General features: G+C 42.8%; 1 protein-coding gene across 1 annotated transcript; it reads right to left on the reverse strand.

The window, feature by feature from the left end:
* Positions 1-5,013: 5,013 nt before the first annotated feature.
* On the reverse strand, positions 5,014-49,271 carry fam110d (family with sequence similarity 110 member D). The gene is made up of 2 exons (XM_060847393.1): positions 49,149-49,271; positions 5,014-7,738 (listed from the first exon to the last, which is right to left on the reverse strand). The coding sequence occupies exon 2, from the start codon at positions 7,448-7,450 to the stop codon at positions 6,332-6,334; it is 1,119 nt and encodes a 372-aa protein (XP_060703376.1). The 5' UTR covers positions 7,451-7,738; positions 49,149-49,271; the 3' UTR covers positions 5,014-6,331.
* Positions 49,272-72,089: the final 22,818 nt, after the last annotated feature.

The raw sequence follows: 72,089 nt of genomic DNA on the forward strand, positions 1-72,089 counted from the left end.
CTAACCTGTGGGCAATAAGGGACAGGCAATACATGCTGACCTAGCCAGTGACCACATCCTACAAATTAATTTTAAAATCCAACCTATTGTGGATTTTATTTCCTCGAAAGTAGATTAAGAGGTAATCTTACTGAGGGTTTAAGATAATGAAAGGTGCTGATGAGGTAGAGGGAGAGAAATTATTTCCTTTGGTTGGAGGTGGGGTGAGGATGAGGCTAGCGTTGAGAACAAAGGCATAACTTTGAAATTAGAACCAGGTGACTCAAGGATGATGACAGTGAAGACTTTGTTTAGACGAACGGTTGTGGAACTTTGGGGTTGTTTCCCAAAAAAAAAAGAGACCGGGCTCTGTCAAAAGTGTTTAAATTGACAAATGAGATTGATAGACTCTTGTTAGGCAATAGGATTAGGAGTACCTGAATCAAGGAGGCGAATGGAGTTAAGGTACAGATCAGCCATGATCTAACTGAAGGTCAGAACATCCTCAATGGATTGCAAATACTCATACATAACAACTTTCAGACAATGCCCTGGGATACAAGTTGAGGGAGCAAGACTGTAAACTAGAGCAAACAGAGGCATTAGAGAATATATTGTCACAGAGCTAACTTGCGAGGGATAATTATGGGAACAAGGAAGTCATGATTAAAAAGGGAACACTGTGGGAAAGAAGAATGAGGACTTGCATCGAGAACAATGGAATAAACAATGGAATTAACAATAAACGATAAATGATAAACCATTCTTGATCAAAAGAATGAAGTTTGGAAAGAAGAGCTGGAGAACTATGAGAATGAGAAATGTAATTGAGAAATGTAAATCACTAAATGAAGTGATGCAGTCTTATAGAAACTTTGAAACTCTGAAACTTCCGCAAGCTCACTTTTTGACCTGTCTCAGGAATTAATGAAGAATTCAGAGGACTTCCTAATCTATCAGGCTCTATGTAGTTGTCGAGAGGAGTTGTAAGATAAACTATCTTCCAACTGCTGTTAACAAGAGTGGAAAACAGCATGTCACAGACTGGTACAACTCCTGGAACTAAACAACATCTGGTTGTATAAAAGAGTTGAGCATAAGCAAAAGTATCCCAGCGTCCATACTGAGGTCAGGTCCTAATCACAAGTCAGGTTTAACTCTTGATATCTTACACTAAAATCATCTCAGCGTTCACATTTTTTCCCCAGCCAGACCCCCTTGAACTCAATCAAAACACAGATGCCAGGTGCAGTTCACATTTAAATGTCCATCACATTCTTCCAGCTTGTTATGCTGTTTAACAAGTTTTGAGTGAATTTTACTGTTTTTAAAAGTGACACAAAGAATGTGGTCAAGGGAGGTATACTGAACAGTGCAGGTGACTTCAGGCGATATGTAGACATAGAGAGAGAGAAAGAGACTGGGAGAGTTTTGACAGCACGATAGTACAAAGAAGGTGACAAGTGAATTGTCAGCTCAAAAGTATCCCTTTGAATTTTATCTCCACTAATTTCAATAAAAATAAAACTAGTGAGATATAAAATGGGTGGATGCATAATTATCATTTTACATTATTGTACAAATGTCAACATTTACCACACAAAATGCAAAACAAAAAAGAGAATGAGAAATAGAGGCTGAGACAGATACAGAAAAATAAACAATTCAGGCTGAGTGTTTAGCTATGCCAGAAAGGAGTTAAAGTGACAGTAAACAGCTCTGTGAATATTGGCGTCAGAACGCCTGGGAAACTTTAACACCTGGGTCTCGTCTGGCTGGTTCCTGAAGGAACCCGGGGAAATGGGAGTCAGATGATCTTCCTAACCTCCCATTAGACAGTGGAGTGGAGCTTGGACACACAACTTACTGTTTGGTAGCCAACTGAGTCAAAGTTACCACAAAGTAATTTGAAATCTATTAAAACTTGGTGATGTTTGTGCAAGAGAGAGATGGATCTCCACACCCAATCACAGCTTTCATGTATCCAGCAAACAGTGCAGGAAAATAATCAAATTACAGTGAAATGTAAAAAATCCCCAAGCAATATTGATCTCTCAATTAGTATTATGAAAACCCAACTTGTAGCCATTAGCAAATTGTTTTTTTGGGAGTTATCTGCTGCATTCCTGACAGGACAGCATGACGATATTGACTGTAAAATGTTTGGGATGTACTGAAGCTGCGAAGGATGCCATATAAATGTAAATCTCTCTTTTCCTTTGATTTTGTAAGTATACTTCAGTCAATCATGGCTCAGTTTTGGGAAGTTCATTCCAATAGGCAGACATGTTGTTTAACTGTGTATTTAAATTTTATCTGCAGATGCCTACCATTCTAAGACATTGCCTATACATTTGAAAGAACAGAAATAAAACAGACTGCAGATGTTTAAAACAAAACTACATTGGTTCAGATAGCAATAAGACACAGCAAATAGTACAAAAGCTAATAGAACATTATGGTTTACTGCGAGGGAAGTTAAATGCAAGATTAGGGAAGTTATGCTTCAGTTATACAAGATATAGGTGAAACCTCACCTTGTGTACTGTGTACAGTTCTGGTCACCATACTTACACAAGAATGCTAATACAGTGGAAGCAATTCAGAGGTTGTTTACTGGATCCATACATGGGATTGAGCAGATTGCCTTTAAAGGAATGAGTAGACAATGTTGTCTGGAAAGTAGAAGAGCTGAGAGTGTGGTGCTGGAAAAGCCGGTCAGGCAGCATCCGAGAAGCAGGAGAATCGATGTTTCTGGCATAAGCCCTTCATCATTGGTAAATCCAGAACCAGGGAACATTAATAGGTGTCATGAATGGAAATAAAGAACAGGGAGATTTTTCACAGAGCAGTGAGAATATGGACCTCACTGTTTAAAAGGGTGGGTGGAGCAGAGATCAGCATACACTTCATAGAGGGGACTGATGTACACTCAAGGGAGGACAAACAGGGTGGGAAGTGTAATGAGAGTGGGATAAATTGATACAGAGTATTGGGCATTCATCTATATGGATTGTTCAAATTGACTCTGTGTATAGGGGCTTATGGAAGTCTAGAAGCATGGCTGTAAGGGTGGTAGAGGTTAAACATACTCATGGGGGAAAGAGAGGACTGCAAATGCTGGAGATCAGAATCAAAACTTGTGGTGCTGGAAAAGCACAGCTGGTCAGGCAGTATCCGAGCAGCAGGAGAGTTGAAGTTTCAAGCACATAATATTTAAGAAGTATTTAAGTGTGCACTTGCAATTCCAAGGCATGCAGGGCTATGGCTTAGCTGGAAAATGGGATTAGAACAATTAGGTGGTCATTTTTGACCAGCATGGATATGATAGGCCAAAGGGCCATTTTCTGCTTTATAGTCTATGGAATAAAACCTGGGCAGAAACTGGATAGCACAGCAGTCTCGGAGAGTATGGAACAGTGGGTGGGGAGCACGATGGGGGGAGGTGGAGATGAGGTGGTTCAGGGTGGAAACTTTCAGCAAAGTTCCCTATTGGAAGATAATGTGTATGATGATGTGTGAGAGTTAGGTTAGGGCGCATTGTAATAACCTGCTTATACTCACAGTCACAGCTGTGGAGGAGAGATCTAGCCTCCATGGGGAGTGCAAGCCCTTGTGGGAAACCCAACGTGGAATATCTGCAGGACCATGGTGGAAGAAGGACTGTAATACTGAACTTTTAACTTATTTCTTCACTTTTCTATTTTGTACCTAAGATTTTGTATCTACTTACCTTTGTACCAAGATGGGACTTGTTACACTTTTCACTGTACTCCTGTATCCCTGTACTTGAGTCTACATGACAATATAATCTAATTCTAATACTAGCTAATTGAGCACAGCACTGGAGGGTGACTAGGCCCAGAGAATATTTGAGGCATTTTGAGGAGAAGTGGAAAAATGGAATTAATGGGAACTTTTGTGCCTGAAACCAGTTATTTTGGTGGAGTGACTGCATCAGACTCGAAAAGTGTAGTGCTGGAAAAAGCACAGCAGGTCAGGCAGCATCTGAGGAACAGAAGAGTCGACATTCAGGCACAAACCCCTCATCAGGAATGTGGGGTGGGGGGGGGAAGGTGGCTAAGAGATAAATAGGGGAGGTGGGGTGGGCTTGGGAGGAAGGTAGGCGGGATGACGATAGGTCGATGCAGGTGGGAGCTGAAAATGTGTTGCTGGAAAAGCGCAGCAGGTCAGGCAGCATCGAAGGAACAGGAAATTCGACGTTTTGGGCATAAGCCCTTCATCATTCCTTATGCCCGAAACGTCGATTCTCCAGCTCCTTGGATGCTGCCTGACCTGCTGCGCTTGTCCAGCAACACATTTTCAGCTCCGATCTCCAGCATCTGCAGACCTCACTTTCTCCTCGATGCAGGTGGGAAGTGATTATAATAGATCGATAGAGCAGATAGGTGAGAAGGAAGATGGACAGGTAGGACAGGTCAAGAGGGTGTTGTCAAGTTGGCGGGTTGGATCTGGGATGAGATGGGGTAGGGGAGATGAGGAAACTGGTGAAGTTGACGTTGATGCTGTGTGGTTGTAGGGTCCTGAGGTGGAGGATGAAGCATTTTTACTCCAGGTGTCGGGTGGCTTGGATTTGGCAGTGGAGGAGGCTCAGGATTTGCATGTCCTTGGGGGACTGGGTGGGGAGTTGAAATGGTTGGCCATCGGGCAGTGGGGTTGTTTGGTGCATTTCCAGCATCTGCTGTCCTCACTTTCTCTCAGGTGCACAAGAATCTCAATCTTCATGGGAACAGCGAATAGTGTTGCATAATAAACATTGTGTTGATTGGTTGGCAAGTCACAATACTTTAATCATTCAGATTCCACTTGCCAACCCATGAGCATCCTGTTTGCCATGCAGGGTAAGGAATTGTTTCCTTTGAGATTTGATATTCTTGCCGACCTGTCCTGATGAGTGCAAAATGGAAAGTTCCAGCATCGTGTTTCCTATATTATCTTTCCAAAAAGAAATCAAAGTTAAATACCTGTTTCATTTTCTTTATTTTCCTTAATAAAATTTAGCTTTCACAAAAAACAGTTTTGAAATCCTTCAAAAAAAACCCAGTTTTTTTTCATTTATTTGAACAATTGTTTATATTAAATGTAATTGTCAAGGTTGTATTCGGGAAGATCACATTATGTCATTTCCTGTAAACCTGATGCATGTTTTTCAGAATATGTATGTATGTGTATATATTTATATATATAAATATAAAAGAAAATGTTGGTTCAAACGTGGAGGCTTTTGCTTAAAGTTGCTGAATGGTTCCAGCGCCTGGGCACAATGCTATCCCAGGAGTTGAAAAACAACTTTCATCACTCATCCTACAAACGATCATTTCGTGCAGTCACAATTCAGCTGTTAATGTGCACAGACATCCCCTTAATTTGATAATCTTATTTTGAAATTGTCACATTGGTACAGTCAAGGATATTCTTATAGAATTGTGTCTGTGCTGGAGCAGCATATCGAAAAAGAAGTTTTACTTTACCTCTAAATGTTAATTTTTATATTGGGTGACTGATTCTGCCCAGAGAGTAACACTCTGATCTCACAACCAAAGTTGTGGGTTCAAGTCCCACTTCAGAAACTCGAGAATAAAATCAAGTGTGATACTTCCAGAGAAGTACTGAAGGAGTGCTTAATGTCATAAATGTCAACGTTTGGATGAGCCATTAAATCAAGGCTCTGTCCAAAGCCATTGTCTCTCCAACTGAATGAAGATCCCTTGGCACCATTTTGAAGGGCAGGTATCTTTTTTTCCACTGTCTGACCAACATTTATCTTTCAAACACTAAAAACAGGTTGTCATAATCACATTGACGTATATGAGTGCTTGCTGCTTCAAATTGTCTCGTCACAACTCTCATTTAGAAGAGCAAATAGTTACAAATACTCAATTAGCTGTCAGGCACTTCAGGTTATCCCATGGAGATCTTTCTTTCTTACCTGTGAGACGTTAGATCTGGGTATGTGTGATGTCAAAATTAGTGTGTGAAGACAGACCAGCATCATGTCGATGACCTCTGAGTATAAATACTCCACAAAAGGAAAGCACACTCCCAGCTCCCCCCGATCTACCACACCTCCCCCAACCCCCAGTCCACTTCAAGGCAATAAAATGTTGCATTCATCATCCCTTTTTCATTTATTTACTTCAACTGAAACTTTCAGACCAAAGCTGAACATCAGTTTTTGGAGTTAAATTAAGAAAATAAAACTTTTTAAATATGTTCCATATGGTTGAGCTAAAGACAGAATCTAGTTCAGTTCTCCAAGACATTAATGATTAAAACAAAATGTACTTCAGTGAAAATATTCTCTTTGCATTTTGGTGGAAGTTCTAAACCTCTACACTGTTGACTCCTTTGGTCCTTCTTTGGCCTTTTTGCAACTGTACAACCACTTGATGATCCGTGCATTTCGTTCAATGACGGATATCCCCAAAGAGACCTGCTCATGAACTTCTTCCTCACAAAGGCCTTCGCCATCTCTGCTTCCATGAGAGAATTCACTGCCATCACTCTCAGTCATGCTGACATTCTGAATTCTGGGTGATATTGAGTCTGAAGGAGCAGGAGAGAGGTTGGACAGCCCAAGATACTCTGCCACGTCTGGGTCGAGCCCACAGTAATTAAAAAACCTTTCTTCTTCTGACAAAGCAACAGAGCTACGCAGCAAGTGGTCCAGGTTTGGATGTTGCAAAGTCCCGCTTCTCAAGGCTGTTTGGCTATTCGCTTCAGAAAGGTTACTTGGCAGGTTGAGAGTTCTGGTTAAGCAAAGGTTTGGAGAAACCGAGTCAGGAATTTCCTTGTTAGTAAAGTGTTTGGTACAAAGATTTTCAACCTCTCTTGCTTCACAGTCATTGAGATGACTAATGCGTGACATTACAGGGGAATTGCCTTCAGAGAAAGACCTACTGCCCTCCTTCAGGATGATCTTTGGCAACTCGAGGGAGCTCACCTGTTTGTCCCTGGTGGACCCCTGAAAAAGCCGTCGGATGAAGTTATAGCCTCTGGAGTTCTCGCTGCTGCCTGTCTTGCAGTCACGTTTTTGCCGGTAAATGATTAAGGAGTCTGGCCTCATGACTCTCTTAGAGGTGGTCCTCCTCGTGACCACTGGACTGTGGGATGGTTTGTCCACAAAAACATTTCTGATGTTGTTGATCTGTTCCAAATTGGCATTCTCTTTTCTGGCATCAAAATCATGGCACAGACTTCTTGCCTCATCTGATCTGACCCAATTTTGAGCAGAAGGCTGTGGTGTTACAGAAGGGCTGACAATTGTCTCTTGCTTGGCGTTCATCACTCTCTGGCTCTTGACATACTTAGGCTTGTCTGCTTCAAGTCTCTCAACAGCACTCGGTGCCCGGCCCCTGTTCCCACTTTCCATTTGCCTGCGTAGATACTCAGGGCCTTTGTTTAGCAGCCTGAGAGGGGAGGGGGAGCTAACTGGAGTGACTGGCTTCATTCTCCACACTTCACTTGTGGTTTAGGACAATGAGACAAGTCCAGAGCTCAATCCAGCAGCAACTTTCAAATCAACTCTCCCATATCCAAACAAGTGAAATCAGGTCACCTGAGACTTTAGCGTTGTTTAGTTTTGATAGGGCTTAGGAACACAGACTCCTCAATGATTTCTTCATTGTGGAAAATCAGCAAGAGACGGGAGAAAAGGCTTTCAGAGTGCATCCATTAATGCACTCTACTCTCAACTGGAATGCTTCACTGAACTTTCCTCTCAGCTTCACGCATCCTCCTGAAAAATAAATCAAAGTTTGCCGTGCATCAGTTCAAAGCCTCTGGACTCGATGCTAAAAAGCTATTTTGTCTTTCGGTGCTGACAGATCCAATGCACCAGCAATTCCAGAACTGAGCTGACACAGAAGGTCAGCTGGCTTAGCTTAAGGCAGCCAATACTCACAATGCACCAGGGAGAGACAGTCTCTGATCAAGACACACACTTACAGAACTCAGTGAGATGAATCCTGTGTGGCCAACGGAAATAATATGCATTTATATAGCACCTCTCACAATCTTGGGACATCACAATGTATTTCATTGCCAGTAGCAAACATTTATTTAAAAAATGTTACAGTTCCAATATAGGGAAATACAGCAGCCAATCAGTGTACTGCAAAATGCCATAAAGTGATAATGACCCGTTCATTTCTCTTTAGCTTGGTTGAGGAAGAAATATTGATGAGGACACTTTATTCCAGAACAAAGTTAAAAATCACACAACACCAGGTTATAGTCTGACAGATTTAATTGGAAGCACACTAGCTTTCAGAGCGCCACTCCTTCATCAGGTGGTTGAGGAGCTCCTCAACAATCTGATGAAGGAGCGGGGCTCCAAAAGCTAGTGCTTCCAATTAAACCCGTTGGACTATAACCTGGTGTTGTGTGATTTTTAACTTTGTACACCCCAGTCCAACACCGGCATCTCCAAATCTTTATTCAGGAACAATCACCTAATTCGATGTTATGGGATTTTTAAAAATGTCACCAAATGGGTTTAAAACAGTTTAGCTTTCTAGCTGAAAGACAACATTTCCAACAATACAGCACCTCCCTCAGTAATGCACTGGGGTGGGGGAGGGGTGTCAGTCAAATCTCTGGTATAGGACTGGAACCCAAAACCTTAGTATTCAGACACAAGAGTGCTATCACCTGAAAAACCAGCATTCCTTACCAAACCCTGAGTAATGGAACTAACTAAACACCAAGAACTTCAATATGGGGCAGGGACACAGTTAATCAATTTACTCTACAGTCGATTCTGATATAACATAATAGTTCCGTTCTCATGCGATCTCAGGTTATAAGAAAACCGTGAAATAGTCACACCATTTAAACTAATAGGCCTGGAATCGCGTTATAGCCAATACAGGTGTCTCTCTTGGTGTTACATAGGTGTGAAGTGGCACTGTGTGACATTGATGATGACAATAGGCAAAATGAGGATTGCAGATGCTGGACATGAGAGTGTTGCTGGAAAAGCACAGCAGGTCAGGCAGCATCCGAGGAGCAGGAAAATCAACGTTTCGGAAAAAATTCTTCATCATGATGATGGCAATGTTAATGCACCAATTATCTAACATAGGTGTGAATCTCAAAAATAGTTATCATGATATGCAAGCAACTGGTACTGCTGTTTGGCAGAATTCTAAAATAAGAGCAAGATTAGTGATTTGTATACAGAACAACCTTGATTATCCGAACAAGATGGGCGGGGAGTATTTAGTTTGGATAACTGGTTGTTCTGATAATGGATAACATTTTTACGGGACCTTGACATCTTGTTCTGATAATCCGAAATTCAGATAATTGACGCTTGGATAACCAAGGCTGTTCTGTATATGGTAAGGCTTTCCTGTTCTCTCTCCATAAGATTCCCTTCTGTTCTCTTCAAGAATCATGGTAAATTATTTTTGAATATTATTCCTGAATCCGACTGTATTGCCTTTAATGCAGGGAATTATCCACATCATAATATTCACTCTGTAAAATTAATGTTTCCTGAAGTTGTCTCCGATTCTTTTGCTAATTACTTTAAATCTGTGTTTAATTTTAATTTAGGTTTAATTTAAATTGTGTGCTCGGATCACTGATCCTCCAGCCCTACTGGAAACAGTTTCTCTTTGATTTTCTGTGTTAAAAGCCTTCTATGATTTTGAACAATTCCATCAAATCTCCCTTTAACCATCTCATTCAAAGGAGAGCAATTCCAAGTTCTCTCATCTCGCCACATGACTGAAATGCCTTATCTTTGTACCATTCTAAAAAAAATCGCCTCTGTTCCCTTTCCAAGGTCTTGATGTCCTTTCTAAAGTGTGTTGTCCATAACTGAATACAATTCTCCAATGGGGCTTACCATTGATTTATAAAGACTTGGCAGGACTTCCTGGCTTTGGACTCTATGCTTCTATAAATCCAAGGGGACAATGTGCCTTTTCAGCAATTTAGTTCATCCATCCACCTTCCAGGACTTGAGTGCAGACGATGCCAAGTCTGTGTTCCTGTTCAATTTTAGATTGTGCCATTTAGTATATATTGCCTTTCCTCAGACATCCTCCAAAATACATATCTTCTTTAATTCTAATGGGATGGTGTAACAATAGCTATAAACTCAGTTATGCTCCATTATATCGTCAGTTGTTGCTCTTATGAATGTTGGAATTTTACAATGAAGACTATTACAGCTTTAATTGAGACAGTCACTGCATCTGTGGATGTTCGTAAAACTATATCACCCTGCAATCATTTCCTGCTTTCTCTCCGTCCAAACCGAGGGAAATGCTAGGAATTGATAGCACTATGTGCACTGTTAAAAGACACCACAATTTTAGAACAAAATAAACCTAAGTGTTCCCTCAATTTCCAAATCTCCCCACCCACCACCCCATCTCAGATCCAACTCCCCAACTCAGTTTCACCCTCTTGACATGTCCTATCTGTCCATCTTCCTTCCCACCTATCTGTACCATACTTCTTACTGACCTATCACCATCACATCCTATCTTTGCTATCCCATCTATTTTTCCTTTGCCCCAACTCCCCTCCCTCTATGTATTTCTCAGCCCCTTTCCCCCTCCCCAGAACTGAAGGGTTGTGCCTGAAACATCAACTCTTGCTTCTCAGATGCTGCCTGACCTGCTGTGCCTTTTCCAGCACCACACTTTATCAACTCTAAGAGACTAACACTCAATAAAGTAAATTCATAAACCAAGCTCATCCAAAATCTCCATCAGTTCCATTTATTCTATTACCCTCTTTGCTTGGTGACCTATGTCTGGGAATGCCTTGCTTTGAAAATTCTCATCTTTGTTTTCAAATCTCTTTCAGAATCTCATCTCCTTCTAAACTTTGTAACCTCATCCAGTCCTGCAATCCCACTGCAGTACCACACTCAAGTGTCACTGAGCTCTGTATCAAATTCCCTTCCTGTGTCACATCTATTTAGCTTTCATGTGTTTCCAGGAAGTGCTTTGGTTGTGCCTTTGGCTTGATATTTAAACTTGTACATCTCCTGTTCAGCATCTCCCGTTTCTCTCTCAAAAAATAGAAATCTGTTTAGAATCTTTTTTAAAACAACACACCACAGTGAAGCAGTTTAAAGAGCAAAACTAAACCACAGACTTTTAGCCCACAATCACTTCCAAATCTATCCCAAACCCCAACACCAGTGCTATGTTTGTATTTTTTCCTGCTTTTTATAGTGACTGACATACTACAGTCTCAGCCTAACGTTTTCTTACTCCACCCTTCATGTGGGAAAAGCATAGATGGAAAATGAGAACAAAAATCAAAGTAGAGGATGAATTTAATTAGAATCAAGTAAAGCATTGCTTTACTTGTAATTGCGCAGTATAAACAGAACAGAAGCAGCTGATTCAGCCCAATGAGTCTTTGCATCATAACAGCCTCCTCCTGTAGTGTTTCATGTTGAACTGTGAGGTTTATGGACGAGGTGATCAAAATCAAAAGACATTGATAAAGCAACATAGGATAAATTGTTTCCACTGATAGAAGGGTCAGTAAAGAGAGGATATAGGATTCAGGTAACTGAGAAATTAACCTGTAGCAAGTTCATTGATTTTCATTTTTGAATTACATTGGTTAATGTGGACTTGAGCATAATTTCAAAAAAAAGGCGAGTAAGATCAGCATCAATGGCAAAGCAAAATTTCAGTGCTGTGGGGAAAGAGCACAAATGTGGGACAGTTTACAAAACTCTAATCAGCCAACAAAGTGTGGTAGGCCAAGTTGTGCAGTTTAGGTGGATTGGCCATGCTAAATTGTCCCTAATGTCCAGGGATTGCTGGCTAGGTGGATTCGCGGTGGGAAATGCTGGGTTACAATGCTGGGATAGGGAGTCAGGTCTGGGTGAGATGTTCAACAAAGTGTTAGTGTGAATTCAGTGGGCTGAATGGCCTGCTTCCACATTGTAAAGATTCTATGACTCAATGATTCTATTCTAAGTGGCCTCCTTCTGTGCTGTCTCATTTTACGATTCTGGAACACTTGCTCTTTTGTTCAGCCAAGCAATGCTGAGGAAAAGGCAGGCAAGGACAGCTCAGAACAACATCTTCGAGTTCATAGTGTGAGGGCTGATTCTCTGACAGAGCTTTCCAGTGGAGTGTCAGTCTACACAATGGTCCCAAAGCCCCAGGAAAGGCTTCAACAGATAAGAGGGCTGACAACAAAGTCAGTGCACTGACAGATTTGTCCAAAGATTTTCAGGACTACCTGGCTTAATTTCAGATCAATTTCTCACCTTCAGAATATTTCAGATCAACATCTTACCTTCAGAATATTGAACTTTCAGTATTTTAAGGATGCAGACAAAAATCCAGGAAAATTTGGTGGGAAAGCATCTGTGATATCCCTTTGTCGGAGGTGCCGTTTTTTGGATTGCACATTAAAAACAGTTCCTGTCCATCCTTAGCTGGACATAGAAGGAGCTCACATACAATATTTCAAAAAAGAACAATGGCACCCTGGGTCACCACTTACTCCTTAACCAGCTAAACCAGACCTCCTAATCCTCATCACATTATTTCTCATGGGATCTTGCTGTGTGCAAGTTGTTTGCTTACATGACATTGCAAAGGTATCTCAAAAGTACTCCCTTTGGAACATCCTGAGGTCATGAAAATACTATACGAATGCAAATACCTTCTGCTTTGCTCCTCCTCTGGGTAATCCCCAGATGAAAAACAAGCAAGTTTCTCTTTGAACTGAACACACAACTGAACTCTTTCATGTTTGCAGCAAGAAAATCCTGCCAGTCAGGCATTCATTTGTGCTGGAGGAGTGGGGGAGGGGTGGAGGGGAATGAAAAAGGAGACTGAATCATTTCTCTTCATCAATATGTAATATTTTTTAAAAATATGAAGCACTCAAAAGTGTTTCTTAAAACAGAGTAGTTTGTTTAGAAAGGCATGAACTCTATTAACATCAGCACGCACACTACATAGCCAGCCCATTTCACGTGACTTTCTATAAAGGCAAGAAGGCCGCTGAGTACCACCTTCTCAGGGTAACAAGAGTGAGATAATGAATGCCAGCCTTGTCAGTGATTGCTCACATCCCAAGAACAAATAAAGGTCACAGCTGTACATACCATGATACCACTAATGTGGTGCCACTATTTAAGAAAGGTGGTAAGGAAAATCCAGGGAACTATAGACCAGTGAACCTGGCATTTGTGGTGAGCAAGTTGTTGGAGGCAATCCTGAGGGACAGGATTTATATGTACAGAAGTCCCCCTGTATGCGCGCGGGATACATTCTGAGACCTCCCACGGAAGTCTGAAACTGCGGATAGGTGTGAACCAATTCATTTAAATGCAAAACATACCTTCCCAGCAGCCTCCTTGTCCCTGGATTTAAAACGTTCCCTATAATATGTTCAGGCCATGGTAAACCACGGGTAACTGAAACCATGGTAACTGAACCTGTGGTTACGGGGGTCGCTCTCTATTTGGAAAGGTACATTTGGATTGAGCATAGTCAACATGACTTTGTGCAGGGGAAATCATGTCTCACTAACTTGATTGACTTTTGTGAAGAAGTAATAAAGAGGCTTGATGAGGGTAGAGCAGTGAAATTGATCCATAGAGACTTCAGTAAGACATTCACCAAGGTTCCTCATGGGAGACTAGTTAACAAGGTTAGATTACATGGAATAGACAAAGAACTAGTTATTGGATACAGAACAGGATGGAAGGTAGGAGTCAGAGGGTAGTGGTGGGAGGGTTGCTTTTCAGACTGGTGGCCCGTGATGAGTAGTGTGCCACAAGCACTTGTGCTAGGTCCACTGCTTTTCGTCATTTATTTAAAGATTTGGATGTGAACAAAGGAAGTATAGAGTCATAGTGTCATAGAGAATTACAGCACAGAAACAGATCCTTTGGTCCAACTTGTCCATGCTGACTAGATATCCTAATCTAATCTAGTCCCATTTTCCAGCACTTGGTCCACATCCCTCTAAACTCTTCCTATTCATATATCCATCCAGACACCTTTTAAATGGTGCAATCCTACCAGGTTTTACCACTTTCTCTTGCAGCTCATTCCATACATACACCACCCTCTGTGTGAAAAAGTTGCCTCTTACGTCCCTTTTATATCTTTCCCCTCTCACCCTGAACCTATGCCCTCGAGTTCTGGAGTCCCCATCCCAGGGAAAAGACCTTGTCTATTTATTCTATCCATGCCCCCCATAATTTTATAAACTTCGATAAGGTCATCCCTCAGTCTCCGACACTCCAGAGAAAACAATTAGTAAGTTTGCAGATGGCACCAAAATTGGAGGTGTAATGGAGAGTGAAGAACATTACCTCGGAGAACAACAGGACCTTGATCAAATGGGCCAAGGTGTGGTAAATGGATTTGAATTTAGATAAATGTGAGGTGCTGCATTTTGGAATGGTAATAAGAGCAGGGCTTCTACACTTGATTGTCAGGTCCTGGAGAGTGTCGGTGAACAAAGAGATCTTGGAGAGCAGATTCATAGTTCCTTGAAAGTGGAATCACAGTTAGATAGGATAATGAAGTAGTCCTCACTTTCTCCTAATGAAGGCGGCGTTTGGTATGCTTGCCTTTATTGGTCAGTGCATTGAGTATAGGGGTTGAGAGGTCATGTTGTGGCTTTACAGGACAGTGGTTAGACCACAATTGTAATACTACATGCAATTCTGCTATAGAAAGGATGCTGTGAAACTTGAAAGAGTTCACAAAAGAATTACAAGGATGTTTCTAAGGTTGGAGGGGTTGAGTTATAGAGAGAGGCTGAGTAGATTAGGATTATTTTCTCTGGAGCATTGGATGCTGAGGGATGACTTTATGAAGTTTTATAAAATCATGAGGGATATGGGTAGGGTAAATAGACAAATGCCTTTTCCCCGGGTTGGGAAGAGTCTAGAAGTAGAGGCATAGATTCAAAGTGAGAGGGGAAAGGTTTAAAAGGGACCGAAGAGGCAACTTTTTCACACAGATGGTGGTGAATTTCATGAATGAGCTGCCAGAGGAAGTAGTGGAGGCTGGTATAGTTCCAACATTTAAAAGGCATCTGGATGGATATATGAATAGGAAGGGTTTTCGGATATGGGCCAAATGGGACCAGATTAATTTAGGATATCTGGTCAGCATGGATGAGTTGGACCCAAGAGTCTGTTCAATGCTGTATAACTCTATGACTCTGTACACTCTAAAATCCAAGGATTGTTGAGGAATTGCTGCCCTATTCAAAACAACTTACTTGACACTCAATGTAAGCACTGTTTACACAGCGACTGGATCAGACAGTGGGGAAAGCCTTGTTATATATAGGCTGTGGAAGAGTGAAGATTTCACCAGCAACAAATAGCTCATTAGTCTTTGAAATAGTGACCAATTATTGCTGACAAACACCTTCTGCCTGACAACAAATGTGCAATTAGCTCCCAAGCAGCTGAACAACTTAGGACTGTAGACCTCTGCCCTAAAAATCATTCAAGCCTAAAGATTGCTAATTTATTTCAGAAATAAAGAGCAAAATTGCTGGAAAACTCAGCAGGTCTAACAGCATCTGTGGAAAGAAAGCAGAGTTAATGTTTCGGGTCCAGTGACCCTTCTTCAGAACTGAACGTAACTAGGAAAAGGTTGGTATATATGCTGAAGGTGGGGTGTGGGGGGAGGGAGGAGGAGTAAATGATAGGTGGACGTGGAGCCCATAGAGAGAGGGAATAACAGATGGACAGACAGCTGTTCATTCATCATTCACTGTGCTCACTGATCTGCACTGGCACCATGTCCAGCAACGCTGCAAATTTAAAAAATCTTGATTTTCAAATTCCTCCTTGACTTTTCTCTTCCTGTAACCTCCAACAACACATTGAGATCACTATATGCCTCTAAACCTGCTCTCTTATTTTATTCTCATCACTCCGACATTGGCAACTGAGCCTTTAACTGCCAAGACCCAAGCTTGGGAATGACCTCCTAACCCTTTCTGTTCTCTACTTTACACTCAACTTCTCAGAGAGCCCTCTGAAAACATACTTTTTTTGACCAAACTTCTGGACAGTTGCCCTATCCTGTGTCATGTTATGTCTGGTAACTCAGGTGCACGATGGCTCAATGGTTAGCACTGCTGCCTCACAGCACCAGGGACCCGGGTTCGATTCCAGCCTCAGGCAACTGTCCCGTGTGGAGTTTGCACATTCTTCCTGTGTCTGTGTGGGTTTCCTCCCACAGTCCAAAGATGTGCAGGTTAGGTGAATTGGCCACGCTAAATTGTCCATAGTGTTAGGTGCATTAGTCAGGGATAAATGTAGGGGAATGGGTCTGGGTGGGTAGCTCTTCGGAGGGTCGGTGTGGACTTGTTGGGCCAAAGCGTCTGTTTCCACACTGTAGGGAATCTAATCTAAAACTCCCTTGTGCAGCAATGTGGGATTATTTATCATATAACTATCGTGTTAGAACTGCATGTGAACAAACAATGTACATGATTGAGATTTTCTGGTCCAAATGCTTTCCAACTGATTGTCATTTCTTGAATATTTTAGATGCTGGTTGTATTAGAAATAATAATTACCAATAAATCAAGTCTGACCTTTTAACCTCAGTTTCATTGGCTGAAGGCCATAGACTTGTGTGAAGATTTTCAATCATCTTTTATAATAGATTTTAATCCACATTGCCAAATGGCCAGAGAATAATCAGACGTGGTGACCCTATGGGACCAAAGGCCTCTAGAAGAAGATTCATTGAGACCAGCTGTTTCATGGCTCTTTAAAGCCCTTAATAAAGACAGTTTGAAATCAAACTTCAATTCAGTTCTTAGGGTGCTTCAACTCCTGATTTATGATAGGCCCTCAAACTCCTTGAAATAACTCCACAGAGGACGTTATCCCGTCGCCAAGTCACCTTTTATTTACAGGTGGAGAGTCCTTGACACTCCCTCAGAGCCAGCTCTCAGTGTGAACAGGATGTCTGACACTCCTGTTTATTTCTTTTTCCCCTTTTTTTATTTTATTAAACAAATACAAAACGGTTTACAATGAACATTTCCAGCTGTACAAGAGACAGCAATTTTACAAGGGAGAGGAACAGCAAAGCTAGGCCCCAAACTCTACCATTTGACCATTTTACAGGGAGATGAGGATAAACCTCAAATCCCAGCTCCACATTTAACAAGACAGTGACAACACCATTTGTACATTAAAACAATATGGTTACATACAGAAGTGAAGACAATACAGACCCAGCAAGCCCGCCACTCCTCCCACCTTTCGACCACTCTAAGGCAGCCCGCCCCTACCCACCTTCCAGTTCTCGGTCCACCCCGTGCCCCTTCCAGTTTTCGGTCCGCCCTCACACACCTTTCGACCACCTCTAGGACAGCCCGCCCCAGTAACACTCCTGTTTATACCTCTCAGCCAGGGCTCACTGATTGGACAGGGTTAACAGCCCCAAGTAGGGAACTCATACTCTATGAGGTCCACCTGGCTGACCTCATTACAATCACTAAACTCCGATTCCATGAATTAAAGACTGCAATTTGTGAGCAAAACAGAGCGATTCACATGACCAATCTCAAAGGGGTAGGCTGAAATAGAATAGTAACTTAGGAAATATGGTTTCAGATAGAGTCGTTTAAAGTGGTAGAAAGACCATAAAGAATTAACGCAGACAGGAGCAAAACAAAATGGTAAGTTTTACAGTAAGTTTGGAGCATGAGCTGCATTTACCAGATGCGGCTCTTCAGCTAATGGAACCATCAATAATCTGTTGGATAGTTAATTACCATATTGATGACTCCAAAAGGTTACCAACTTGCCTTGAGGCCTTGCAAGAAGTGTCATTACCTGTTCTTCCACCTCAATCCAATGCTCACATGTTCTTTACTTGGCATATTCATCTTCACAGAGACCTCCCTTCCTACAGCCAATCAGTAAATAAACAGAATTTGTTTAAGCTAACAAGGTGATTTCCAATTGTTGGGCAAACAATCTTTGTTCCACACCTCCAAAATGTTTATCAAAAATAAATCTTCCAAGTAAATGAAAATGCCTCAAATAATTTGATTGTAACAGGATTCCATTATGTCTCTTGTGGGTCTTTCCTCACTCCTCACTCCAGAGGGTATTGTGGTACAGCGGTAGTGTCTCTCTCTCTCAGTTAGAAGCTCTGGGTTCACGTCCCAACCATCATAGTGATGTGTCATTGCATGACTGAACAGTTTGATTAAAATAATAATCCCTCACGCCATTCACCTCACAATGAGTTACTACACTTTCAGCTGATAAGTGTCAAAGCTTTAAAATTCCACCCTTAAACCTACTGCCTTTTTCACTTTAAGACCCTCTTTACAACATGTCACTTTCACTAGCTTTTAATCATCTGACCAAATTATGCAGCTTGGTGTCAAATTTCATTTGGAACACTTTGGATTTTTTTTAATACTATTAACAGAAGCTACATAAATGCAAGTTGCTGCATTCTGAAGTTACAGACCAAATAATCTGCAGTCCATTTTCTCCTCTTCAATTCTGTAGATAAGGTATTGCTCCTCATCTCAGGTCAAGTTCAGAAGGATTGACAGGTTACAGAATTACAATGATTGTCATAAGCCATCTCCAATCTTGTCCGCACATGAAGCAAGAATAGGGCAACATTCCACATTCTCCCACCATTCCTAACACAACGTGATTTGAATTGTTACCATAGATTCAATCTGATATTGTTCTGCCCTCAGGGTTCCTGCCCACCATGGGGTATTGGTATTGGTTGGCTATCTGCACATGAGGAGGCTCTATTGTACTGGGTTACCCCTGCACCAAGTCTGCTGCAACTCTGTCTTCTCAAAGGTGACTATTGTCTGACTCTTGGAAGTTCCAATAAACTTTCATTTATTCACTATTGCCAAGAATACTGATGATAGGTCTCTTCTTTAGTTCACCCACTCCTCTCTATTCAAAGTCTCAATGACATATGACTGTAGGTGTCAGAGCTACCTCATTATCATCAGCTTATTCATGCTCATTGTAAGATACACTGATTGTGATTAAACTAATGATACATGTTGAGATTACCTAACTATACACAAATGTCAGCGATGGCTCTGTTAGTAATGCTCCCCCAGTGAATCTCAAAATTCCAGGTTCAAGGCTCACTCCAGGAGTTGAGCAGAATGATCTAAGGTAACACGTCAGTGCAGTACTGAGAGAATGCTGCATGCTCTTCCAGATGAAATGTTTAGCCGAGATGTCTTCCTTTCTCAGGTGTGCTGAAAAGATCCTGCAGCACAACTGTGAAGAAAATCTGGGAAAGTATCCTGCATTGTATTTATCTGATCTACATTGCAAAATGGATTGTGTGTTGATTTATTGCATTACTGTTTGAGGGCGTTTGCTGTTTGCGAATTGGCTGCATTACATTCCAGGGCTTATTTCAAAATTCTTCATTAGCTGTAAAGCATTCAGAGATACTTGCTGGCCATGAATAGCCAAAAGTAAATTAATGTTTTTCCTTCAGACCAGTGAATGAACCCGAGAGATACTCGGTTTTCATGAGTTAGTCCAGCTCAGAGTGGTGCTATGATCTACAAGGCCACGTGGCCTTGTTACTGTTACTGTGAAGTGAATATCTTGTGATGCAAGCTGTACTTTCCACTACAAATTTATAACCCAGGGCTGCATTTCAAGACAAAAATCATAAATGCATTAGGAGCAGCTCAAAAGAGAGAGAGAGAGGTGTGTCATGTCTGCTAACAGTCCACCCAGTTATCCTGGCCAGACTGACATGTTATTATATCAGAGCTTAATGTCAGGGCGAGAAAGGCTTGGTTAACCCTAACTCACAATCATTGGTTTACCACAGCATAATATATCCAAGAACACAGAAAGACTTACATTTATATAGTGCCATTCATAACCTCAGGACTTTCCCAAGATCTTTACAGGCAATTATGTACTTTTGAAGTGTTGTCAACATTGTAATTTGGGAAACACCACCAATTAATTTGTGCACAGTAAGATGCCACAAATAGCAATGTGTTAACAACTAGAACAATTTTTTTTGTAAAATGTGATGTAGTTTGTAGGATAATTAAGGAAACAATAGGAAAGAGTTCCATCACTTTCTTTAAAATAGGTCCTTACAAATATTTCACTTCAATTGGCAGTTTTTGGGCCTTCTTTAAACTATCATCTAAAAGATGGCACCTCTGACAGTGCAGATCTCCCTCAGTTTTAGCACTGGGAATGGAAGTTAAGGTTTTCTGCTCAAGTCTCTGGATTGAGTTGAAAACACATTGTCATGATCACTGATCAAACTCCCATCTATTTTTACTTGTAATCCCAAAATGTTGTTAAACTGAGAACTGTTATAGTTAAAAATGGCTGAGTTTGTATATTAACTGGCTGACTGGACAACAGACACAAGAAATGCCACACCTATGAATGTGAAGGGAACTTCAAACAACAGCTTTCAAAGTGGGGGTAAAAGATAAATCAAAACAGACTGGACTGTGATCTCATGAGCAAAAAAAAAGGTTGACGACTCCCACTCAACAGCAAGCCACACTTTACAGATTATATCCAAACTGCAGATGCATTTCACATTTTCCCTTTGAAAAATACACATGATGACTGATTAAAAAGCCTGTTTCAACTCTTGAGGAGAAGGCTATTGGGTCTGGTCATGTACAGCTTGGATTCATGTGTTACATGCTGTGAAAGTCACATTTGAAGAACTATCCCCTACTTACCCCTGCATTGCAGGTGACAAAGGCCTCTCACTCTAAGTTTTAAGGAGTCAGTTCACTAGCAGCTACATAACAGGGAAACAGGAACAGCAAAAGGACTATCTCTCTCAGTCCAAATACTGGAATTTGACCATGATGGAAAGGAACCAGAACTACAGAATCTTAACCAATCTGCAAATTAATGTTCATGAAGCTGATTTGTTTAATTACTAACTTCAATGCCATTAGTAATCTCTGCTGCAATGGTCACAATGTTCAACTATCGTCCCCTCGCAAACAATTCAGAGATTGATCTGTATACTTTTTTTTACTTTTATCTAGTTGAATTCAGCAATTAGATTCATCCAACCTGTGTATGTGTGTTGCATAGTATGTCTTCTTGCATGTAGTAATTAATAAATCACTTTTTGTTAATTCAGGAAAACGTGACAAAATCAGCTCCTTTTTAAAGCATAAGTTCACTTATTCTGGGAGAAAGATATTCACAAAGTAAATGATCCTTTCTAAATTAACCTAGTTGCAACAAACTGAGGGCTGGGTGAATAAAGAAGTGGAGCTGATTAAACTCTCCTCATCCAGGAGTTTAAAAATCTGACATATCCCAACTGGAACCATAAAGGATTGAGAATCTCATCTGGTCGCAACAACAGCATCTTACCTAACAAGGTTTGTCTGGAAGTTCTGTGTCAGGAAATCACCAGGAATATGAAGTGAGTGGAGTGTCATGACCATGGATTATGACCCATCCTGTATCACATGTGGTCATATTAATCTTTTAGTTCCAACAGTACATTTTTAAAGAGAGTTGATAAATAAATAACTTGGGATTAAAAATCAGTCAATGCCTGGACAGATAGAACCCAAAATTTCACACCTGATGAAATGCCAAGGAAGCTTTAAAGGAATGGACCTTAAAAGCAAGAAAGGTACTACAAAATAAACTGTAACCTGCTGCTGGGAGTTCTGTCAGACTGTGAACATGTTAGAGAGAAAAGATAACAATCTGGGCAAGAAATATGTTTTGTCTTCTCCTTTCAAGAACATACACGAATCGCAGTTCAAAGCTTGTATGACTTTGGTCTGTACGTGCCATTGTGCTTTTTTGTGTGTGCCATTGTGCTGGTGAGACTAAGTATTAGCCTGGGTTTTAGTACTAGTGCACTGTAAAGGTTAAAGTTGAAGAATAACCCGCTCATCACCTCTGTATTGCAGGTAAAGTACTCTATTAACCTGAGTGCAGGAAACCAGCTGACCAGTAAACCAGTCAAAAGAGACAGGGCAAAATAATTTGAATTAGCTTGTAAAGCTAAGAATCTCTAAATTGAATGCTCAACTACCAATGTTCTACTATCTACTCTTCACCAAAAGACCCCAAAACTGAACTGCACATCTTTTAACTTTTTTTTGAACTTTTTCTCATTTGTAACGTATTTGTTGTATCATTAGTTACTAACTGTGAGAATAAATAATAAGCTCATGTTTTGTTAATTCAAGAAAACCAAGTTAAATTGCCCCCTTTTAAAACAAAGTCAATTGATCTGGGAGAAAAGTGTCCACGACAGAGGGATCCTTATTTTAATTTCACCTGGTTAAATTTGTTAAATTGGCATATTCCCAGGGTAGCAGGAATCTGTCAGGCTTCATTCCCAAATAGTCTGCTGCCGTTTTACCAAGTATCCTACCTCCCAGCAACATATCTAGAGAAAACTGATGAAATCCAGTTTAGTGTCCAATCTGACCTGGATTTCCCTCCCTAAACTTTCACACCTCTCTATCTCTTCCTTCTACTTTCAGCCTGTTAAAGCTTAGCATTTGAACTAAAGTTTTGGTCATCTCGTGTTACTCAGTGTCAAACTGTGCTGCATGGGGTCCAGCCCTTAAAGGATTGGCTGACCTGGGGTTTATGGTTGTTGAAGGATGAATGTTTGATGAAATATTGGAAATGATCTCCTTCAATATATGGTGTAACCAAAGCCTGTGAATCTAAGTTTCTCCCTCAATCAATATCACTAAAACAGATCACTGTGTCACAGTGCTGTGCAACATTGTTGTGAATAAAATTGGCTGCAAAGTTTCCTACAGTTGACACAATGACAACAATTCTAAAATGACCCTTCATTAACTTTGAGACAAGCTGAAATTAGGAAAGACACTTGAGAAACAAATTCTCTCTCTTCCCTTCGGTTCTCTCCTTTATTTTTAGAAAAAACAATTTCTGCTGACTCCCTTTATCTGGATTTTTTTTCTTTCTTTCACAGTTTCCCAAGTGTTTTTCTTTACTTCCACCTTGGTGACCAGTCTGGGAAGCAAAATAGCACCTGGGAATTATTCGAACAGGACACTGTTGGAGAAACTTAGCAGGTCCAGCAGCAGAGAGTCGTAGAGCCATAGAGATGTACAGCATGGAAACAGACCCTTTGGTCCATCCTGTCCAATCTAGTCCCACCTGCCAGCACCCAGCCCATATCCCTCCAAACCCTTCTTATTCATATACCCATCCAAATGCCTTTTAAATGTTGCAATTGTACCAGCCTCCACCACATCCTCTGGCAGCTCATTCCATACACGTACCACCCTCTGCGTGAAAAAGATGCTCCTTAGGTCTCATTTATATCTTTCCCCTCTCACCCTAAATCTATGCCCTCTAGTTCTGGATTCCCTAACCTCAGGGAAAAGACTTTGTCTATTTATCCTATCCATGCCCATCATAATTTTGTAAACCTCTATAAGGTCACCCCTCAGCCTCCGACGCTCCAGGGAAAACAGCTCCAGCCTGTTCAGCCTCTACCTGTAGCTCAAATCCTCCAACCCTGGCAACATCCTTGTAAATCTTTTCTGAACCATTTCAAGTTTTACAACATCTTTCTGATAGGAAGGAGACCAGAATTGCACACAATATTCCAACAGTGGCCTAACCAATATCCTGTACAGTCGCGACATGACCTCCCAACTCCTGTACTCAATACTCTGACCAATAAAGGAAAGCATACCAAACGCCTTCTTCACTATCCTATCTAGCTGTGACTCCACTTTCAAGGAGCTATGAACCTGCACTCCAAGGTCTCTTTGTTCAGCAACACTCCCTAGAACCTTATCATTAGGTGTATAAGCCCTGCTAAGATTTGCTTTCCCAAAATGCAGCATTTCGCATTTATCTGAATTAAACTCCATCTGCCACTTCTCAGCCCATTGGCACATCTGGTCAAGATCCTGTTGTAATCTGAGGTAACCCTCTTTGCTGTCCACTACATCTCCAACTTTGGTGTCATCTGCAAACTTACTAACTGTACCTTTTATGCTCGCATCCAAATCATTTATGTAAATGACAAAAAGTAGAGGGCCCAGCACCGATCCTTGTGGCACTCCACTGGTCACAGGCCTCCAGTATGAAAAACAACCCTCCAAGACCACCCTCTGTCTTCTACCTTTGAGCCAGTTCTGTGTCCAAATGGCTAGTTCTCCCTGTATTCCATGAGATCTAACCTTGCTAACCAGTCTCCCATGGGGAACCTTGTCAAATGCCTTACTGAAGTCCATATAGATCACATCTACTACTCTGCCCTCATCAATCTTTTTTGTTACCTCTTCAAAAAACTCAATCGCATTTGTGAGACATGATTTCCCATGCACAAAGCCATGTTGACTATCCCTAATCAGTCCTTGCCTTTCCAAATACATGTACATCCTGTCCCTCAGGATTCCCTCCAACAACTTGCCCACCACTGAGGTCAGGCTCACTGATCTTTAGTTCCCTGGCTTGTTTTTACTGCCATTCTTAAACAGGGGCACCACGTTTGCCAACCTCCAGTCTTCCGGCACCTCACCAGTGACTGTCGATGATACAAATATCTCAGCAAGAGGCCCAGCAATCACTTCTCCAGCTTCCCACAGAGTTCTCGGGTACACCTGATCAGATCCTGGGGATTTATCCACCTTTAACTGTTTCAAGACATCCAGCACTTCCTCCTCTGTAATCTGGGCATTGTGCAAGATGTCACCATCTATTTCCCTACAGTCTATATCTTCCATATCCTTTTCCACAGTAAATACTGATGCAAAACATTCATTTAGTATCTCCTCCATTTTCTGTGGTTCCACACAAAGGCCGCCTTGCTGATCTTTGAGGGGCCCTATTCTCTCCCTAGTTACCCTTTTGTCCTTAAAGTATTTGTGAAAACCCTTTGGATTCTCCTTAATTCTATTTGCCAAAGCTATCTCATGTCCCCGTTTTGCCCTCCTGATTGCCCTCTTAAGTATACTCCTACTTCTTCTAAGGATTCACTCGATCTATCCTGTCTATACCTGACATATGTTTCCTTCTTTTTCTTAACGAAACCCTCAATTTCTTTAGTCATTCAGCATTCCCTATACCTACCAGTCTTCCCTTTCACCCTGACAGGAATATACTTCCTCTGGATTCTTGTTATCTCATTTCTGAAGGCTTCCCATTTTCCAGCATCTATGGAGAGAAAGCAGAATAACTGCCATGCTTTGTGTAGCTCCAAGTCAACTTTTGTTTTTCAGTCCTCCCATACAAGAGGATTGAGCTAAATGAACAGAAGGTCATTAATTTGCCATCTCTGGTAGGACATTGTCCTGGAAGTGTCATCCTGTCAAATTGGGCTCTGGCCCTACAATCATAGTCCATCTAAATTATGTCCCACCTTCCCCCAGGCAGTCAGAATGTGGACCACCTCATTGCTATTCATGACTGACTAATCCTTAATTTTTAATAAATATTTCTTCCTCTGTGGCCGACATTACTAAAAATAAATCCTATAAATTTGTTTAATGCCTGTTGGATTTTTATCGTAGGTGTAATATCCAGGGTATTACATTTTAAAACTCCTACAGTCTTCAGAACAACCATAGCGTCAGCAAAGCCATTCAGAGATCAGGCAAAAAACGGGCTGGGAAGCTTCCAGGAACTTCTCTGAACAAATCTGGAATTCCAAACTCAACACCTTTCAGAGATTCACAATGACCTTGAAACAGCCTGTTGTGGTGAGGCATTAATGTGCAAAAAGCACAGCCTCTCTAATTATCTCATTAAAGAAACTGATTCAACATTTTATAGACAATGCCGCCCCCAACAATCAAGATCAAACAAAATTATGGGAATATACACCTCTTCCTGCTCCCTCAAGACTCTGTATATAAAGATAGTGAACTTTTAAACTGCATCCCTTTCTCTCCATTCTACAAGGTAAGGATTCACAGAGATAAGCAGATAATGTCAACAACATGCACTGCCAAGGATAGGTGAGCCTAATTTTCCCTAGAGGAGGCTTCTCACTGTGTTTCCATGGCAATGCAAAAGAAAACAACAACTATATTGCATTTGTATGTCACCTTTAATGTAGTAAAGCCCCAAGTTCACAGAACAATCATCAGAGAGAAAAAAAGTTAGAATCAATCCAATAAAGGACACTGACAGGTGACCAATAAAGGTAAGGAGTATCTTACCACAACAAAAGAGGTAAGGAGCACATTAAAGTGTGTGCGTGTGTGTGTGTGTGTGTGTGTGGGGGGGGGGGGGGGTTGGGGGGCGGGGAGGGGGGTGCGAGTGGTAAAGGTTGATACAGAGGAGAGGCTTATAGAAGAAATTCCAGAGTTCAGGTCAGGCCTTAATTAATTTTAGAGAAAATATAACAGCCCGTGTGGCTCCATGGGTAAAGGTACCACGCAACACCGTTCAGACAGAGAGCACAGGAGAGTTCAGAGTTAAGACCAGGCATGTGCAAAATTACACAGGCTCAGCTCAGTTCCAGTAAAGCAGATTTAGTTTCAATAATCACAGGGATAGGAAGGAAGACTAATCAGCGTCTTTCAAAGAGGCAACACACATATCAACCCTAATATATGATATTAATTCTATGATTTGCTGAGATTCTTATTCTTGGCACCTTTCCAGTGGCTGCACTACAAACTGCATTGACTAGGCCCAGGGTCTGGGACAGTGGTGAACATCAGGGCCCAGTAACCAGGACCTGTGATAGGGGGAAGCCCTGTGCTCGAGGTGGATTTGGGGCCACTGTGCTCAGGTCAGCGTAACAGGGCTAGACAAGAGTAGTATGCGGCCTTCTGATTTTTGAACATGTCACTTGACTAGGCCTTCAGATCCAAATTCTCTTCCAAAACACCTTCTCCACCTTCCATTTCTCCATTAGGGCCCTCCTCAAAATCTGCCTGCAAGACCTTTCATTATCAAATGCTTTTCACAATTTCTGGACACCCCATAAACTTTTTTAAAAATGTAGCCAATACAGTATTTTCAAAGTCTTATGAGGAAGGAAAACAAGATCCTAACAACAGCTATGAAATAAATGTGTAAACATTCTGCTTTAGTTATTGGGTTAAGATAGTAAATATTGATCAAATCACACAGTAGAATAACCTGGTGTTGTGTGATTTTTAACTTTGTACACCCCAGTCCAACACCGGCATCTCCAAATCATAGAATTTTTCTGTTCTTTTTGGAAGAGTGAGAATATTAATGTACCCATTTGAGGGGGGTTTGGAGGAAAAGGGCCTTCAGTCCATCTTATCTTGCATTATTTACATGAGGATAGGATTGGTACCTCCTCTGATATCCCTCAATAACTGAGGAGGATTGGTTTGGCTCACACACAGAAACAAATGGAAAATTGGGTTGGTGTTACAATTCAGGGATGCACAGAATCAGAGTAAGAGAAGGACTGGCTGGTGAGTTTGGAATTCCTCAGCCATTATAGCTCTGGATCTCTTGAGCTCCCGCAGGTCTGACCTTTTGTTAACTCTTGATTTTCCGTCTACCTCCATTGCCAGGTGCTCCTTCAGTTGTTGAAGCTTTGATTTATGCATTCTCTCCTCCATCTTCCTACAGTATCTCCGTCCTTTCCTACCTCCTTGACCAATCTTTTAGTCAACTTCCCTATTAACTCCTCATGTAGTTTATTATCAAAACATAGATTATATGAAGCACTTTGGAACATTTTGATATACTGAAGGTGCTGTATATTGAAAGTTGTTATTGATTTATGAGGACACATTGCATCAGCGTTTGAGTTCTTCAGTTTAGAAGACCATGGGAATCTATTTAACCGATTAAATACAGAAACGCTTTTTCTTCAGATAGGAAGAATCAGAACAAGAAAGGAATAATCTTAAAATTAATGCCAGATCAGATTAGGATGGCACAATGACACAGTAGTTAGCATTGCTGCCTCACAGCACCAGGGAACTAGGTTCGATTCCAGCCATGGGTGGAGTTTTCACATTCTCCACATGTCTGTGAGGGTTTCCTCTGGGTGCTTGGGTTGCTTCCCATAGACCAAAGATGTGCAGATTAGATGGATTGGCTGTGCTAACTTGCCCCATTGCATCCAGGGATGCTCTTTGTGGGGTGGGGGGGGGGTTGGTGTGGACTCAGTGGGCCAAATGGCCCTCCTTCCACAATGTAGGGGATTCAATGATTACTCAGGAGTGAAAAAAGGAAGTACTTTTACACATAAAGGATAGTCAAAACCTAACTCTTTCCCCTAAAGATCAGTGGAGTTGGGACTATTGGAAATTAAGACTAAGATTGATGGATTTTGGGCAGTAAGAATAACAAGGGATTTGGAGCAACTGCAGATAGACTGAGATTAGGTTTGGAGCATTTATAATCTAACTGAATGATGGAATAGGCTCACGGTACTAATGAGGGGTATGGATAAGGTGAATAGCAAAGGTGGGGAGTTCAAAACCAGGAGGCATATTATTAAGGTGAATGGAGAAAGATGTAAAAGGGACACGAGGGGCAACGTTTTTTACACAACGGGTAGTTAGTGTGTGGAATGAACTGCCAGAGGAAGTGGTGGGTGCAGGTATAGTGCCAACATTTAAAACACATTTGGATAAGTACATGAATAGGAAAGGTTTGGAGGGATATGGGCCAAACACAGGCAGGTGGAACTAGTTTAGTTTGGAGACATGATTGGTGTGGACTAGGGTCTGTTTCCATCCTGTATGTCTCTATAACTGAATGACCTCCTTATATGTATGACGAGCAGCAGTAATAAACCAACCCTGTTTGCTTTGCTCCATGGGTTTCTAACTAACTATAGCCAAAACATGTCCAGCAATTACTTTTCCTCCCTTTCCAGCATCATCATTTCTGGAGACCTGGTGGATCTATGCTTGGCACTTCATCCTTTCATGCTATGATACAATGGAATCATTCAAAGACCAAAGATTAGCTTCCTCAATGTTGATTACTGCCAACTCAACCTCACTAACAAATCTCTTGACACTTTCACCACCTTGCTGTTGTCATACTGTTTACCTGGATGCCAATATTGGATGATATACAACTTCTTCTGTTTAAACATTGGTTATTCCACAACCACTGTCTTCAGCTGACACCACGAAACCATTCTCTTGCCACATCTTCCAGCTTTTTCTGTTTGCCAACCCACGCTGACTCAGGCTGTTTGAGTTGATCTATAAACCGACTGACTCCCACAGCTATCTGGACTACACCTCCTCCCACCCTGCCCCCTGTAAAAATGCCATCCCATATTCCCAATTCCTTCGTCTCCGCCGCATCTGCTTCCAGGAGGACCAGTTCCAACACCGCACAGCCCAGATGGCCTCCTTCTTCAAGGACCGCAGATTCCCCCCAAACGTGATCGACGATGCCCTCCACCGCATCTCCTCCACTTCCCGCTCCTCCGCCCTTGAGCCCCGCTCCTCCAACCGCCACCAAGACAGAACCCCACTGGTTCTCACCTACCACCCCACCAACCTTCGTATACAACGTATCATCCGCCATCATTTCCGCCACCTCCAAACGGACCCCACCACCAGGGATATATTTCCCTCCCCTCCCCTATCAGCGTTCCACAAAGACCACTCCCTTCGTGACTCCCTCGTCAGGTCCACACCCTCCACCAACCCAACCTCCACTCCCGGCACCTTCCCCTGCAACCGCAGGAAATGTAAAACTTGCACACCTCCTCCCTCACTTCCCTCCAAGGCCCCAAGGGATCCTTCCATATCCGCCACAAGTTCACCTGTACCTCCACACACATCATCTATTGCATCCGCTGCACCTGATGTGGCCTCCTCTACATTGGGGAGACGGGCCGCTTATTTGCGGAACGCTTCAGAGAACACCTCAGGGACGCCCAGACCAACCAACCCAACCACCCCGTGGCTCAACACTTTAACTCTCCCTCCCACTCCACCGAGGACATGCAGGTCCTTGGACTCCTCCACCGGCAAAATATAACAACACGACGGTTGGAGGAAGAGCGCCTCATCTTCCGCCTGGGAACCCTCCAACCGCAAGGGATGAACTCGGATTTCTCCAGTTTCCTCATTTCCCCTCCCCCCACCTTGTCTCAGTCGGTTCCCTCAACTCAGCACCGCCCTCCTAACCTGCAATCTTCTTCCTAACCTCTCCGCCCCCACCCCACTCCAGCCTATCACCCTCACCTTGACCTCCTTCCACCTATCACATCTCCATCGCCCCTCCCCCAAGTCCCTCCTCCCTACCTTTTATCTTAGCCTGCCTGGCACCCTCTCCTCATTCCTGATGAAGGGCTTATGCCCGAAACATTGAATTTCCTGTTCCTTGTATGCTGCCTGACCTGCTGTGCTTTAACCAGCAACACATTTTCAACTGAGTTGATCTACTGCTAAGCTTCCAAATCATTCCCTTTTCCTCATAAACTTCCATTTCCATAACATTGGCTCTCTTTGACACTGCTGCAACTTATCAGCTGCTGATGATTTTAACCAGGAGTTTGTTATCATCAAAATTGAAGGCCAGCCATCTACCTTCACAAAGTTCAATGATATCAGATCCCCCAATGCCCCCATGTTGAAACCCCTCCACTGCCTCTCCCCATCCTAAGTCTATAAGCTTTTCCAAATCTTCGAGATCTCTAAACCCGGCTGTGATCCATACCCCATCAGTTCATCCCCACCACTGGCTTAACCATTTTCTACTGACAGTAAAGTTCTCTTCCTTATGTACAAGAAGCAAGTTGAGTCACAAGGGGAAATCTGGAAGTCTCTCTGTCTGAAATAATTGAATTGAGTTAGTTTCCTTGTCACATATACTCAAATGAGTACAATGAAAAGATTATACGTTGCCACATCCAACACCATCTTAGGTACAAAGGAACCTAGGTACAGTTTCTTTAGTTGCAAGATCTTAATGGTCAGAATTTGTTATTGAGGGATATGGAATAATGCAGAGTAAATAAAAGTAAAGTTGAGACCCCCCAGCTATGATCGAATCAATAGGGAGAACATGCTAAATGTCCTTGTAGTTAGGTACAACTCCTGCCATTAACCTTACACTTACCTCAACCCAAACCAATATACATTTTCTCCTTTAAGATGTTGTTTAATGGCCACTTCTCTATCTGAAATATTGATTGTCCATCCTAGTACTCTAAATGAATCACTGTCAAATTTTGATTCATTGATATAATCTTCAGATGCCTTTCTTAACATGAAAGCGCAACAGAAACACAAGTCGTCGCCATTTCCACCGCAGGTATGTGGGGACAAGGTAGGGAATTGGCGGTATATGAATTGCTCCTTTGGATGGTCAGCACAGATATGATGGATCAAATGGCTTTCTATTGTGTTGCAATGGTTCCAAGATTCTATGCCTGGAAAAGACAGTGCAATAGCAGCAAAATGGCAACAGATCTGCTCCCAGCGCAAGGGTAAAATCTACCCTGTGTCAAGCTCGGTTTCCTTTGCTGGAGACAGTTTTAGCATTTGCAAATTACACTAAAGGAACGTGGCTAATGCATGGGAATTTTACCCTTCAACTGCACCGAGAAGGGCTGCTGTGGCTGCAATCTTAACATCAGGCGGACACATGTTCTCTCTGCAGTCTGTCTTTTTCATGTTTGGCTGCAGGTCCAGATCCTATTCGCTGCTCAGAGCGGAATAATCAGCCAGAATAAAGTCATTAGTTTCAGGTAATAATCAGGGCCGGCACCTCTGAGGCTCTTGGGATCTGCCCTCTGCACATCAAACAGTGGCTGCCTCCACTGGCTGCTACAACACGAGCTGCTCTCAGTAAACACAGAGGAGCAGGGGCACTCAGGGCTAAGAACAAAACAGCAGAGAAATGAGAGGAGGGTGGGATGGAGAAATACAGTGCGCAAAACATGAAGAAAAGCGAGACTGTTAAGTGAGGGACAGGAACAAGGAGTTAGTTAGATTGACCAAGAAAAGGTGCAAGGGAGAGGAGAAAGAGAAAGAAAAACAGAAGAGAGACCACTGAGTATGTGAGTGAAGTGGAGGGAATGAGAAAAGAAAAGAGAAAGAACGTAAGAAGGACAAAGTAGATAAGGAAGAGAGAAATAAAAACTGAGTGACCAAAGGGGCACAAGTGGGACATGTAAACAGTTGGTGAGAAAGAGAAATAGAAGTCAGAAAAGGAGAGAGAGTGAGAGAACGAGGAAGAGCAAGAGAGTGAGTGTGTGTGAGAGAGAAAGATGAGTAAGCAATGAGATGAGGCAGTAAGTGTGCCCACTCTCGCCTTCTCTCTCTCTCCTACAATTTTTCTCTCTTAAAACCTTCCACCTCACTCTCACACAGTCCTTTCTCTCTCCCCCTCCCTTTTCTCAATCGAATTCTCCCTGTTCCTGCCCCTCATCCTTCATGTGTACACTCTGTGTTTCTGTATCCCATCTTCCTTTCATTTCCCTGCTAAAGAAAGCATGAGAACAGATGTTTCCGTGGATGTTGCCTGACTTACTGAGTGTTTCCAGCACACTCCGTAAATGTGCACAATTACTTGCTTGATTAACAAGTGGTTTTGCTCACCCAGCAAATGGCAGATGAATGAACATCATGCAGCACATCAGAAAGCAATAGTCGTTGCTCTCTCCTTGATATGTAAAATAATCAAGGGAGTTCAATTGCTTCCTCTTTCAGCAGAGACCTTAAACAGAAGTTGACTTGTAACTTCAAGCTGGCTGGCTCCTCAGCTGGTTCCCATAAAACTTCAAAAAGCACAGCTCCCTGTTACAGGTCAGAACTGATATAAACTGCCTTTGAATTGTACCCACCACCCAATATAATCTGTAATTGGAACCTCCATAACCACCAGGTTGTCCGTCAAAGACAACAACAACCAATCAATCAATCACCCTTCCCCCTTCTCAAAGCTGCCAATCAATTCCACCACCCTTGCCTGATCATGATCCTTTTGATCTTTGTAAAGGTGATCTCTGGGAACTTCCAAGTGCAAAAGAAGGCGCAAACAGTTCTCTGCTGATCAATGAGCAAGGTGTCGAAATACTGATCGTGGCTTGGGTGAGCGGTCACAGGTTGCAGTGAATCTGAAGTGGCCTTTGTTTTTCTACATTTCCACCCAATGGAATGATCTGGCATATAACACCTAACCATCGCTCTTCACACCCTGGTGTGACCACATTACCTAGCTAATTCTTTTGTGGTTCATTCAGGAGTGAAATGAAAAAACACCTTTCCACATAAAGGACTGTCAAAATCTGTTTCCCCTAAAAAACAGTGGAGCTGGGGCGACTAGCAAATTAAGACTGAGACTGATGGATTGTGGTACATAAAACTATCAAGGGATTTGGAGCAACTGGAGATAAACTGAGATAAGTTTCAGAGCATTTATAATCTAACTGAATGATGGAACAGGCTCAAGTCCCACCCACTCCAGAGGTCTGTAGTAACATCTCTGAAGTGGTTGATTTAAAAATATCCATTTTCACAAGGATTTCAAATCCCAATGGGCCAGTCCCAGATAGCTAGAAACAAATGGCACATGTACACAAATGGAGAGAAAGAGAAAAATAAGTGAGAAAAGGAGAGAGGGTGGGAGAAAGAGGAAGAGAAAGAAGTGGATGAATAAGCCCAGTGAATAAACTGTTGAGACTTGAGCACTTAATCGAGGCTGGCTCATTTCATGCAGAACAGACTGGTGATTTTTGTGTTATTCTTTCGTCAGACGAGGGCATCACCATCATTTGTTGCCTATCCATACTTGCCCTTCAATTAAGTGGTTTGCTACAGCAATTCAGAGATATTGTTTTGGGCCTGGAGTCACATGTAGACCAGACCAGGTAAAGACGGTAGGTTGCTTTCCCTAAAGGATATGAGTGAATCAGGTAGGTCTTTGAATACAGCAGTCATTGATAATTTTGTGAGCACTGTTATTGAGATTAGCTTTCAATTCCAGATTTATTAATTGAATTCAAATTCTACCAGGTAGCATACTTGGATTGGAATTTGAGTCCTCAGAGCACGAGTCTGGCCTTCTGGATTATTAGCCCAACATCACCACCCACTTCCGGACGAGATTTTAAAAACAAGGACTCCATCTGACTTCTCAGATGCATGAGATCCAACTTAGGGTCATAGGGTCAATGAGATGTACAGCACGGAAACAGGCCCTTTGGTCCAACTTGTCCACGCCGACCAGATATCCCAACCTAATCTAGTCCCATTTGCCAACACTTAACCTATATCCCTCTAAATATTTCTTATTAATATACCCACAGAGATGCCTTTAAAATGTTGTAATTGTACCAGCCTCCACTACTTCCTCTGTTCCAGCCTTTGCGTGAAAAAAATTGCCTCTTTAGGTCCCTTTTATATCTTTCCCCTCTCACTCTAAACCTATGCCCTCTGGTTCTGGACTCCCCCACCCCAGGGAAAAGACCTTGTCTATTTATCCTATCCATGCCCCTCATGATTTTATAAACCACTATAATGTCAACCCTCAGCCTCCGACACTCCAGGGAAAATAGTCCCAGCTTATTCAACCTCTCCCTATAGCTCAAATCCTCCAACCCTGACAACATCCTTGTAAATCTTTTCTGAACCCTTTCAAGTTTCACAACAGCTTTCTGATAGGAAGGAGACCAGAACTGCACGCAATATTCCGACAGTGGCCTAACCAATGTCCTGTATAGCCGCAACATGACCTCCCAACTCCTGTATTCAATGCTCTGACCAGAGATATTTCTGTTCAGTCTTGGCCAGTGTTTATCAGTCAAGCATCATCATGGAAACAGATCACTTAGTAATTTTTTTAATTGCTGTGTGAAAATTGGCAGCCACAATTTCTACACTTCACCAATAATTCATTGATTGTGGAGCTGTTTGGGACTTCCTGACATTGTGAAGGATACTATATAAAGATTTTTTGCTCATGCGTGTGGAGCCAGACATGAACCCATGAACCACTGGCTCAGTCAAGAGTGCTGCCTGCTGAGTCATAGCTGACCCAATTTGGGATAAGTTACCAGCAGGCAACTAGGATCTAAGAAGCAGTTTCTCTTGCGGGGCAGTGGTGGTGGTGGTGGTGGTGGTGGTGGGGCGTGGGAGTGCAGCTAGGGGGTGGTGGAAGAAAACATATTGCAGGTTAAATTAAGACATGGGTAGACAACCTGAATCTGCAACTCACTATCTTTGAGCTTCGTAGACCACGGTTTTTATTATTTTCAGTGAGCACTCTTTAAATGAGTCACAACTCTGAATGCTCATGAATGGGAACTAAGAGCTGTTAAAGAGCTGTTGACTCCAATACTTCTATTCCTTTAATGTGTGCCAGAACTCTGTACCAATTTTGAACAATAAGCTATATTATTATTGTGTCTTTAATGTTATAAACATTCCAAGTAAGCACTTCACAGGAGCATTATCAGGTGACATCTGAGCAACATGAAGAGATAATAAGACAAGTGATCAACATTTTGTCAGAGTTGGGTTTCAAGAAGGAAGCTAAAAGGAAGAGAAAGGCTTGAGAGGATTTTTAGGGAGGCAAAGCTAGATTTAGTGACTAGCAATCATGCCAATGGTGGAGCAATGTATATGTGGTTAGAGTTGAAGAAGTGTCAAGATCTCAGTGGGATTTAGGGTTTGAGGGCTTACAGAGATAGGGAGAGGTATGCGCATTAGAATTTTGAAGATTTGAATGAGAATTTTAAAAATGGAGGCATCTTTAGACTAGGGTGTGGCACTTGGTTGTTGGATGTATGGCATTCAGTGTGAGTTATGATAAGAGAAGCAGAGTTTTAAATAAACTTAAGTTTATAAAGGGTTAAAAAACGTACAGCCAGAACAGCATTCAGAGTAGCAACAAAAAACTGCAAGTGCACGATGGACATAACAGGTCAAATGAAAGGTTACATTCAAAACACTAACGTCCTCTGTGAAGAGCCTGCCTGGCTGCTTTAAACAGCCAGCATTTCTCTGCCTCCATCTCTGTGATCGCTGACTCTCCAGTGAGTCCTGCGGCTGATGTAATAGTCCTGTTTTAAGCACTTCACACCATTGTGAACTAGTTAAAGCAAGAAGTTGGCAAACAACAGCTGGAAACAGAGAGGAAGAGGAAAGGAGGCGGATGCTCAATAATTACAGTGAATTATCAAGTGGTCATTAAAATGCAAAACACTGCGGATGCTGGAAATTGGAAACATTGAGCAGGTCAGGCAGCATCAGGGAAGAGAAACAGTTTATGGAATTGGCTAAGGTTGCCATTTCATGGCAACGGTGTCTGTACTTTTACACAGATGCTGAGAGAACTGTGTGTTTTCAGCATTACTTCTGTTTTTAACAGTAAGTGGATGTTGTTGAAATGTGCAGTCACAAGCAAACCACAGTCCTTCCTGCATCAGAAAGTTATGGGTTGAAGTTCTCTCTTGAAAGCCTTAAGAACTTATTCAAAGTCCAAGGCATCACTGAGGATGTAACATTTTTTAAATATAGAGTAACTAAAAAGAAAATCATTAACAGTGACAGAAAGGGTGGCACAGTGGCTCAGTGGTTAGCACCAGGGACCCAGGTTCAATTCCAGCCTCGGGCAATTGTCTGTGTGGAGTTTGCATGTTCTCCCCATGTTTGCTCAGGTCTCCTCCTACAGTCCAAAAATGTGCAGGTTAGGTGAATTGGCCATGTTAAATTCCTCAAAGTGTTCAGGGATGTGTAGGTTAGGAGTAATAATCAGGGGTAAATGTGGAGTAATAGGGTAAGGAAATAGTTTTGGATGTGGGCTGAAGGGCCTGTTTCCACACTGTAGGGATTCTTAAAAAAAAGGTCATCACTGAGAAGACACAGATTTAAGGTGATTTGCAAAATTACTAGAGGCAACATGAGGAAATTCTTTTTGTGTACAGCAAGTAATTGCCTGAAAGGGTAGTGGAAACAGATTGAATTGTAACACTCAAAAGAAAATTGGGTGAATAATGGAAGAAAGAAAATAAAGCAGGGCTCTGGGAAAAGAACACAGGCAATGGAACTAACTAAGTAGTTCTTTCAGACAAGGCAAACATTGTTTGACAAAAGTAAAATTTTATTTGGCAATCTTATTCGACTTTTTGAGGTTATAACCAGCAGGGTAGATAAAGGGGATTCGTAGATGTAGTCTGAATTTCCAAAAGGCCATATAAAAGATAGCAGTCCATGGAACGGTGGTAATATTTTAACATGGATGGAAGATTAGTTAACAGGCAGGAAACCAGATGACCAGAGCAATTTCAAATTAGCCCGTTGTAAGCAGAAAGGATTAGTATTGGGGCCTTAGCTGTTTACAACCTTCATTACTAACAGCCTTAATGAATTGGACAATAAAACCAAGAATATCTGGGTTCGCTAATAATATAAAGCTAGGTAGGAATGCAAGTTGTGAAGGGGTTACCAAGATGCTGCAATAAGATATAAACAGGTTAACAGAGTGGGCAACAAGGTAACAGATGAAGTATATTGTGTGAAAGTCTGAGCTTATTCACTTTGCTAGGAGGAAAACAAAAGCGGCATATAATTTAAAAAGGCAGAAACTTGTAAATGTTGACCTTCAGAGTCACTTTGAGTCATACAGCATGGAAACAGACCCTTAGATCCAACTTGTGTGTATACTGTGAACGATGATGCATATAGATCATAGCAAGCAATTAGTAAGGCATATGTTGGCTTCTATGGTAAAGAAATTGGAGTACAAGAATAAAGAAGTCTTGCCACAACTGTACAGAGTTTTGGTGAGATCACACCAGGGTGTAGTGTCTACAGTTTTGGACTCTTTATTTACTTGAATGGGAAATGGTATAGGAGAAGTTCAATAGACTAGCTCCTGGAACTAGAGGATACGCCTATGATGAAAGGCTGAGTAAATTGAGTACCTAAATCTGGAATTCAAAGAACAAGGAAATATATAAGATTCTGAAGGGGTTCGGCAGGATACTTGCTGAGTGGCTCTTTCCTCTGGCTGGAGGAATCTGGGAAACAGGATAACCATTTCAGATTGAAAGAGGAGGAAAGAAATCTTCACTCAAAAGCTTCTGAATCTTCGGAACTTTCTTCTCGAAAGGGTTGTGGGTGCAGTAGATTGGTATGTTCACAGTGATGAAAAGAGTCAGACTCAAGGAGTCACATACTCCTGCTCTTAGATTTCATGTTCTGTGAAGCAGCAGCAACAGATCAATGGACCAAATGGCCTCATTTAGTCTTATATCAGACAATTCAATGCTGCACTGTCAGAAGTGCCATCTTTCACATGAGAAGTTAAGTAAAGGTCCAGTCTGTCCTTGCAAGTGGATGTATGTTGACCCCAAGTATTTAAAGATTGACCTATTATTTTCTATTAGGTACTGAGTGAGCCACCTATTAATTCTTCCCAGAATATTCTACTTCTGTGTTTATCCTACCTTGTTAAAAACAGACTGCTATAAATATGGAAAGCAGGTTTGAAAGCACTCATGAGGAAATCCCCATATTGAGAATTCCCTGAGCAATCAGCAGCTGAGTTTTCCTTTAAAGAAATGTAATAATTTCAGAGGGTGAATATTGCCTGGTTTTGAAGTGAATCAACTCTCTGTAGAATGCAGCAGTGAAAACATTACCACAGTCTGTTTCCTCCTGCTGTATTTTAAAACTGGCCAAATACAGTTGTTCACACAAAAGCAAGTAGCAGTGTCTCATTTTCACATTTGAATGGGTAAGTTTTTTTGCATCTGTATATTTATGAGGAAAAAATAGACTTGCGTTCATATTGTGGGCTTAGTGTTGTAAAGCGTTGAGGTTTACGTAGGACTAGTTATCAGACAAAATTTGACACAATTTCACAGGATCATGGGATGGCCATTTGTACCATTGTGTTATGCTGGCTCCTTAGCATAACTACCTAGTTTGCCCTGTACCCCAAGTTCTTAGAGTCATAGAGATGTACAGCATGGAAACAGACCCTTCAGTCCAACCCGTCCATTCCAACCAGATATCCCAACCCAATCTCGTCCCACCTGCTAGCACCCGGCCCATATCCCTCCAAACCCTTCCTGTTCATATACCCATCCAAATGCCTTTTAAATGCTGTAATTGTACCAGCCTCTGCCATTTCCTCCGGCAGCTCATACCATAAGTGTACCACCCTCTGTGTGAAAAGGTTGCCCCTTAGGTCCCTTTTATATCTTCCCCCTCTTACCATAAACCTATGCCCTCCAGTTCTGGACTCCCCCACCCCAGGGAAAAGACTGTCTACTTATCCTATCCATGCCCCTCATAATTTTGTAAACCCCTATAAGGTCACCCCTCAACCTCCTACATTTCAGGTAAAACAGCCCCAGCCTGTTCAGCCTCTCCCCATAGCTCAAATCCTCCAACCCTGGCAATATCCTCGTAAATCTTTTCTGAACACTTTCAAGTTTCATAACATCTTTCCAATAGGAAGGAGACCAGAATTGCACACAATATTCCAAAAGTGGCCTAATCAATGTCCTGTACAGCTGCAACATGACATCCCAACTCCTGTACTCAATACTCTGACCAATAAAATAAAGCATACCAAACGCCTTCTTCACTATCCTATCTACCTGCAACTCATCACTGTAGCCCAGCAACTGTATTGAACCAATTCCTTTATTGATAGTTACTATCGAAGGGCAGAATGGCCTACTCCTGCACCTATTGTCTATTGATGCATCTTGTATCACCCATTCAGTCATATCCTACTGCTTAAAGAGGGATTATGGTCAAAAGCTTTTGCAAACATCTAAGTGTGAAGAAGTATTTCTAAGGAGGAGAGAGGGATAGAGAGCTCATTCCTGAACCTAGGTACATTAAGAAAGTTAGAGATTGTCAGGAGACCAGAGTGCAGTGATCTCAAAGAACAGTAGAGTTGCAGAAAGTTGCAGGGCTATGGAGGAACAAGAGTGTGATAAGTTACGAGTTCAAGTTTAGGTATAATGTAAAATGGACAGCATTGGAATAGTGGAGTCCAGTTACAACATGGCATAACTAAAGCTTTCAGCAGCTAATGAACTGAGGCAGGACTGAGACATTACAAAGGTGGAAGTGAACAATCTTGATGATGGAGAGACAAAGAGGTCAGCATCAGTGCAGAGTCAAGCAGAACACCAGATTTGTGAATGATCTGCTTGAGGCTCAGGCAACGCCCAGGTGAGAGGGATGGAGTTGGTAGGGAAACAGTTTAACTCAATCTTTACAAAGATATATCCAATACCAATGCAATAAGGGCTGACAGTGCATGGGCAAACTCTTTTGATGTCTGTCTGGTCAGCAGCAGACATTAGATTGTAACTCTAGAGCTGGCAACTCTGGATTCACTGTGTCTCCTCTCCAAAACTTACACTCTCTATGTTGGCCTCTGCAGTTCTGCAACCTTCACTCAAAAGATCCCAGTAGTAATGGACAGCTCTGGGATAAAACATTAAGATCAAGTAATGTTATTCCTCATGATGGCGATTGTATCTATCTGGAGCCCCATGTACAAGTTGTTTTGCTATAACGCGACAGTTATTCTTCTGCAACCTCGCGTTATAGAAAATGATGCAATGGAAAACTACTTTAGAAAATTGCTATAACCATTCAGTAGAAAGTTTACATTATCCAAACAACATCCACCATTTGTCAATCACATTATAGCCAATTTGTGCTGACAAAACTCACATTATAGCAGAACGATCTGTAGCTCAGATTAGCAATTATAGGGGTTAGCAATTATAAAATAACTATGAAAAAAATTGACAGGTCTCTTATCAACATTCCAAGGTGGGCCTGGAGCCTCCAGGAATTCAGTTCAATTTTACTGGACATTATTGCAAACAGCACCTAAGGAAAATATTATCAATGCATTTTAAAAATACATTTTTCTTATTCCTTGAATATTAGTTGCAAAAGATATTTGAAGTGGAAAGAGAACTGTTTGGTTAATTGAAGCAATTGGAAAGAAGTTAACAATGAAAATGGAAGAAATATTCAAGTCAAGATAGCTCGTTGCACTGGGTAGCAATTACACACAATCTGAAAGGAACTGCAAAACCTTGGAGCTTCTCAGCACTGACGAATGTCAGTTCAGTCAGACAGCTTCCCACGGACATCTGGATTTCATTAGATAGTCAGGAAAGTGCAATGATAAGAAACAAAGATGGCTGATTGGATCCTGCACCGGGGAGAGGCAGAGTGCAAAAGAAAGAATAAGAATTGACAGAATTGTCTTCCAGAGTCAAAAGTGTGATGACTCTGATCTCCAGTGGCTGCAGTCCTCACTTTCTCCCAGAATTGTCTTACAGGTAATGCTGGAAGGGAAAGAACTTTCAAGAATTCTACAGAGACCTAAATGCTAGAAAAGTTCACTCCAGGCCGGTCAATGTTTGGAACAGATAGGATGAGCTAATGGTAAAGAATAGCAGGATATATGTAAACATGTTGTATCTCTCCCAAAAGCTGTGTCTGCATGATGTAAGAGTTTTATGAAAGAGTATGAGAGAGAAAGACGAAGAGAGGGCAAAAAAGCATGGAACTGTGAGCCAGAGTGAAATGGTGGTGGTGGTGGGGGGGAGCAGAGAGAGAGAGAGAAAGACAGAGAGAGAAAACATGAAAGAGAATGAGAACAAGACAGTGGAAGGGTGCAGGAATGTGTGCAAGAGCAAGAGAGCATATGAGAATGAAAGAGAAAGTGAAAGAGAGGGAAAAAATGTTCTGGACATCCACATTCTAAAAGCTACTATACAAACTTGCTTCAGCTAAGTGGAAAGGCTCCTGGCCCAGGTGGATAATCTCTTCGAGAACTCCACAAATGATGATGGGCCTGGATGTTGCCAGGGTTGGAGGATCTGACCTACAGGGAGAGGCTGAACAGTCTGGGGCTGTTTTCCCTGGAGCGTTGGAGGCTGAGGAGTGACCTTACAGAGGTTTACAAAATTATGAGGGGCATGGATAGGAAAAATATAGCAAAGTCTTTTCCCTGGGGTTGGGGAGTCCAGAACTAGAGGGCATAGGTTTAGGGTGAGAGGGAAAAGATATAAAAGAGACCTAAGGGGCAACTTTTTCACGCAGAGGGTGGTACTTGTATGGAATGAGCTGCCAGAGGATGTGGTGGAGGCTGGTACAATTGCAACATTTAAGAGGCATTTGGATGGATATATGAATAGGAAGGGTTTGGAGGGATACGGGCCGGGTGCTGGCAGGCGGGACTAGATTGGGTTGGGATATCTGGTCGACATGGACAGGTTGGACCGAAGGGTCTGTTTCCATGTTGTACATCTCTATGACTCTATATGCTTTTCCTTGTGAATGAGTCCAGAACAAGGGGGCATAGATATAAAATTGTCACCAAGAAATCCAAAACGAATTTGAGGAAAAACCCTTTTAGCCAGAAACTGGTTTGAATCTCGACCTGCTACCAGATGTTAATAGTATAGAGGCACTTAGGGGGAGCCAGCGAAATACATGAAGGGGAAAGAATTGCTGATGGATGTAGTTGTGGGTGGCTCGTTGAAGTACAGTTATTAATGTCAAAGGTCATTTGGATTGAATGGCCTGCTTTTGTGCTGTGCACTTGAGGTAATTTTCCAAAGTTTAATTAGGACAGGAATGAACTTCCCTTTTCTCTGAAAAGAAACTGATCTTGTTAACATTAACAAGATGTAATTAACAAATAAGAAACAATTATCAGAATCCAATGGCTCATTTATCTAAGTTTATACTTCCAGAAAATACCAGGTACAATGCTGCCATGCAGAGAATCTGAAATAAAAAACACAGATCTAGACACTCCCTACCTATACAGTAAGAGCACCTTCAGTGCACACAATGTAGTGGTTCAGGAAGGCAGCTCATCATCACCTTCCCAAGGACAAGTAGGGATGGGTAGACCAGTCACATCCCCAGCTCTAGAATGAATTAAAACAGGGGCCAGCTAACAGCTGTGGAGGGTGAAACAAGGGTTAATCCTTGGTCGACAACCTTTATCAGAACTGGAATTTGTTAGAGATTAAAAGCTTTTATGCAAATACACTGCCAAGTGTAAAAGAAGTGAATAATAACTAGCAACTTATTGCAAATGACAGTTCATTCTTTTCTTTGCGTTCCCTGAGGTGGGTATCACTGCAAACAGTATTTGTCGCCCAACAGTAAATAATAAGATGTTATGAGCTGCATTCACAGAATCGTTGCAGCTTATGTTGTGTCGGCACTCCCACAGGGCAGTCTGTGTAGTGTGGGCACACCCACAGGGCAGTCTGTGTATTGTGGGCACACCTACAGCGCAGCCTGTGTATTATGGGCACACCCACAGCGCAGCCTGTGTAGTGTAGGCACACTCATAGCGCCTCCTGTGTAGTGTGGGCACACCGACAATGCAGCCTGTGTAGTGTGGACACACCCACGGCGCAGCCTGTGTAGTGTCGGCACACCCACAGTGCAGTCTGAGTAGTGTCGGCACACCCACAGCACAGCCTGTGCCTTGTCGGTATAGCGGTGGTGTGACCTGTATAGTGTGGGCATGCCCAGAGCGCAGTCTGTGTCATGTTGGCAGACCCACAGCACAGCTTGTGCTGTGTCGGCGCACCCACAGCACAGCTTGTGCCGTGTCGGCACACCCACAGCACAGCCTGTGTAGTGCCGGCACACACACAGCGCAGACTGTGTAGTGTTGGCACACCCACATAGCAGTCTGTGTAGTGTCGGCACACCCACAGAGCAGTCTCTGTAGTGTCGGCACACGCACAGCGCAACCTGTGTAGTGTAGGCACACCTGCGGCACAGGCCGAGTAGTGTAGGGACACCCATAATGAAGTCTGTGTAGTGTCGGCACACGCAAAGAGCAGTCAGTGTAGTGTCGACACATGCACAGCGCAACCTGTGTTGTGTTGGTATACCTGCGGCGCAGGCCATGTAGTGTAGGCACGTCCACAGCACAGTCTGTGTAGTGTAGGCACATCCATGGCGTAATCTGTGTAGTGTTAGCACACGCACAGCACAACCCATGTAGTGCCGGCACACACACAGCGCAACCCGTGTAGTGTCGGCACACCCACAGCACAGCCTGTGTCATGTAAGCACAGCCGTGGTGCAGTCTAGTGTAGGCACACCCATGACGCAGCCTGTACCATTTTGGCACACCCACAGCACTGCCTGTGCCATGTCGGCACACCCACAGCACGGTGTGTGTAGTGTCGGCGCACCCACGGCGCAGTCTTTGCAGTATCGGCACAGCCCATGTAGTGTAGGCACACCCACAGCACAGCCTGTGTAGTGTCGGCACACCCACAGCGCAGCTTGTGTATTGTGGGCACACCCACGGCGCAGTCTGTGTAGTGTAGGCACACCCAAGGCGCAGTCTGTGTAGTGTCGGTACACGCATAGCGCAGACTGTGTCATGTAGGCACAGCCGCGACACCGTCTGTATAGTGTAGGCACACCCATGGCGCAGCCTGTGCCGTTTCGGTACACCCACAGCACAGTCTGTGCCATGTCGGCACACCCACAGCGCGGTCTATGTAGGGTTGGCACACCGACAGCGCAGTCTGTGTAGTGTCGGCACATCCACGGCACAGTTTGTATAGTGTCAGCATACCCACAGCTCAGCCTGTGTAGTGTAGGCACACCCACAGCGCAGCCTGTGTTGTGTCGGCACACCCACAGTAGAGCCTGTGTATTGTGGGCACACCCACAGCGCAGTCTGTGTAGTGTCGGCACACCCACAGCACGGTCTGTGTAGTGTCGGCACACCCTTGGCACAGTCTGAGTAGTGTCGGCACACCCACAGCGCAGTCTGTGCGGTATCGGCACAGCCCGTGTTGTGTAGGCACACCCACAGCGCAGCCTGTGTCGTGTCGGCACATCCACAGTGCAGCCTGTGTAGTGCAGGCACACCCACGCACAGCCTGTGTAGTGTAGGCACACACACACAGCGCAGTCTGTGTCCTGTCAGCACACCCACTGTGCAGCCTGTGGAGTGTCGACACACCCACATTGCAGCCTGTGTAGTGTCAGCACACCCACGGTGCTGTCTGTGTAGTGTTGGCACACTCATGGTGCAGCCGGTTTAGTGTCAACATACCCACAGCGCAGTCTGTGTAGTGTCGGCACACCCACAGTGCAGTCTGTGCAGTATCAGCACACCCACAGCACAGTTAGGAACTGAGGTTCACGATTATCAACGACTGGTGATAAAATAATGGCATTATAGTTGAAAGTCAGGATAGTGTGTGATTTGGAGGGAACTGGGAGGTGGTGGTGTTCCCATGCATTTACCAGCTTTGACCCAGTAGTAGAGAAGTTGGATGTATTGCCGATGCTGAATGCTCAAATGGCTTCAGGACAGCCACGCCATCAGAGGGGCTTTTCACCCCACACCAGTCTCCAAGGCACTTTGTGGGAGGAACTGCCTCGTGCAGTAAGTACTCCTGCCATGGAACAAGTAACCCAATAGGGACAGTAATTGTGGGACAGGGGAGGGTGTGGAAGTGATCATTGCCGGTGAACTTTGAGAATTCCTGGCCATAGACCTTCTTTTCCTCTCCTATCCCCTTCCCACTGAAACATGGAAAGGTTTGTATGTTTAATTTTTAAATTACAATTTTAAGAAACAGCAACACAGCAGAATTTCACACACAAGGCTGTGGTCAAAACTGGGAATGTATGAATTCAATCTTCCATCCAAGTTCACAGCAAACTCGTTTACTGACATGCATTGACGTCTCATCTGGTTATGTTTCAATTTTAAAATTCCCACCCAACTTGGCAAATCCCACCTCGTCCAATAATCTTCAAGGTCTCAGCACTCATCCAACTCAGGCCTTGGCCTCGTATCCTAATGTGTTTCGGAAAAAAACCGGGAGAAAGTGAGGTCTGCAGACGGTGGAGATCAGAGTTGAGATTGTGGTGCTGGAATAGCACAGCAGGTCAGGCAGAATCCGAGGAGCAGGAGAATCGACATTTCGGGCATCAGGAATCCTGATGAAGGGCTTATGCCCGAAACGTCGATTCTCCTGCTCCTCGGATGCTGCCTGACCTGCTGTGCTTTTCCAGCACCACACTCTTGACTATTAGCAAATACAATTTGACACAAACCAATGCGAACAATGTTCTCGGATCAGTCAAAGGGCTAGGTTTTCGGGCCTGTCTGAAAGGCGGATGGAGAGGCAGGGAGGTTGTTGGGTGGGGCATAGGTGGAGTTCTGGAGCTCAGGGCTCAGACAGCAGGAGGAACAGTCGCCAGTGGTGAAACGGTGAAAATCAGGAATGTATGGAAGGCCAGAGTTGGAGAATAGCAGCGATCTATGAGGGTTAAAATTCATATTACTCTCAGAGGACAGTCTGAAACAAAGATTAAAAAGCTTAAAACTAGTTTGAATTTGCTTTAACCAGTTCTCCATTTGTTGTTACTCTTTTACAAGTTAGAGTTTCTAATGGAAAGTCTCCACACTGTACAAAACATGCTCCATGCATGACTAACAACACAAAACTGGATGCCCTTGACTAATTCCCTGACTGCAGGAGTGGATTGTTAATAGATATTAGGAAGAAAATAGGATTAAATCAGAAAGACCTGGCACATCTATCGAATCTACCTAACTGGGAGTGGCACAGTGGCTCAGTGGTTAGCAGTGCTGCCTCACAGCAGCAGGAACTCAGGTTTGATTCCAGCCTTGAGCAGCTGTCTGTATGGAGTTTGCATGTTCTCCCCATGTCTGCGTGGGTTTCCTCCCACAGTCTAAAGATGTGCAGGTCGGGTGAATTGGCCAGACTAAACTGCCCATAGTGTTAGGTATATTAGTCAGAAGGAAATAGCTTTAGGTGGGCTTGTTGGGCCGAAGGGCCTGTTTCCACATTTTTAATCATTAGCCATCCTGGTTGCCAGTCACCTGGTGACTACTTTAATTCAGTCATTGACCAATCATAGCAATCAATTTCTGTCATTAGGTTTGAACAGACTAAGGTATAAGACAATGAAAGCTAAGGTTCAGCTCTTGTGGTACGGTATTTATGTCTCTATCTCTGAGCCAGGTTCAAATCTCACCTACTCCAGAGATGTGTAATAACACATCTGAACAGGTTGTTTAAAAATATCTAGATCAGACCAAAATATGAAACAGTGAAAGCCAGGGTTGAGATCTCATGGTGCAGTATTAGTGTCTCTACCTAAGGCCCTGAAGGTCTGGATTCAAGTCCCTTCTGCTCCATTTCGGTCAGGTATGCCAGTGGCTTGGAGCCTTGGGAATCATTAGTTCAAAGTCACCTACCCAGGTTAGATCAGGTGGACAGTGAGAGCCTTTTTCTGAGGAATGATGATGGATAGCATGGGGCATAGCTTCAAATTGAGGAGTGATAGATATAGGACAGATGTCAGAGGTAGTTTCTGTATTCAGAGTGTAGTAGGAGTGTGGAACACAGTGCCTGCAAAAATTAGGAGAAAGTGAGGACTGCAGATGCTGGAGATCAGAGCTGAAAAATGTGTTGCTGGAAAAGCACAGCAGGTCAGGCAGCATCCAAGGAGCAGGAGAATTGATGTTTCGGGCATAAGCCCTTCTTCAGGAATCAGGGCTTATGAAGAAGGGCTTATGCCCAAAACGTCGATTCTCCTGCTCCTTGGATGCTGCCTGACCTGCTGCGCTTTTCCAGCAAAACATTTTTCAGCTGCCTGCAAAAATTGTAGACACACCAACTTTATGGGCATTTAAAGATTATTGGATAAGCATTTGGATGAGAATGGAATAGTGTAGGTTAGATGGGCTTCAGATTGGTTTCACAGGGCGGTGCAAGATCAAGGGCCAAAGGGCCTGTACTGCGCTGTTTTGTTCTATATTCTAATCCTCCCAAGTGGTGCTGCATATAGATTGACCAGTGAGAGATTTTAAAAAATGAGACAAGGTCCCTGCATCTGAAAGCACCAGGCTGTACTCTGCGTAGGCCCACACAGTCAGTTATATGAGGCACCAGATGGTATCTATGAATTCTTAGCTAAAGACCCTCCATGAGCAAAGGGACAAATCCCTAGCAACATATGTTCAGCCATGGCTCAATGGGTGGTAAGCACTCTCTCTGCTGAGAAATAACACTTTAAAGCATTGAGCACATAATCCAGGTTGACACTTGGCAGGGCAGCACACACAGGGAGTACTGCATTATCAGAGGCTCTGTCCTTTGGATGAGACATAAACCAAGCCGCAACTGTTCTGTCAGATGTAAAAGATCCCACGGTAATACATTAAAGAGCAGAAAAACCTTCCACAGTTCTATCCTGTCCAATAGAATTCATACAATGTGGAAGCAGGCCATTCAGCCTATCAGGTCCACAATGACCTGCTGAAGAGCATCCAGACCTACTCCATCACTGTCACCCTACATTACCCATGGCTAATCCACCTAACCTACATATCCCTAGACATTATGGACAATTTAGCATGACCAATCCACCTAACCAGTACATCTTGGGACTGTAGGAAGAAACTCACACAGATAGGATGAGAATGTTCAAACTCCACACAGACAGTTGCCCAAGAGTGGAATTAAACCCAGATCTCTGGTGTTGTGAGGTAACAGTGCTAACCACTGAGCCACCTTGCCAGCCAATATTTAGACTTTAACCAACAACAACTCAACTGGCTATCTGGTTATAATCAGACTGGTGTCTGGAACTGGGAGCTGCTGTGTTTCCTGTATTATAACAGTGACTACATTTCTGAAAGTATCCCCGGCTGTAAATCCATTTGGAAAATCCCGCGACATTAATTCCAGGTGGAATAATCAGAAAATAACACCTTCTCAAATGAAGAACTATCCCTGAAAAATCAATAAGATAGGATCCTGTCTAAATTAAAGTTACACAATTAAATATTTATTTAACTGCTGCTTTGTCTTAATGTCTGAGAAACCTGTGAACCAGCAGTGTAAAGTTAAACAGTGGCTGCCTACAGGAAGCGGATGCATTTATTGTGGATATACCCAAACATATGGTAAAGCACTTAGACTGTTTAATACAATAGCTATACTACATACACGACATCATAAAAGAACAGTCACCTGAAAAGCAGCATTTATGCTGAGGGAGCTGGTTAAGTCAACAGACTTATAACTAAATGCAAACACTCAAGCCCCAAATTACTGTTAAGTTATTGGTAATTTGTAAACAAAAGACATACTGACCAATGCAAAGCAGGCTGTGACTGTGACAATGGTCGGAAATTTCCAGTGGAAGGCATGTCCTCTGTCTGGTCAACATTGTATTAACTCACGTAGGATATGTTCCAGAGACAAGCACTGCTGACGGTGTCATTGCAGAATTAAGACTAAACCACCAGCTTCACCCTTCCTTCCCCGCCTACCACCACCACCCACTCCAAACAGGAATGCTCCACTTACGAGTTCTTCAGAGGGGTGGCTAAGAATAAGATGCCACAGCTGGAGAAAAATGGCTTGAAGATTACATTCCCAATTCTGTGACCAGTGGATACCTCCTCAAGGTATTAGTGTTGACAACTTCCCAAGACTGCCCTGGAGGTTCCATGTGTTACAAAGTAATCTCCAAGATTTAAAACACAAGGAGAAAAATCGTAGGGATGCTAAAACATTTGTGTTTATTTTATTTCTCATTTGTTTAGAAACATTTTTGGACATGGCAGAATTATTCAATTAAGGCGTAAAAAGGATTCTATTTGATTTTTCATTGGCAAGACCCGGTCTCTGCAAGCATTGACCTTTCAGGTGATCTGTGGTGGGAGGTGCAGAGGTGAGGGTCATAGTATGAAGTCCAGAACTAGAGGGCATAGGTTTAGGGTGAGAGGGGAAAGATATAAAAAGAACCTAAGGGGCAACTTTTTCACACAGAGGGTGGTACGTGTATGGAATGAGCTGCCAGAGGAAGTGGTGGAGGCTGGTACAATTGCAACATTTAAGGGGCATTTGGATGGGTATATGAATAGGGAAGGTTTGGAGCGTTATGGGCTGGGTGCTGGCTGGTGGGACTAGATTGGGTTGGGATATCTGGTCAGCATGGACGGGTTGGACTGAAGGGTCTGTTTCCATGCTGCACATCTCTATGACTCTTTGTATTAAAAAGTGACTGGTATTTGAACCAATATTTAATCCCTCATTCAACATCACTAAAACAGAATATCTGGTCACAATCACATTACTCTCTTGGGAATTTTACTGTGACCAAATTGGCTGCTGTTTCCAATGCTACAACAATTCAAAAAAGTGCTTCACTGGTGGATTTATCGGGGTGTCCTGAGATCATGAAATCCACAACAGAAATTCACATTCTCTCTTTTTAAGAAGTAGTTAATATTTCAATGTTGGAGAAAGATACTTCAATCCCAGCTTGACTGAACTCAGAATGTGTCTTTCACTCCTCCTGTTGGCTGAATTTAGTAAGACATGTTTGAATTTCTGCTGATAGAGGGAGGCAAGGTACGTTTGGTTACTATCAATTGAGATACTGTAAACTGAGATCTGGATAGCGAACATATATTCACATTTAAATGATGTGTTAAGGTTTTCAATGCTGTCAGATGTTGATATGAAATTGCAGTGAGACATGAGTGACACTGCTTATGTAACCTCAAACATCTACTCATCCCTGAACAGGACTTAGCCACAGTTTGGATGTAAAATTGATATTGAGAGTCCGGAATTACATGCAGAGGAGAAATAAAGAGAATGGGAGCAGGGTTACATGGAACCACTGGAGATGATGGGATTAATTTATTTTAAAGCGGGTAAGATTAACGACTGGTTCAATTGAGACTTTCAAAATCATGACAACGTTTTGATACAGAAAAAAACGGGAAACTTTCCACAGGTAGGAGGTTCAGTAATCAGAGGACATTGGTTTAAGGTAATTGACAAAAAAATGTATAACTCCTTGGCATTTCAGCACTCTTTTGGATCTGGTCTTTTGTGAACCTCAAATTTTCATCGTTTCACCAATTGTGACTTTGTTTCCATCTGCTGATGCCCTGACATCTGGAATCTCTGCCTCTTTCTTTCCACCTTTTAAGATGCACCCCTGCCTGCTCCCAGCCCAACCCTAGATTCAAGCTTTTGATTAATTGGCCAACATCACCTTATGTGGCTTGATGTTCAACTTTTGCAACATCCTTTGAAAGGATGTTAAAGGTACTAACCAAATGTAAGTTGGTGTTATTGTGATCTGGAATGCATTGCTTGAAGCAGATTCAATATTAAACTTTAGAAGGGAATTGGATAAATACCTGAACAGTAAACAGTTGCATGCCCATGGGGAAAGCACAGAGGGAATGGGATAAACTGAATAGCTCATTCAGAGAGCTGTCACAGGCACAATGGACTGAACGGTCTCCTTATCTGTTTGATTTTATGGAGTAAATCCAGTGACAACTGGAGTCATCTTTTGATGTACAATGGTGGCCAGGATGCTGCAAGGAATAACAGTTAGTATTTTGTATTTAAGACCCAAGTACTCAATCTTCCAGTTACAGGCCACTGGCCTTCAACTGCGTGATGTGAACTTGGGAACCTTTTGCTAAACATAAACAAGCAAGAATTTTAAAAGAAAGATGACAGGAAGACTAGCATTTACTTAGTATTTTTCATAACCTCAGCCTGTCCCAAGCACTCTACAATCAATGCAGTGTTCTAGCTGTTGCAATGTAAGAACTGTAGCAGCCAATCTGCACACAGTAGATTCGTAAACACAGCACTATGAAGATGACCAGACAATTTGTTTTAGCCATGTTCATTACAGGATAAATATTGACTTGGGCACTGGGGAGAATGCTGTAACCCTGCTGGGAAGTATTGTGATTGGATTGTCTGAGAGCATCATGGGATTACCTGAAAGGGCAGGCACCAGAATGAAAACTAAATCAATGCTTTTTTTTCAAAAATATACTTAACTTTGAAAAGGCCATTACATGACAATTCAAATTTGACATTAGATAAGGTGAAAACCAAATTAGCTTCTTTCAATGTATTATGTTACTAACTACATTTACAAATATACTCAATACTTACAAGATTTGTTACATGTCCACATAGTGAGCCCTAGAGGTTTTGCAGTTTCCAGTCTCTGCACATGCTATGATTAAAAAGGTCTTGGCTGGTGGCCTCTTTTTTCCAAAAATATATTTCTTCAAATTTGTTAAAGTATATTACAGACATTTTAAATTGAAAATTAGAAGTGCAATGCAGTTCAAATTTTCTCCATACAGAATGTTCATTCTAGGATACCTCAACACAGTTGCAATATCCTTAATATCCATAATATGAATTCCAAATTGGGTATACAACCTGAGAATAAATTGGATATTACAGAAAGTGTAAAAGAATTCAACTTTTGTGGCCTTAGATGGTGGTTATTCCCAGTTAGTGCATCTCCCATGGCAATACCTCTTGGGGTCAGTTAGCTCCCTTAACTGGCTTGCATTGTAGAATAACACCAACAGCACAGGCTCAATTCCAGCACTGGCTGAGGTTACCATGAAAGTCCCAGCTTCTCAACTTTGCCCTGTGCCTGAGGCGCGCTGACCTTCAGGTTAAGCTAGTTGTCTTTCTACTGAGAGAGCAGCCTTCCGGGACTACAGTGACTCTTGGGTGGTTTGGAGCTTACAGTAGTTAACTCTTAACATTGCCTCTCCTTTTAGACCATCATTCATGAGCAGCCTTTGAGAATGTCATCTAACTAGGCTCTTACTCAGGTCAATTCGGGCTAATTAATGTTGGAAGTTGCTCTCGTTTTATAGTGTTGGGCAGATTACCTCAGCTTTGATGGAGAGGTTCTTACCAAAGTCAGGATGAAGGGCTTATGCCCGAAACGTCAAATTTCCTGTTCCTTAGATGCTGCCTGACCTGCTGCGCTTTTCCAGCAACACATTTTCAGCTCTGATCTCCAGCATCTGCAGACCTCACTTTTTCCTCTCCTTATTATGAAAAGATGGCTGTTATTCTCTTTTTATTAACTCTTACTGTTCTTTCCACACTTAGCAATATGACTTCTGTGGGACAACAGATATACATAAAAGATTCATTTAGAGAAAAGCTAGACTAAAGGAACAAACGCTGAAGGAACGAATGTTATTTTAATTCTCAGTAAAAAGTGAGCAGATTACAACAGAATAAGACAGTGCAAGGTACATTTGCTAACTCACTGAATGTAAAACTGAGTTTGGAGGGATGGCAGAGAAAGAAATACTTTGTTACCATGCCTTTTATTCGAGTGTGAATTTATTTTTGTCTCTACATGTACTTTACTACTTCTCTTTGCCCTCACTGTCTCACTTGTTTTCTCTCTTTTCACTTGTACCAGCTCACCCTCACACTCGCAATTATTCTAAATTATACACTTCATAGGCCTTATGAAGATTTTGCTCACTACTGAAGGATCTCCTCATATTTCAGCTTAGAATGTTCGATTTCATGAAAAACCCTTTGATGAAATCTATGAACATTTGCACTTCAAACTTCAACAGTGTTGAATACAGTGCTACCATTCAGTTGGTCCAATCTTGCAACTCATGGTGCCCAATATAACATGCACATTAACTGTGCTATGCAAAGTTGGTTCAGAGTCAGGATCTCAGGAACTGGTCCCTTCATACCCATGTGTTGGCATCAAGCAACTGACATTAATAACTTGCATTTGCTCTTAACAGAGTAAAACATATCCTGAGATGTGTCATAGGATTGTTTTCAAACCAAAAGAAGCCAAGCCACTTCATTAGGATTGGTGAAATGAAGGCAAATCAAGAGGGTTATTTTAAGTTGTGAGTTAAAGATAGTCAGTGTTTTACAAGGAAACCCAGAGTTTAGGATTTAAGCAGCTGAAGGCATGATGGCCAATGGTGAGTGATTAAAATCGAGGCTGCTCAAGTGGCCTGATGTGGAGGAAATATGAGAGGGAGGAGCTTTCGCATGGAAAAATCAGAATCAAGTGATGGTGAGGCCACAATACCATTCCTTCATAATTATGTGTTTTAAAAACTTCTCTGCCATGATATAGCAGAGCCTGAACTGTAGATGGGGTATTAATAACATTGAACCTTCCGTCTCCAGACCATTTATATATGGGCGGCACGGTGGTTAGCACTGCTGCCTTACAGCGCCAGAGACCCGGGTTCAATTCCTGACTCAGGCGACTGACTGTGTGGAGTTTGCACATTCTCCCCGTGTACTCCGGTTTCCTCCCACAGTCACAAAGATGTGCAGGTCAGGTGAATTGGCCATGCTAAATTGCCCATAGTGTTAGATAAGGGGTAAATGTAGAGGTAGGGGTATGGGTTGGTGTGGACTGGTTGGGCTGAAGGGCCTATTTCCACACTGTAAGTAATCTAATTAAATATTTACCTCCTACATGTTGGTGCACAGTACAATGTGGGTTGATGTCCTCCAACATTTTCCTCAAGTGTGAGCATGAGCAGTGAGTTGGCAGACTATTCAACTCTAGTGGGCTTCAGAATTAAGTCTAATTATGTTCTTAAACAATATCTGCATACATATACTGAGGCTCGCAGCTGGACACTGCTTCGGACGCTTGCAGCCCACGTGCATATGTGCTGGATGTGAATTTGGAACAGGGAAACAGCAGAAATAGGTCAGTGAGAACTGGCTGGGTGGGAACACTGCATAGGACAGATAATAAACTAGGCTTCCACTGATAAAATTACTCATCAGAATCACTACTTTTTCAGTCAAAATTCCTCTGATCAAAAGAATGGTGAGTTTTGGGGCAGTAACCAGTCACACCTGGGAGTTAGGTCTGAATAAAGTCTAAAGTACAAACACTGTTCAGTGAACGCAATTGACCTAATTGGTCAAGTTTTGTTTAATTCTATCATGGGTCCCCATGACCACTTCCATACATGTACAAAACTTCCTCGTTCAATTTCATCCTAATAATTTCAATGAGAGGAGATGTAGAATGGTGTTGAGGTGCATTGACAAAGCAGCTATCTTGATGCAGACACTGACAGCTGGAATGGAAATTGTTTTGTTAAGAGCAAACTTCAATCAGAGAAGTGGAGAGAAAAAAGACTTTTTGAAATACTTAAATTTTATTATAAAATGCAAGCAACTTTCAATTGTGCTCTTGTGGAAAAATAACTGCATTTCTACTGCTGTAGATTGTGAAAGAATTATTGGTTATTTCTGCGTGACCTTTCCACTTTTCCTATTGCTGCCCATCTGTTGATAGACCTCTTCACCTATAACAGGATCCAGACCCTGCAGAGACCTAAGACAAAGCTGAGTGATATGATCTATACTTCAGTCCAAGCCTCAAGACATTTCCTGTGTCAAGAGGGTCTCTGTCTAATTGATAGGGGAGACCTGTTGAGGGTCAACAGATAGGAAAGATTTACGACCTGTCTTGAGGATAAGGGTTATATATAGCCATATACTGAGAGAAACGGACCTGTTTTCAATGAGTGCGACAGATCATTTATTAACAGAAGTTAGTCCTGATCCATTGGCTTCAGTCCATTTTGCAAATGTGTATTGATAGCTCTTCCACCAATCCTTCTATAACGAAAAAATTCTTTTATAAAAATATTAATACTCTCTTTGCCTTGAATCAGAAGTTTTTGGTTTAAGTCAAACTCCAGAGAGTTAACCACTGTAAAATCAGGAGAAATTGGAACAGGACTAGGACATTCAGCCCATTGAACTTAGCCCAGTCGTCAATAAACCCACAGGTGATGTGATGATGATCTTGTACAAGGTCAGTCTGAGCACTGACAGCAGCAGCAACAGAGCAAAGGAGAAAGAATCTCAATGAACAGCAGCAGCAAGACAAATACCTGAGGAGTGGGGTCAGTAAGTGTGAATCTGGGGTGAACAGCAGGATGCATACCTGAGGAGCGGGGTCAGTCAGAGTGAAACTTGAGGTGAACAGCAGGGTAAATACCTGAGAAGTGGGGTCAGTCATAGAGTCATAGAGATGTACAGCATGGAAACAGATCCTTCAGTCCAACCCGTCCATGCCGACCAGATATCCCAACCCAATCTAGTCCCTCCTGCCAGCACCTTGCCAATATCCCTCCAAACCCTTCCTATTCATAACCCACTCAAATGCCTTTTAAATGTTGCAATTGTACCAGCCGCCACCACTTCCTCCGGTAGCTCATTCCATACACATACCACCCTCTGTGTGAAAATGTTGCCCCTTAGGTTACTTTTATATCTTTCCCCTCTCACCCTGACCCTATGCCCTCTAGTTCTGGGTTCCCCCACCCCAGAGAGAAGACTGTCTATTTATCCAATCCATGCCCCTCATAATTTTGTAAACACCTATAAGGTCATCTCTCAGCCTCCAATGCTCTAGGGAGAACAGCCCCAGCTTGTTCAGCCTCTCCCTATACCTCAAATCCTCCAAATAAGGCAACATCCTTGTAAATCTTTTATGAACCCATCATGTTTCACAACATCTTTCCGATAGGAACGAGACCAGAAATGCATGCAATATTCCAACAGTGGCCTAACCAATGTCCTGTACAGTCAACATGACCTTCCAACTCCTGTACTCAATACTCTGACCAATAAAGGAAAGCATACCAAACACCTTCTTTCTTGTGGCACTCCACTGGTCACATGCCTCCAGTCTGAAAACAACCCTCCACCACCACCCGCTGTCTTCTACCTTTGAGCCAGTTCTGTATCCAAATGGCAAGTTCTCCCTGTATTCCATGAGATCTAACCTTGCTAACCAGTCTCCCATGGGGAACCTTGTCGAATGCCTTACTGAAGTCCATATACATCATGTCTACAGTTCTGCCCTCATCAATCCTCTTTGTTACTTCTTCAAAAAACTCAATCAAGTTTGTGAGACACGATTTCCCACGCACAAAGCCATGTTGACTATCGCTAATCAGTCCTTGCCTTTCCAAATACATGTACATCCTGTCCCTCAGGATTCCCACCAATAACTTGCCAACCATCGAGGTCAGGCTCACTGGTCTATTGTTCCCTGGCTTGACCTTACCACCTTTCTTAAACGGTGGCACTACGTTAGCCAACCTCCAGTCTTCCGATACCTTACGTGTGACTATCGATGATACAAATATCTCAGCAAGAGGACCAACAATCACTTCTCTAGCTTCCCACAGAGTTCTAGAGTACACCTGATCAGGTCCTGGGGATTTATCCACTTTTATGCGTTTCAAGACATCCAGCACTCCCTCCTCTGTAATATGGACATTTTTCAAGGTGTCACCATCTATTTCGCTACTTTTTATATCTTCCAAATCCTTTTCCACAGTAAATACTGATGCAAAATACTCATTTAGAACCTCCCCCATTTTCTGCAACTCCACACAAAGGCTGCCTTGCTGATCTTTGAGGGGCCCTATTCTCTCCCTAGTTACCCTTTTGTCCTTAATGTATGTGTAAAGACGCTTTGCATTCTCCTTAATTCTATTTGCCAAAGGTATCTCATGACCCCTTTTTGACCTCCTGATTTCCCTCCTCAGTATACTCTTACTGCCTTTAGACTCTTCTAAGGATTCACTCAATCTATCCTGTCTATACTTGACATATGCTTCCTTCTTTTTCTTAATCAAACTCTCAATTTCTTTAGTCATCCAGCATTCCCTATACCTACCAGCCTTTCCTTTCACCCTAATAGGAATATACTTTCTCTGGATTCTCATTATCTAATTTCTGAAGGTCTCCCATTTACCTCAAACATCTGCCTCAAATCAGCTTTTGAAGTTCTTGCCTAACACCATCAAATTGGCCTTTCTCCAATTTTTAAGTCTAGTCTATCCTTTTCCATCGCTATTTTAAATCTAATAAAATTATAGTCGCTGGCCCCAAAGTGCTCCCCCACTGATGCCTCAGTCACCTGCCCTGCCTTATTTCCCAAGAGTAGGTCTATGTTTGGAAAGTTAAAATCTCCTACCATAACTACCCTATTATTCTTACAGATAGCTGATATCTCCTTATAAATTTGTTTCTCAATTTCCCTCTGACTATTAGGGGGGTCTATAATACAATCCCAATAATACATCCCTTTCTTATTTCTCAGTTCCACCCAAATAACTTCCCTGGATGAATTTCCAGGAATATCCTCCCTAAGTTCAGCTGTAATCCTTTCCCTTATCAAACACAGCACTCCCCCTTCTCTCTTGCCTCCCTTTCTGTCCTTCCTGTAGCATTTGTATCCTGGAACATTAAGCTGCCAGTGCTGCCCATCCCTGAGCCATGTTTCTGTAATTGCTATGATATCCCAGTCCCATGTTTCTAACCATGCCCTGAGCTCATCTACCTTCCCTGTTAGGCCCCTTGCATTGAAATAAATGCAGTTTGATTTATTAGTTCTGCCTTGTCCCTGTCTGCCCTGACTGTTTGACTCGCTTCTGTTCTCAACTGTACCAGTCTCAGATTGATCTCTTTCCTCACTGTATCCCTGGGTCCCACCTTACTAGTTTAAATCCTCCAGAGCAGCTCTAGCAAATCTCCCCACACTATATTAGTGCCCTTCCAGTTTAGGTGCAACCTGTCCTTCTTGTACAGGTCACTTCTACCCCAGAAGAGATTCCAATGATCCAAAAATGTGAATCCTTCTCCCATACACCAGCTCTTCAGCCGTGCATTAATCTGCTGTAGCCTCATATTCCTGCGCTCACTAGCTCGTAGCACCAGGAGTAATCCAGATATTACTACTTTCGAGGACCTCCTTTTTAAATTCCTGCATAACTCTCTAATCTCCCTTCAGAATTTCAATCTTTTCCCTTCCTATGTCATTGGTTCCAATGTGGACAATGATCTCTTGCTGGCCCCTCTCCCCCTTGAGAACATTCTGCACCCTGTCTGAGACATGCTTGATCTTGGCACCGGGGAAGCAACACACCATTCTGATTTTTCACTGCTGACCACAGAAACATCTGTCTGTACCTCGGACTAGAGAGTCCCCTAACACAATTGATCTCTTGAAACCCGACGTACCCCTCGTTGCATTACAGCTAGTCTCAATACTAGGAACATGGCTGTTCTTGCTATGTTCCCCTGTGAATCGATCACCCCCTACATTTTCCAAAACAGCGTGCTTGTTTGAAATGGGATTAGCCACAGAAGACTCCCACACTAGCTGCCTACCTCTCTTACCTTTCCTGGAGTTAACCCATCTATGTGACTGTATCTTGACTTTCACCTCTTTCTTTAACTGCCAACAATCCCATACTGTTGCTGTTGCAAATTCCTCATTGCCTCTAACTGTCACTCCAACTGATCCATTCGAAATGATAGGATTTGCAACCAACAGCATTTATTGCAAATATAATCCGCAGTAACACTTATTAAACTCCCACATCTGACAAGAAGCACATCTCACTCTACTGAAGGCCATTTTTGCTCCTTCACAATCTACAGACCCAGAAAATAACACCACCTTATTCCTCTACAAAACACTGCCCCAGGTTAAGTTAATAGTTACGGGTTATATTTAAGTTTAATCAAGAGATATGTCTCAAAAAAGCATATAATCAAGGAAGAACCCACTCTACTCACTACTGCAGACTTTCTGTAGGCAACATTTACACAATTCACTTATCTGTTTCTGCTCTGTGACTTCGCCCAAACAGTTCCTCCAAGATCAGTTGTTAATTTCACTGTTTGTTAATTTTCCTAGATGCACTCTGATGTCCAGTGAATTCAAACAGCAAAGGCAGTAACTGTGCAGGTACACTGTGGTGTCAGTTTCTTTCTCTCTCTCTCTCTCTCTCTCCCCCCTGCACTGTCCTCACCATGTGCTTCCTTTGTCTGTTCTCCCTTCTAAAACTGCTGTTGTTTTGACTTTTTTTCCCAAAAGTTCCAAAACAATGCAACAGCATATAAAACAGTAATTGCTGTTCCTGGAATTTGAGGAAATCACCTCCAACACCTAAAATACCTCAAAAAAGGTTCAGCTGTTACAGCCAGAAATTTTTCCTGTCCTCCAGAGTGACCCTGGGGGTGAACAGCAGGATAAATACCTGAGGAGTGGGGTCAGTCCGTGTGAATCTGGGGGTGAACAGCAGGGTAAATACCTGAGGAGCGGGTCAGTCAGAGTGAATCTGGGAGTGAACAGCAGGATAAATACCTGAGGAGTGGGGTCAGTCAGTGTGAATCTGGGAGTGAACAGCAGTATAAATACCTGAGACACAGGGTCAGTCAGAGCCAACATGGAGTTGTATCTAAGGGTGGAGCTCCAGAAGTGATGTCATGATTAAAGAGTGACCTCAGCTTAGCTGTTCAGGAACCAGGTTTGCAGACTGATTGAGTTGTACCTGGAAAGAGATAAAGAACTTAACGCTGGCAGTTGCAATCTGCTAGGAAAAGAGAGCAGGAGTGAGAGACCTTAATTTGATGATGAGTGGGTAAGGTTGTGTAATCAGTTTCTGGATTATTGTATGTTCTTAATAAGGTTGATTTACTCAATAAGGTTTAAAATGACAGGAATAGCCCCATGGAATGTTCCCTTCACTGGGAAATCTGAGACACTTCCAGTCTCCATGGTGACTGCGAATGCAGGAGTATGTTCAGCTGCAGCTTCTGATTTGCCACATGGAACTACTGGAACTGTGGGTGGCCTCACTACGGAGCATCCATGAGGCTGAGAATATCGTGGATAGCACATTTACTGAGCTGGTCACACCACCAGGAAGGGCTACACAGACAGAGAAGAGTTGGGAAGGTGAGTACATATAGGCAGACAGTGCTGGGTTCCCCCGTTGCCATTCCTCTCTCAAACGGTTCCACCATTTTGGATATTGATGGGGGTCTCTACAATCAGGGGCACAGATAGATATTTTTGCGGTCATGAGCAAGTCTCCAAAATGGTGTGTTGCTTCCCCAGTGCCAGGGTCAAGGGTGTATCTGAGCAGGCACAGGATATTCTGAAGGGGGCGGTTGAGCAGCCTGACGTTGTGGTCCATATTGGTACTAACAACATTGGCAGAAAGAGAGATGAGGTCCTGCAAAAGGAGTTCAGGGAGTTGGGTAGTTGAAAAGCAGAATCTCTATGGTTGTAACCTCAAGATTATTTCCTGTGCCACATGCCAGTGAGGCTAGGAATAGGATGGTAGTTCAGTGAAATACGTGGCCAAAGACCTGGTGTAGGACGGAGCGCTTCAGGTGTGCGGATCACTGATGTAATCTGGGGCGGGTGGGACCTGTACAAGAAGGACAGGTTGCACCTAAACTAGAGGGGCCTGAAATGTCAATTCTTCTGTTCCTCGGATACTGCCTGACCTGCTGTGCTTTTCCAGCAACACACTCTCAAACAGAACCCCCCCAGTCCTCACTTCCACCCCACTAACCTCCGCATAATTCGCATCATCCGCCGACATTACTGCCACCTACAAATGGATCCCACCACCAGAGATACATTTCCCTCCCCGCCCCCATTGCTTTCGACAAAGACCGTTCCCTCCACAACTACCTGGTCAGATCCACGCCTCCTAACAAGCCACCCTCCTCTCCCGGCACCTTCCCCTGCCACTGCAGGAATTGTAAAACCTGTGCCCACACCTCCTCCTAACCTCCATCCAAGGCCCCAAAGGAGCCTTCCACATCCATCAAAGTTTCACCTGCACTTCCACACATGTCATTTATTGTATCTGTTGCTCCCGATGCAGTTTGCTTTACACTGGGGAGACTGGATACCTTTTCGCAGAGCGCTTTAGAGAACATCTCTGGGACACCCACACCAATCAACCCCACCGCCCCATGGCCCAACATTTCAACTCCCCCTCCCACTCTGCCTGGACCTCCTCCATCTCCACTCCCTCACCACCCAATGCCTGGTGGAAGAACTCCTACTCTTGTGCCTCATGACCTTTCAACCCCATGGCATCAATGTGAACTTCATCATTTCTTCATTTTCCCTCCCCCCACCTTACCCCAGTTCCAACCTTCCAGCTCAGCACCATCCTCATGACCTGTCCCACCTGTCAATCTTCCTTCCCACCTATCCACTCCACCCTCCTCTCCGACCTATCACCTTTACCCCCACCTCCATCCACCTATTGCACTCTTAGCTACCTTCTCCCCAGCCCCACCCCCTCCCATTTATCTATCCACCACCACCACCCCCTCCCCAAATGCTCCCAGCCTCATTCCTGATGAAGAGATCTGGCCTGAAAACTCAGTTCTCCTGCTCCTCAGATATTGCCTGACCTGTTGTGCTCTTCCAGCAACACACTCTCGACCCGAGGCACCAGTATCCTGGCAGGGAGATTAGCTAATGTCACTTGAGGATGGAGAGGGGTGGGTGGAGATTTAAACTAGTGTTATGGTGAGGGAGGAAATGGTGGGAACCAGAGCAGGAGGTCAGTAAGTAAATTACCTAGAAGGAGCTACAGACCAAAGCCAGTGAGACTAAGAGGAGGAACAGACGGGGAGAGGTTACAGAACATGGTGGGACTGGCAGTCTGAGGTATATTTGTTTTATTGTGAGGAGTATAACAGGTAAGGCAGATGAACTTAAAGCTTGAATGAATACATATAACTTTGATGTTGTAGCGACTAGAGAGACTTGGCTGTAAGACTAGCAGCTGAATATTCTGGGATTTAGATATTTTAGGTGAGATAGAAAGGGTTGTAAAAGACGTGGGAGAGTTCTGTTACTGATTAGGGAGAATCTCACAGATGCACTGAGGAAGGGCACTTGGAGGGCTCATCCTGTGAGGCAATATGGGTGGATCTCAGCCCTCGGAAGCGTGCACTCACTTTGATGGGACTGCACTACAGGCCTCCCAACCACCTGTAGATGATAGAGAAACAGATCTGTGGGCAGATAATGGAAAATGTAAAAGCAACAGTGCTGTTCTGGGGGTGATGTCAGGGGTTTGGGTGCAGGGGAATTTGTTAGGTATGTCCAGGACTATTTTTTGAAACATTTTTAAAGTGCCCATCTCAGAAAGCACCATACTGAACCTGGTTTTGGGGAATGAGCCCAACAGGTGATCCACGTTTCAGTGGGAGCATTTCAGGAAAAGTGACCAAATTTCTACAAGCTTTAAGCTTCTTATGGATAAAGTAAGAGTAGTCTTTGGGTGAGAGTACTAAACTGGGGAAATATAGCTACCACAATATTAGACAGGAACTGAGGAATGCAGATTGGGGGAGGCTGTTTGAGGGTAAATTACAACTGACGTGTGGGAAGCTTTCAAAGGTCAGTTGATTAGAGTTCAAGTACAGCATGTTCCTCTGAAAATGAAGGATAAGGATAGCAAGATGCAGGAACCTTGCATGATAAGAGAAATTGAGAGCTTAGTCAAAAAGAAGGCATATAGAGTCATAGAGATGTACAGCATGGAAACAGACCCTTCGGTCCTACTCGTTCATGCCGACCAGATATCCCAACCCCATCTAGTCCCACCTGCCAGTCAGCAAAAAGGCATATGTGAAGTTTTGGAAAGTGAATGCAGACAGAGCCCTTGAAGAATATAAAAAAAGCAAGAAGGACCTCAAATATGGAGGAGTAAAAGTGTTATGAGATGTGTTTGGCAAACAGGATTAAACAAAATCCCAAGGTGTTGTATACATATATAAAGAGCAAGAGGATAACTAGGAAAAGGTAGGTCCACTCAAGGACAAAGGAGGGAACTTATTTGTTGAGTTGGAGGAAATGGATGAGATCCTTAACTGTGGGGATGTTTGCCAATGATTGCACAATGTGCAGCACCATTCACGACTCCTTTGATACTGAAGCAGTTCATGTGCGAATGCAACATGACTGGACAATATCGGACTTGGACTAACAAGTGGCAAGTAACATTCATGCCACACAAATGTCAGGCAATGACCATCTCTAATAAGAGATAATTTGACCACCACCCCTTGATATTCAATGATATTTACTGAATCCTCCACTAACAACATCTTTGGGGTTACCACTGACTAGAAACTCAACTGGATTGGCCACATAAACACAGTGGGTACAGGAGTAGATCAGGTATTAGGAATCCTGTACCAAGTAACTCACCTCCTGAATTCCCAAAGCCTGCTCACCACCTACAAGGCACAAGTCAAGAGTGTGATGGAATACTTCCCACTTGCCTATATGGGTACAGATCCAACAACACTCAATAAGCTTGACACCATCCAGGACAAAACAGCCCACTTGATTGGCATCACATCCACAAGCATCTGCTCTCTCCACCACTGACGCTCAGTGGTAGCAATGTGTACTATCTACAAAATTCATTGCAGAAATATCCTTAGACAGCACCTTCCAAACCCACAACGCCTAGAAGGACAAGGGCAGCAGATGCAAGGGCACACTACCATCAGCAAGTTCCACTCCAAGTCACTCACCATCCTGATTTGGAAATTTATCATCATTCCTCTACTATCTCTGGGTAAAAATCCTGGAATTCCCTTCCTAATGGAATTGTGGGTCTACAGCATGTGGACTGCAGCAGTCCAAGAACACAGCACCCTACCACCTTCTCCAGGGCAGCAAGGGACAGGCAATTAATGCTGGCCAGCCAGTAACACCCACATCACATAAGTGAGGGAAAAAAAGACAGCATCTCCAACAGTGCAACACCTCCCTCAGCACTGCTCTGAGAGTGTCAGTCTAGGTTTTGGGTCCAAATCTGTAGAGTAGAATAAATAATTTTCCTGTTTTATGTTTTCAGACTGATGAAAGATGTGAACCTTGGACAGTGACCTCTGCTTTGACTTTTGCAGACGCCGAGAGACCAGCTGCAAGTTTCCTACAGTTATTCTTTCTCAGTTTCAGCATTCTTCACTTATTTTTCTTTTTATCAACAGATTTTTTTTGCACACAGCTGAAGCGATGGTGTGGATGAACAGCATTAACAGAAGCAGATTAGAGAAATGTATAACCCAGCGTGGACAGGATTGTACCTGGCTCTGGTTACAGTTCAACAGTCATTCTAATGGATCTGCCAGAGGGTATCCATTACTCTCAGGATGATGCCTGAATATGCTACACAGCTGTAGAATTTCTGTTTCCTGCTTTATGTGGAAATGTGAAAGAAATCACCATAAATCTTGCTGTGAGCACTGAGGCAGTTCCTGACTCCAATTTTGACAAACAAATTTGGGATTAGAGCTTCACTTTGCTGCCATTGTTTAGACATCTGCAATGTAAAGTTCAGAATTCTAAAGTTTCTGCTGCTGTATTTATGCACCCGCAGACATCTCAAACGCCAACACGACTCATTTACTTTGCTGCCAATCTTAAAGCAATTTTGTCTCTCAGTCTTATTCAATGGCGATGTGACTCCTGACTCCAGTTAGGGAACGTGCTACATGTTAAGATTAAAGTGTGTTAACTAGGTTGACAATCTTATGACCTGTCAAGCGAATGTTGTATTGCTGGAACAGCTGTCCTTGATGAGATGGATTTTGAAGATTCACTGGAACAGACAGATGGCACCTTGGGTTACTGTTTTGGTATCACTAGTGGGTCATTGGGACCTGCCTCGGAGCCAAAAGATATTGGGTTACTGGCAGCCCACCAATAGGACTGAATTTTCGCTGTGGGTTTCATCATCCACCTCAAATGGGGTTTAGAAGCCTGTACAATGCAGGAAGCACAAGGTGGTGGCAGAGTGTAATACCTACTTGCAATCCAGAAGCCCTGTCTGAAGCTTTCAGAACATGGGTTCAAATCACACCATAGCAGATAGTGGAATTTCAATGCAGTTTAAAAAAAGTCTCAGCAATGGCTAATTATCATAAAAATCCACCTGGTTCACGAATGTCCTTTCAGGACGGAAACCTGCCATCTTTTCCTAGGCTGGCTCACTGGCCTTGCAGGCCATTCAGTTGCAACAAATTGCTACAAAGCCAAAAAGAAAAGAAAGCAGGTAGACCACCTAGCATTGACCCAAGCACCTGAAACTGACAACAAACCCAGCCCTGTCAATACCGCAACATTCTCCTGACCAACACCCAGGGGCTTGTGCTAAATTTAGGAGAGCTATCCCACAAGCATGTCAAGCAAAAGCCTGACATAGTCAAACTCACAAAATCATATCTAAAAGATTAATGTCCCAGACATTTCCACCCCTGGACATGGATAAGATAGACCCAACAGTAATGGTAGTGCAGTTGCTTCTATACAATTGGAGTGGAGCTGCCCACAGAATCTGCAATATTGCCATTAGGCCAAATATAAACAAAGACATATCCACATGGTTAACCACCTATCATCACTTCTCCCAGCTCCTTTACCTTGAACACTAATTACAAGAGGTTGAGGATGGTAAGAGTACAGATGTACTCTGTGTTGGACATTTCAATGCCCAAGAGTGCTTTGGTAACATTACTGGTTACTGACCAAATTGGCCCAGTCCTACAGGACATAACTGAGAGACTGGGTTTTCGGTACATTGTTGAGGGAAAGATCTCCTGACATCACCCTACCAATCTATTGTAGATGTTTCTGTCCATGATAGTATTGGTAGGAGCAATCACCATGCAGTCCCATTTCGCATTGAAGTACCATCCATCATACATATGGCACTATTGCAATGCTAAAAGGAACAGACTTCAAACAGATTTGAAAATTTAAAATTGCGCATCCATGAATTGCTGTGGGCCATGAGCAGCAGAATTATATTCAACCACAATCTCTACTCTCATGTCCTTGCATATTTCCTGGTTGATTGTTATCATCAAACAAAGAGATCATCCCTGGCTCAATGAAAAGTACAGAAGGACATATCAGAAGCAGCACCTAAAAATTAAGTGTCAACCCAGTGAAGCTACAATACAGTAGCAATGTGAGGGCAATTGTTGATAGTGCAATGAAGGCTCACACACCTCCTCACCTTATTACAGCCTTGGTCCAAACATGACAAAGGAGCTGAACTTGATGAAATCAGAATGATTACCTTTGTCATCAAGCCTACATTTAACCAAATATGGCGTCAAACAGCCACAAAACTCAATGGGAATCAGCAAAAAGTTCTCCACTAGTTGGAGTCATACCTAGCATGTAATGAAAATGGTTGTGGTTACTGGAGATCAGTCTTCTCAGTCACAGGGCATTACTGCAGCAGTTTCTCAAGGTAGTGTCAGCCATCTTCAGTTGCTCCAACATGATCTTCCCTCCATCATAAAGTCAGAAGATTATATAAAGTTCAGCAATATTCATTACTTCTCAGTTTCTGAAGATGACCATATTTGTTTGCAGCAAGACTTGGTCAATATTCAGGCTTTGGTTGATTAAGTCACAAATAACATTCAAGTGCCAGGCAATAAGCATCAAGAGTGAAACTAACCATCTTTCCCTGACATTCAATGGCATTATTATTGCTGAATTCCATACTGTCAGTGTCTTTGAGTTTATCACTAAATTTGACTTGCCAAATACAAGAGGAGGTCAGGAGTTGGGGATTCTGCATCAGGCAACTCACCCCCAACACCTCAAAGCCTGTACACTACTTACAGGGCAGAACTCAGAAGTGTGAAGGAAAACCCACCCGTCCAGTTGAATATCACTCTAATGACACTCAAGAAGCTCGATACCACCTAGGAGAAGCAGCCTACTTGATTGGCAACCCACCAATCATCTTCAACGTCCATTCCCTCAACCACTGATGTATAGTAGCAGCAGTGTGTACCATCTACAAGATGCACTGCAGCAATTTGGGGCAACATGATGGCTCAGTGGTTAGCACTGCAGCCTCAAAGCACCAGGGACTTGGGTTCAATTCCCACCTCAGATGACTGTCTGTGTGGAGTTTGCACATTCTCCCTGTGTCTGCGTGGGTTTCCTCCGGGTGCTCCTGTTTCCTCCCATAATCTAAAGATGTTCAGGACAGGTGAATTGGCTACGCTAAATTGCCCATAGTGTTCGGTGCATTAGTCAAGGGTAAATATAGGGTAGGAGAGTGGGTCTGGGTGCGTTACTCTTCAGAGGGTTGGTGTGGACTTGTTGGGCCGAGGGGCCTGTTTCCATACTGGAGAGAAACTAATCTAATCTAAACTCACACAAGCTCCTTGGCGGAACCTTCCAAACATATGATATGCACCCTCTAGGATAAGGATGTCATGATGTGGAGGTGGGATTGGACTGGAGTGGACAAAGTTAAAAATCAGACAACATCAGGTTATAGTCCAACAGGTTTATTTGGAAGTGCTAGCTTTCAGAGCACTATTCCTTCATCAGGTAACCAGTAGGGCAGGATCATAAGACACAAAATTTATTACAAAAGATCAAAGTGTCATGCAATTAAAACAATATATTGAACAAACATAGATTGCTGTTAAATCTTTCATCTTTTAGAATGGGTTGCAGGTTTCAGTTTATTAATATGTAAATCCCAGAACTTTTTGAAGTCACATTCTCGAGATAACTTAAGGTTTTATTAAATAAAAAGGTGAGGTTAGAGTCTGTCTGTATCCTCATATCCAGTCAGACTGGTTCCACTTCCAAAGTGGGAGTTTATAAAATGTTATGCAGATTGACTGTCTTTTTCAGTAAAAATAGAACGTATTTGCAAATGCAATTCTGCAAATGCAAATTCACCTCATAGACTTATATGTGTCTGCGTGGATGTGAGGGAGAGAAAGAGTGTGAGTGCGCGTGTGTGTGTGAGTGCATGTGAGAGTGTGCATTTATATGTGTGCACACTTGGTAGAGTCTGTGCATGAGTGTAATGGAATATAAGTCTGTGCAGGGTGTGTGCATGGGTGTGAGTGTGGGGTGTGTGTATGTCTGAGAGAGTGAGTGTATATGAGAGACAGCCTGCCTGAGTTTGTGAGTATGTAAGAGTGTGTGTTTGTGCACTTGTGTGTGTGTGTATGTGTGAAGAGTGTAGTGAAGTCACCTGTGACATCCACCCTCTAGGATAAGGACGTCATGATGTGGAGGTGTGGCGATCCTGGTTGAGGCCATTCCCATGGGTACCAAATTTGGCTATCAGCCTCTGCTCAGCCACTCTGTGTTGTTGCGTATCCCAAAGTCCACCTTGGTAGATGGTCACCCAAAGATCTGAGGCCAAATGTCCCTGACTGCTGAAGTTTTCCCCCCGGGAGGGGACATCCCTGTCTGGCGATTGTTGCGTGATGTCCATTCATCCATTGTAGTCGTGTCTGCTTGGTTTCGCGAATGTACCATGCCTTGGGGCATGGATAAGGACAGCATGGGAACACCACCATCTGCAAGATCTTCTCCATGCCACCTACCAACCTAACTAGGAACTATATCATTGTTTCTTTACTGTTGATGGGGCTTAATCATGGAGTATCCTTTATAACAGAACTACGGATGCACACACATGCCATGGACTGCAGCAGTTTGAGAATGCAGCTCACCACCACCCTCGCAAGATCAATTTAGGGACGAGCAACAAATATTGGCCCATTAAATAAAGAAGGAAATATTACACAATATGATTTTCACTAGAGAGCCCAATTAATAGCCAGAGGATAGCTCACCATTTAATCAAGGGCAGCAATGTGTTCTCAAAACTCGAGGGCTACTCAGAGTCTAGCTTGAAAGCTGTGGCAGCTTCAAAACATAAGCATCCTCACTTTAAACCTTTTCAAGATTGAAAGAAATGATGTTTTTGCAGCTAACTCACTGTTGGGTGGAAGTGAGAGAGGTTAAAACCTTTCCATAGGGTGGTCTGTGGCTACAGCTGGAGTAAGGCCAGACGGGTAACCGAGGGTGAATATGTTTGTCGGGAGTCTTGCCAACTCCCTCCCCAATTATGCCACTGAGAGACTATTTCCAGGCAGTTGAACCTACTGCTGACAGGAAGCTGGACACTGAGCATTCTCAGTCAGCCTTTAGTATCTCTGAATGAATATGGTTAGCTTTCCTTTGTGTCTCCTTCCTGGGAAAGGGTGGGCGCTGAAGTACTGACACACTGATGGCACTATTTTCAGAACACGACCAGCTCAGATTTCAGTTCCACCAGAGGTTAAAATCCATGCCCATGAACTTGAAATTAAGGTTGACACTCTAGTGTAATTCTGTAAGTGTGCTACAGTGTTGGAGCTACTGTCTTTTGGATGAGATATTAAATTAGGCACATACCTGCATTCTCAAGTGGATATGAACAATCCCTAGGCACCACTCTGAGGACCAGGAGAGTTTAGTCCAGCGCGTTGGCCAGTATTTTTTCTTCAGTCAACATCATTAATAAAGCAGATGATCCAGTCATTATCACATTGCTGCTTGTGAACTCTTGCTCTGTGAAAAATGGCTGCTGTGTTCATACTTTCAAAACTACTTCATTACCTGTAAAACACATTGGGGCATCTTGAAGACCTGAAAAGTGCAATATAAATGCAAGTTAGCGAGTTTTAAAAATACTTGTAGCTCAGGTTGAGGTTCTGGATGTAGGTTTGCTCTGGATAAGCTGGAAACGAACCTTACAGCTCAGCGAGTAAACTTACATCCATAAATGTAAGCTCTTTCTTTTTACATCAGTCAGAATGAGGTTTGATGCTCATCTTGCACCAACCAGAAACTTGAGTTCTTCCAAGTTCGGCTGCCAGTATCTTTATTTAACTATGTCCTTTGCAGCCATGACTCTTGTATTCACAATTTTATTATGTTCCAAGTTCCTCCATTGGCTGACTGTTTCCATATCTCGAACCTCCTCCAGTCCTGCAAATCTCTGGGATTGTTGCATTCCTCCAATGCTGTCTCCTTGACCATCCAGGATCTACCTTGGCCAACATTGATGATTGAGCCTTCAGTTGCCTAGAAATGACCTCAATAAACATTTCCTCCCCTCTACCTGCCTCTCCCTAAAATTAGCTCTTTAACTAAACATTTGGTCACTTGCCGAAATATATCATACGTGCCTCAAATTCAGTGTCAAATTCATCATTCCTCTGAAGTACGTTGATAGGTTTCACTATCTCATTAGGTTTCACTTTAAAGGGGTAGCATAATGGCACAGTGGTTAGCACTTCCTCTTCATAACACCAGGGACCCAGGTTGATTCTACCCTCCGGCAACTATGAGTGTGGAATTTGCATGTTCTCCCCATATAATTAGCATCTTATCATAAGCCCAGACTCTGTACATCCTGCACTTAACAGCACAGTGACATGAGCTAGCTTCCTGTACAACACTCTCAACCTCTCTTCCCTGCTTTAAGATGTTCCTTAAAATCTAAGTCTTCAGCAAGCTTTCGATCACCTGTTTGGATACCCCTTTATGGAGCTCAATGTGAAAAATTATTTGGAAACACTTCTGTGAAATACTTTAGGATAATCTACTGTGTTGAAGACTCTATACAAATTAGACAAAACAAACAGCCCTCCTCATTCTACTTAGTATTTTACACAAGACCCTTAAATGAGATAAGTTTGATTCACACTTGGTTTACATTCATCGTGTGCTCTGGTTTCCTCACACAGTCCAAAGATGGGCAGGTTACATTGATTGGCCATGTTAAATTAACCTATAGTCTCAGGAATGTACATGCTAGATGTATTGGTTGTGATAATTACTGAATTACAGGATGGAGGGGGTCCTGGGAGGGACGCTGTTTAGAGATCAGTGCAGACTCAATGGGCCAAATGGCTTCTATCTTCACTGTAGGGATTCTATGATTTTAAATTTAGAACGGCAAGTTGATGTTGAAACTTAAGTTTATTTAACATCATATGTCAGGGACAATGGTGTTTATAATGTTGCATTATTGGGGCTCACTAACACTGTTTGAAAACAGGTCATCTCGAGAGCTTTTCCTAAAAGGTCACGATGACTGCCAGTCAGTCACATACAGCAAGTTTGGGAACTTGCTGTCACAGCTCCATACTTCACACGATGAGGAGGCAAATGGAGAGTTCATTCTGCGTGAATGGGCAGCTTAAAGGAAATAAACTATCAAAATGACAGAGAAAGAAAATGGCCCTGACAACTCTTTAAGTAAAATTGTTTAATTGTTAAAATTCCCAGAAGGAAGTTACAATGAATTGAATCTTTATGGAGAAACTTTGACATCCCACAGCTAATAAACAGTGTGAAAGAAATTCAAGAGAAGGTGTTTTGTAAATACCCTCTTATTATTCTTTGGACACTATTTGAAGAGTCTTGATGAATGTTTGTGAAGTAAATATGAGATTCCCTGTTCCCTGGGAATGTAAACCCAGTGTGAATCAAACTTTTCTCATTTAAAGGTC

Source organism: Hemiscyllium ocellatum, chromosome 30 (assembly GCF_020745735.1).
Source record: "Hemiscyllium ocellatum isolate sHemOce1 chromosome 30, sHemOce1.pat.X.cur, whole genome shotgun sequence".
Classification (NCBI taxonomy): Eukaryota; Metazoa; Chordata; class Chondrichthyes; order Orectolobiformes; family Hemiscylliidae; genus Hemiscyllium; species Hemiscyllium ocellatum.

Excerpts from the sequence above, each read along its gene's own strand:
- fam110d (XM_060847393.1), bottom strand. The coding sequence starts at position 7,450 with ATGAAGCCAGTCACTCCAGTTAGCTCCCCCTCCCCTCTCAGGCTGCTA.